This window comes from Teleopsis dalmanni, chromosome 2 (assembly GCF_002237135.1).
Source record: "Teleopsis dalmanni isolate 2A chromosome 2, ASM223713v2, whole genome shotgun sequence".
NCBI lineage: Eukaryota > Metazoa > Arthropoda > Insecta > Diptera > Diopsidae > Teleopsis > Teleopsis dalmanni.
The window spans coordinates 77,542,628-77,614,716 of NC_051847.1; the positions used below are offsets into that span (position 1 = coordinate 77,542,628).

At 27.5% G+C, this 72,089-nt stretch overlaps 3 protein-coding genes across 3 annotated transcripts in view; 2 read left to right on the top strand and 1 right to left on the bottom strand.

The window, feature by feature from the left end:
* The first annotated feature begins 2,390 nt into the window (after positions 1-2,390).
* LOC119674887 lies at positions 2,391-20,240 on the top strand. Its single transcript, XM_038086043.1, has 5 exons — positions 2,391-2,468; positions 2,532-2,684; positions 2,748-2,915; positions 2,971-3,081; positions 20,124-20,240. Exons 2-5 carry the CDS (start codon positions 2,550-2,552, stop codon positions 20,238-20,240), a joined length of 531 nt encoding a protein of 176 aa, XP_037941971.1. The 5' UTR covers positions 2,391-2,468; positions 2,532-2,549.
* Positions 20,241-28,028: 7,788 nt separating this feature from the next.
* On the bottom strand, positions 28,029-58,955 carry LOC119677379 (vigilin-like). The gene is made up of 7 exons (XM_038088702.1): positions 58,891-58,955; positions 43,936-44,017; positions 33,444-33,522; positions 33,172-33,377; positions 31,231-33,084; positions 29,826-31,166; positions 28,029-28,571 (listed from the first exon to the last, which is right to left on the bottom strand). The coding sequence occupies exons 3-7, from the start codon at positions 33,472-33,474 to the stop codon at positions 28,209-28,211; spliced, it is 3,795 nt and encodes a 1,264-aa protein (XP_037944630.1). The 5' UTR covers positions 33,475-33,522; positions 43,936-44,017; positions 58,891-58,955; the 3' UTR covers positions 28,029-28,208.
* Positions 58,956-64,119: 5,164 nt separating this feature from the next.
* LOC119674888 overlaps positions 64,120-72,089 on the top strand; it is a 19,180-nt gene continuing 11,210 nt past the window's right edge. The window contains exons 1-8 of the mRNA XM_038086044.1: positions 64,120-64,210; positions 66,539-66,810; positions 66,874-67,045; positions 68,105-68,251; positions 68,322-68,700; positions 71,055-71,220; positions 71,269-71,348; positions 71,416-71,529. Of these exons, the coding sequence (XP_037941972.1) occupies positions 64,120-64,210; positions 66,539-66,810; positions 66,874-67,045; positions 68,105-68,251; positions 68,322-68,700; positions 71,055-71,220; positions 71,269-71,348; positions 71,416-71,529 (1,421 nt within the window). The remainder of the gene's footprint in view (positions 64,211-66,538; positions 66,811-66,873; positions 67,046-68,104; positions 68,252-68,321; positions 68,701-71,054; positions 71,221-71,268; positions 71,349-71,415; positions 71,530-72,089) is intronic.

Below are 72,089 nucleotides of genomic sequence, written 5' to 3' on the forward strand. Positions count from 1 at the left end.
AGCATTACAATACTTGAGGAGGTCTTGAGAAGGTTTGGTATACTGTTCATATGATTAATGTCATATATGAAACCAAATTTTTCAAAATATCCATTAAGTGCTTTGAATCGACAGTCTGTAATTTTTTACCCCTATGGACGTGAGACCGTCGCTAATGCCTACAACATAATCGGAAAGGAAACCTTTTACAGCAGCCAATAAATGAAGAACTTACGTTTTCAGTTAATAACTCATTCCCCTGTTAAATATTCGCAACAGTTTTCTGTGAACTAGGCCATAGAAATAATCTTCATTGCATAAATAAACTTCAATTAAAATATTGGCTATATATTTTTAAAGATAGTATCAAATGACAGAACACAAAAAAACCTTTTGCGATATTTTGGTACCTATACATCTTGAATACTTCAAATAAATACAATAACACAGCAATCGTTTGAAGCATATATGTACTTTGAACAGTATCATTTCCAATTAATACTAGTGATATGTCGTTGTGATTTGATGATTACTTAATACATGTTGTGTATAATATGTTAGATATGTTTATAATAGATTTTTAACAATTATTATTTTTAACGAAATTGAACGATTTTAATTATTTTAAATAATAATAATAACTGATCAATTATTTACTCATCCAAAACATTTGACTAGTATAAATAAAATAAAGTAATACATAGATCGATTTATTCGAATTAAATCAGCTAATAAATACTAATAAAAAGTGTTGTTCGATTAAAATATTTTAATAACGAAAGTTTCCAGGCAAGTTCCTAATAACCAGGATATTAAAATAAATTATGGTAAATCAATTTTTTTTTTTTGTGAATTTAAAGTATTATTTTAAATAATTATATTATAGTGTTAATGATTCTTGTTAATTTATTTATCAATTTTGCATTTATAAACGTTATATTTCTTCTGTTTTTGTAAATTAAAATTTTTATGCACAAATAGCAGAAATCGAAAATTAATAACAACGTAAAACTCTCTGACGTACTTTGTGAAACTCTCTACACAGCATATACAAGCTCCAGACCAATAACCTTCTATAATAGTATATAGTTAAGCCAAGATCTGATCTGCGTCAAACCACATCACTATTAATCACTATTTATTCACTATTTATTCGATTAAAGTGATTAAAGTACAGTTCACACAAATAAATTAATAATAACAATACAAAAATATAGATTATAGAAAGACCACAAGTTGTCAAGCATAAAAATTTGTTATAATTAATACAAATGTCTTTTAGAATAAAAATTTTAGAAGATACTTTACAACCGCAAGCAACGAATCATTTTTATTAAAAATACGGAATACTTCAAGAAAATTTTTCATTGTGTTATAAAGCACGAACCAAGTCGGCGTCAATATTATTACAATATTGTAATAATAATATTACAATATTTTAATAATATTCAGGCTAAGCTCTGCACTAAAAAGCAGTAGACAAAAAATTCCAGTAGACAACTCAGATATATTTGAAATTTTGTAAATCAAATAGCAAATTGAAAATAAACTTAATGAACCTTTTCATAAATGGTTTAATAAATTCATTTTTAAATAAAAAATGTTACGTTCTAAAAAATTATGGAATAATTCATCCACCATACACGAATTCTTCTCATAGCAGTTTCGTCGTCATAGCAGATGTGAAATGTCAAATTGATTCGTAAAATCTGCATTAACCCATTAAGTACCAGGCAAGTTCAAACTTGAAATTTCATGCTGAAATTTCCATAGTAAATAATTAAATAACACAAGTTTAAATAAATGAGAAGAGTTTGATATTTTTATCTAACGACTACAATTTATTTTGCATTATTTTATCTTTATAGTACCATGGGATCTCCTCTTTCGTCTATCGTCTATATTGTACAATATTGTCTATATTGTGCTATATTATACAATATAGACGACAGAACAAAGAGGAGGACGTATCGTAATCCTGATGATGACTCTCAACGACAGTCGAAATATAGAGTTTAATAAACAAATAATAAACGTTTTATTATTTAACAAGAAGGGACCTACAGCCAGAATAAAATTATTCAAAAAAACTATTTTATTATCATTTCTATTAGAATAAGAATTTCTATTAGAATCTATTATTTCTGTGTTTAAAAAAGACTTATTGTTATTACAACTCCTCCCTGAGAAAAGAGTTAAATAAACGTAAAAACGTGGATAATATACATATAGATAACTATCTATATTAAATAAAATATTTTTAATATATAATTTTTATAATAATAAAAAATAAAACCCACTTTATTAGTTTTTGATTTAAAAATTTAAGCCCTTTTTAAAAACAGAAATAACACTTTTTTAAGTATAATCAATCATTTCAAAAATTGTAAATTTAGACCAAACATAATAAGTTGACTTCCTGGGACAATGGAAATAATTATATACAACTCGTTAGAGTTTTGCTGCTACTTTTTCTTTTAGCAGGAAAGGTAAGTAAGAAATATTCATAATATGTATTTATTTGTATAAATAAATATATTTATTTCTTTTAGTCATATTCTTTCTTCAGAATGTCCAAAATTGAATGCTTGAGTGTGGATAAAAATTTAAGTGAATTTGAGTATTGTCGCTTGAAACCCATAAATCGGAATGTATCAGAATTCTCTTTCAAACTAAAGCTTCATGATACCATTAATGACTTGACTGTATATTCTAAATTATAATACTTTTTTGTTTCCATAAACAGTAAAATATTTTATTTTTTTAAGGCGAATTATGAACTTTTACAAAAGTTTAATCGATATTCACCAATTGGCATAAATTATACTTTAAATATATGCAAATATTTTACCAATCGCAAAAATGAAAAGTTTGTGACTATATTTTTTGATCTAATGAACAATTATATAAACCTCAATCACTCATGTCCATTTAAGGTAATTTAAAATATGTAACTTCTTTTCTCTCCATATATAATTAAAACCTTTTTAGGATTACATTCAATTGGAAAAATTTTATGCACGACATGACAGGCTCCCACTACCGATACTCTCTGGTGAATATCTTTTTAAGACATCCTGGTTTGTAAAACAAAAATTGCGCGTTTGTGTTAATGTTTGGTTTAATTTTAAGGAATTGAGAAATTGATATTAAAAATTTCATTTTTCGTATAAATATACATTTTAATCATTTGTAAAACTAAACAAAAGTTAAAATTAACTTTGACAATGTATAAGTTTTGATGTTTGTATTATATTGGCTCTATTGATAATAAATTACCTTCTTTTTTCAACAAAGATCTTATAGGTTTTTCAATTGATAAATCTGGAATCAATTTAGATCGAATCACACTTTATCGGTTAAGTCATAAAAACAGCTTTAGCAAAAAGGGTTTAATATCTGAAAAACAGAATATACTCCTATTTTAAACTCCTATTTTTCGGAAAATAAGATACTGACATTAACCGTATATTAATGATATTAAGCACTTTTTAAGTTAAAGTTGCATTGGTGTAGACTCTTTTTTCACACTCTGTGTCTCTTTAAATTGCACCAATTGTTTTTTTGCGTTAATTTTAAACACTGGCGCTAGGTTGCACATTAGCAAACCATTATGTTTGCAAACTAAACATCTTTCGGCACCGGTTTACAATATTATGCTGGATGATAATTCACTGAACGATTTTACTATCGTAATATAGTACACCTAATAGTTTAATATGTAGTAGCAGTCATAGCGTACTCACAGAGCACCAAGGATATTGCGAATAATTTTTTTCTCAAACATTCCCAGTCCTGCTTCATCTCTCTTTGATAAGATTTATGTACCTTGAAGAAGCATAGGTTGGATAAGTAAACTATATAATATATAGTGGCCAGCAAACACCTCAACAAACTTCATATATCATTTATTTACAATGGTTTAAAGAACATAGAAATGTTTATGATTAACAAATATTTTACGAAATATATATTTGCACATACCCTAAATTATCATCTTCTCTTACACATTGTTGGTTGGTTGCAATAGCAGACCATCCGATGAATTCTATGAATCTCAATTAGCGATTTATATAATTTAAAAGAGTATAGCCTGAATCTATCTCGTCGAATTTAGATAATTTTTAGATCTTTCGTCTTTATCGATGAGCAGTCTAATAAACTGTCAAAGAATTATGTTCCTAAAAACCTATTTCTTTTGTACGCAAAAATATTTACGTGTTTGCAGTGAGGATTATGAGGAATGCGCCGTTTCTTTGCCTTGCAGTGTTCTTTTATTTCTTTTATATTTTTATTGTATAATTATTTGTTTTATTGAAGTTTAAACAGAGTTTATTTGATTTGAAAAAATTTAACAAAACATCCAATTAGGAAATAATAAAAAAATCGTTTACGAATATATATATGAAAAATATCTCAAAACATAAAAGACCTTACTTACAAGCAAAACGCAAATGGAGTAGAACTTGTATAAAGTACGTTGTAGAATTTTGGTTAATTCATGTCAAAGGATGCTTCAACATAAAATGAAGTAGAAAGAAATTAAGGGTTTAGGTTGCTCAACAAGCTCTCAACCCCATTGAAAGCCACAAACATGTACAAAATTGAACAAACTTAAATACAGAATTAAGAAAAATAATAAAGTCTAATAATATTTGCACACATCATGATTATGTTGGTTAATTTGAGTCATGTTCATGGAACTGACATTTTAATCACAATATTAACAAGGAATATACAAATACTTCAGGCAACGCCTCTGGTACGTTATAACGTTTTTAATGACTTCATGTAATTATGTTGTACACAGCGTATGAGTCATGCATGCTTGTGAAAACCTAACGCAGACGGAAAAGTCTCCCGCCATGCGTTCACGCTATTGACTTTTCTTATTGAAATTTATTTGAGAGAAGGACGAAAATGTTTATTTAAATTTTACATTAGCAATTAATCTAAGAAAAATTGAGCCGGAAATTTAAAATTTTAAATATAAATATAAAAAATTTTTTTTTTGTGTTTACAAAATATATAAACGTATACCCTTGAATGTTATGCATAATAATAAAAAATCTAATAACTCAAGGCTATTATGCTCCTTTTTAGGAAAAAATTTGATAAGTTGCTTTGACCTTCAAGTTTGTACAGCCTTCAAAAAATATATGTAATTTGGAAATAAGAAATATATTTTCTTTTAACTGAGATGCAAATTGATTTTATGTGATTGATTACCCACAAACACAAGTCTATCATGCATATTTCTTTGGAAAATTTTAACGAGAATCTTAAATCAATTTAGAAAATTAACAGCCACAAAATGAAAGTGTCTAAAAAATATATGTATTGTATATTTCATAGAGAATAATAACAAAAACAACATTACATATTACCTACTACGCATCAAGTAAAATACAATTACTCATACGTAGTGCCGGCCCTAATAAAGGGGAATGAGTTATATTTATAGCCTAAGTTATGCCCAAACAGAAGCGGTACGGTAGGGTACACTATTTACAATATACAGTACTTATTACAATTACGGTATATGGAAAAAAATAAATCAATCCGGTATAGTACCGCATTTGTTTAGGATATTAAATTGTATTCCAAAAATACTGCATTTGTAACAATTAACCGAGCGGTATAAAGGAACCAGTTTTACAAAAAGAGCTGCCAGTATAAAATTCAATAATCAACTTGAAAAAACTAATTCACATAGAAAAACTCAAGCGTAGAGAGTAAGCAATTGAAAAGGCGCAAATTATAAAGATTTAAAAAAAAATATTGAGAAGAATATTGTAGAACAGTTAGGAGAAGAAGTGAAACTTTTTAAAGTGTATAATAATTTTATATACTATATTATATACTATATAAATTGAAGCAAAAACGGCTGTCTTATATTAAATACTTTTTTATGGAACTATGTTATTATTTGAGACATAAAATATAAATATTTTCTAAATTGATTCAAGCAGTGAAATTACAAAACTCTAAGGTACCGCAGAATTTTTATTTATGTTGCCTTGCTTAGACCGTTACCGAATCTCATATAATATTGCACCTCACCGTATTGTACCACGTCAATGTCATTGTCCCTTCTATTCTCATCGCAAAATAATTACTAGTATGCATTATCGTTCTCGTTTCTTTTAGAAACAAATTAACCATCTTGCTTAAACCTCATCGAAGAAATGACATATTATAACTAATAAATGACATTATTATTTTTAACACAATGTAATTTTTAATTTTATAATTTAATATATAATAATATTTTATATATTCTGATTATTTTTATAATAAATTTTATTATTATTATTATGTTGAGGAAAGTTGAGTTAGTGCACCTGAGCACTTTTACTCTATATTAACTGCGAGGTTTCTTCAAAACCCCTCTTTGTGCCTTGACTGGATTATTATTTATCTCATCATCAGACTAAGTAATAATTGATCTCAGATCTGCATACCTCCCCGAGGAGCCTGTAACAATTCTGAGATTTGATAACGCGGTGTTAGTAAGTCTGTCAGATTTCGCAAATAATTTCAAGGCTCTATCTTTTATGTATTTTTTGATGGGATCAATCTTGAGGTCCCTAAGGATGTCATTCGTCCTAATATACCAAGGAACTTTGAAAAGTCTTCTTAGAGCCTGACGTTGTGCAATTTCTAATTGGTGAATAGTAGTGTTTGAAGCTTTGCTAAACGCTACACAACCATATAGAAGTGACGGACAAATTATTTGGTTATATATCAGTTTCCTGTTTCATTTGTTTTAAAATAATTAATTACTTATTATAAATTTTCTGTTAAAGATTTAGATTTAAGATAGATTTTCAGACCTGTCCAAATAAGGAAAAATATAGAGATAACAGCAGAGATATATTGATTCAAGTAGAGAAAAAACCAATTTTTCAACAACGATAACAGTATAGTCTTTCCGATCTGTTAAAAAAAAGACAAGTTTAAAGTTTATAGAGAAGTTAAGTTGATTCAAATAGAGAAAAAGGTTCAGTAAAAAAATAACCCGTCTTGAACATAGTTGAATTAGTTCTAGATAAGAAAATAAACAACTTTTTCTGCACCTCTAACAATGACTTTGAAAAGAGACATATAGGTATTATTATGAATTATGAGAACTTATGAGAACATTCTGTGTTCTTTGTTAGACTGCAAGTTGTATGAAAGGAATTCTTTATTTGTCATTACTCTAACAATTAATGTCACGTTATAGTAGTTCAAGTTTTTAAATAGTGTTATAGTTGGTAGGTAAAACAAGTGAAAGACTATGTAATCTGCCCCTCTTAATTATCTTGAAGGCCTTTTTCGAAAACATACAAGCTTTCCTTTGATTTGAAAATTAGAGATATCGTTAAACGAATTGAAGAGATCTGTGCTCATGTGTAACAGGTAACAACGGAAAACCTAAGTTCGAAATACTTAGAACAAAATAGAGATATATGAATATACGAAACCATTGACCAGAAATTACAGTAAAACACTCTTGCATAAAAAGATCAGACTGTCCAGAACTAAGTCACGAGTTAGTCTAACTCACATGGAAAATATATTCAAAACTAGAAATAAACAAAATATAGATATCCATTTCGATTTTTTGGAATATATCTCAAGTTCTAGATTATAAGTACGTGGACAACAGGTAAATCCGAAGCGTTGGACCTGGCTGTTGTATTTAAATTTAACTAATTCCTATTAACTAGTCGTACAAAATAATCAAAAGATGATTCCAGTATAAAAAGTTTAAAAATTATTAAAAAATTTTTTGTAAAATTTCTCCAGAAACTTTTACCTAAGTTTTATAAGTTTCATATTATTACATAAAACTTTGCGTTTTTCAGTGAGTGGAATTATCGATTAATACACAGTCTGGGTTTATGTTTTTATTACTTATTTTTATTAAATTAAATAGAGATAAGAATCACTTTACAACTGTCTTCTAAATTAATTATTCAAACGACAATGTGACCAAATTTTGGAATCATAAAGCTCGATTTATCCAAAATTAACTCATATTAGCATAAGGCATTGTATAAAAAATAAATCCAAAATAGTCATTCAACAAATAGATTATTTAGATTATAGTTGATTTAAAAAAGATGCCGGTAATATATGGTGAAAATTAAATAATATTTCTATTATTTAACTATCATATTAGGAACGTAGATAATAAATGTATTGATATCAAAACAATTTTTACTAAATATTATTATACATGAATAACATATACATGAATACATGATCAAATCATGAAATGGATAAAGAAGACATGTGATAACTTACTTTCGTGCCACAATATTGTAATATTATATTTTAAATGCTTATATTCTAAAGAAACTATCAAAACTAAACATGTTTTTAATGCCAGTAACTAATCGCGTACATAAGTAAGTATTTTTGGGTTCTAAACCCCCTTAGTATAAATTTTTACACTTAATATAAAGAATTTTCCAAATAAATTATTCTCATATGTACTTTGAAATCGTTTTTAAAAATCCACCCTTAAATGAGGCCCTGTAAGTATCCCTGCCAGTAGCCTAAATAATTTTTTTGTTATAAACTTTAAAAAGTTTTCAAAAACGCCCCTTCAAATGAGTCTCCATATACGCTCCTGTCAGTGGCCTAATATGTATATTCAACAATTACATTTATAATGAAAGTTTGACATTGGTAGAGAGTTTCACAACTATTAATTAAAGTGACTTACACTGTCATGATAACTTTTGGATGTAACATAATATGGACAATAATCAAAACTGTCTAAAATGGTTATAAAATGATGTTATATCTTTTACAATTGAAGTAAATAGCAATACAAAAGTCACGAACTTCTACATTTTCGTCTGCATACTGATTTATATGCTGCGTGCTCAAATTCTTCAGTCATTTATCAGTAGAAATCAAATCATTGAACCATATAGACTATCGTACCATAAAAGGTCAGAATGACATTAAAATCAAAATTTTCGTTTAACCATTTTGAATAAAAATTAAGGTAAATGTTCGCATGGTTGAGGCACATCTCGAAAGGATACTTATATTTGCATAGTTGCTTTTTGAATGGTTTAACTGTAACCGGAATGTTAGTTTCAGATTAGTTGTTGTTTAACGACATCGGTGAATCCAATTACCATTACCAAAGCGCACTCAAAATTGACAAGGCTGTGAATTTTCAAAAAGTTCACGCTACGCAACCGATACAATAGCAGTTATCTTTGTGAAATTGTCCTTGTGCTGCTGAAATACCGAAATGCTGAAATTCTGAAATGCTGAACCTCTTAACGCTTAACGAATACAATTTTTTTTCCTTTTGAATATCTTTGCAATTGTGTTTTTCTAGTTGCTGTTTTATTATCATATTACCAATATTGTTGGAGGTTGCGCCTGAGCAACCTGCAGAGTCATTTGTGATTTGTGTCACGTCTTTGCCATCATTGACATCACAAATGCGTGGATTTCGCAAAATAATTTGTCAGGTGAATTGGAAAACGCGTTCCGTTTTCATACATAAAATAACTGAAGCAGCAAAGAGTTTTCCACGTGTTTCACTTATTTTTAACAAAATACATTCCTTTATATGAAATATATAAACGTATGAGCTTATATAGAAGAAACACTATGTATATTTATATTAGAGTTTATTTTATTTTCACCAGATGCTTACATGTTCGACATGTTTTCTTATATATCGAAAAAAAAACACTTCTTAGTCTGTAGGTAAGAATTTGACAATTTAATGTATTAATTTATTAAAGATAAAATTTATATAATATAATTTAAATATTTAACTTAAATCTTCATTTTTTTAAAAAATTTTATAATATATATACATTATTTAATGAAGTTGCATTATATGCATTACTAGACTGTTGAATTTGTTCATGAAATGCCATCTATTTGTTAATAGCAAAACTGAAACTTCGACATAAAATGGCGTTTTTTTCTTTAGAACATAGACAAAATTTTGTCTGATTAAGCAATACAATATTTGTTTCAAAATTGACATCCTGTTGAGTTTTTTAACAATAAAATAAGTTCAACGTCGTTCAATGATTTAATTTTATGCAATAAAAACTTCAAACGTAGGCCTTTAAAATCTTGCTCTTAAGCAATACCAAGTATTGCCAGATGAATTTTGACATCTCATAATAACCTATACTAGAATTGTATATATATTATGTAATATGCTCCTGCACAATGTTTTGTAAAGTTGGCTGGTTGGTTTAAAAATGAAGCTACAAGCCCACATAACGGAAATCCTACAACCGCTTAAAAAATAGTTTTGGGAATAGATCGATTCCACGAGAGAGATTTATTAGATGCTCTAGATATTTGATGAAACGAGTGAGTGATGCTTTAAATTTTAAAACGCTGTGTATTTACACAGCTAGTTTATTCTACATGCCCTAAAATAACAATAAAAAAAATTCGAATGCGATTGTCAACATGGTTTAATAAGAATAAATAATAAATAATCTTTAATAGCAAAAGATCATGAAACATAAACCTGAATCAAACCGAGGTTAAAGAGTGGTATGAACCTGGCTTCAGTTCTTTGCAAATTTTTCTTGGTAGATTAAAACTCAGACTACTACTGCAACCGTTAAGAACAGACCAATTTCACACAAAAAAAAAATGATTTCCCATCGTAAAAATTTGTGATTTACTATATAAAGTAAAAATTGATGCAACAAACAGGACCAGATTTAACTATTTTTGTTTCTCCGCTAACTCTTCTCATTCCTCAAAGAAGTCATTCCTCAAAGAAGACTATCCATAAATTAATGAATAATTAAAATAGTAAGTTGAAGTTACTCGAGATTTCGAGTATAACTAAAATTTTACAAAAAAGTATTTTAAATAAACAAATATAATCTAATTTAATAAAATGTAAATTTTCTATATGGTTGCCTGTTCAATCAATAAATCATTGGAATCAATAAATAGGTTAAAACATGCTTTAGGACTCTACTACAAAAAGGGCCACAGGATAAGCTTGATAGGTGCTGCCATCTTCTTACCTATCTTTTAATATATTGAATAAGTCTAGGTCTTTAAAGGGAATATGATGATGTCTGTGGCTACGAACCAAATGTGCACGGGTATCACAATATTCATTCACACTTATTAGATGCAAAATAACATTCAACACCTGAGTGGTATAACCCAAAGCAATGACTTTAACTAGTAACTTCAAAATGCTTCCAATCTAACCTTCATCTCCACATTATCTTAATACAAGTATTAAGTACACAATGGTGAAACGATTTCTCTGCAGGTAATCTAAACTTCTGAAATACCGTGTAAAACATCAGCTGGTAAATCCGTAGGATGGCAAGGGGCCGCTACATGTCTTATTGACTTATTAGCCGATGCATTATATTGGCACTGCCATCAAGAATTCTTGCGCTAATTTTACTTTATCTTTACTTTGCTTATTTATGCGTTCCCTCTTCAACTTAATTAATTTGTTGAATAACCCAAGTGCCAATCAAAGGTTATAGAAACATAACTTACTATAGAGAGTTTAATTTAAGTATAATTAACTTTATTATTCTTCTGGACTTCATTTTCAGTACTTTTTATTCGCTGTCAAAATATTACACTAATTTAGCATAATAAAAAGCTTTCTTATTGGTAGTAATTTTTCCAAACAATTTCAAATTTTTATTTAAAGACTGGGATTTTACGAACTAAATCAATATCTGTCTCTATATTGAAACTTATATCTGCAATGAATATCCTCTTGTAAAAGAGTATTTATTGTAGTTATTATGCATTTATTTCTCCATACCACCTCTTTGATTCATCCGTACACTCGTGCAAATTTACTGTTATTACAATCTTGTTGTAATCTTCTTACTTCTAGGTATGTAAATACTGATTAGTGCTCTACGTTCCACTTTTATGGTTTAATAGATAAGCACTTATATAGTTTCTGCTAATATTATGAAGGATATTAGAGAAATTTCTTTTATAGAATATACCAAACTATTCAGAGAAGTCCTTAAATGCCCTTATAATTTTTACATATCAGGTATACATCGTCTACGAATATTATAGTATTTATTTGTCGTCCGGTACTAGTTTAAAGAGGATTCAGAACAAACTATTGACTTGCATTATTCCAATTAATACAAGTAAAAAGTTGGGTGTTTCAGTTCTATGTAATTTTTGTTTTTATTCGAATGCTATTGTTGTTATTCATGTCGCAGACAATATTAATTAGAATTTTATAACGTTTATCAAACGTATGTACGAGATTTATAAATTCATGTAATTAAACATATAATTGAATGCCAATAAATCAAAAATATATTAATAATAATAACACTTTGTCAATTTGTTACATAAAAATATGTTTAAACTAAAACTTTAATATTAAAAGGAACATTAACTGTCGCAAAATTAAAAAGAAATTATTTAACGTAGTCAATAGTTTTGCCATTACTCAAAAGTTACACGAAATCCAATAAATTTATGCATTCTTGTAACAAGATTCTGTCTTTGGAGTCAACAAATGTTACAAAAGCTTTGTCAAGTTTTAGCCTCTCGATATTCTTCCCTAAAAAATATTGAAATAAAAAGTTAAACTACATAAGTTCCCGAAGCCCAACAGCAGCAACAACAATACTTGTAGTTTAACAAAATATTTTAAGAAAACTCAAACTGTCGTAAAGTAAAAATAAAAATAAGGCTTCGAAATCCTTTCGCCATTTTAAGCACTTTCGGTACTTACAATCGTATAAATTTGGCGCCCAAAGTTTATTTTTCTATTTTATCAAATCGTGGATTATTTTGTACGCCTTTTTCTATGTCACTTTGGAAAGTTTCAGCGTTTGGGTTTCAAATAAGTTTACAACAGAATTTGTAAACCTTCAAATGCCTTGTTCATATAAATGCGCCATATGCGAGCCTTGTCATGTAAACCAGCTGAAAAGCTAATCCTTTTGGCAAAACGCCACGTGAATATCGTGAATATGTGGAAAAAACTGATTGATTTTTATTATTTTCGTTTTTCAGTTGTATATCAATATTTTCTTTTTTCTTCTGTTGTTATTTCTACGGTAATCCTTCAAATAACCCCAAAAAACAAGATGGCTATTTTCGTAATAAACGCAATATGGACAGTAAACTTTTCACTCAAGTAAGTTAAATGAAAAAACCAATTTATAAAAAAAGTTTTGATGTATTAAATCAATTATTTAAATAAGTTATCTAAATGTGTTATACAGTATGTATGAATCTATGGTAACTACAAATGAAGTATGGCAAAGGTATACAATACAGAAAGAGCTGACGTACTCCTAGAGTTAAGGCCAGAAGATCTAATACCTATTCAATATTACAATATTCATATTACTGGATAACTGAGTTTTAAAGTTCAATGAAATTTTTGTTATGGAACCTATGTATTTAGAAATATACAGAAAATCCAAAAAATTTGTTCAAAATAGCAAATATCTTATACATTAATATATTGCATTACGCATATTCATTCACTCATTCGAAATCCATTCATTTAGTTAATAATCACATCAATTTTACTACTGTTTGTATAATATATGAAAACATAGTAAAAGAGATGTAAACAGAGATGTAAAAGAGATGTAAAATGAATGAACTTTGAATGAGAGAGCATGAATAACTTTTTTCTACCAAAATCAAAACTAATAATCGTAGCAACAGTAATACAAGTTTTTCCTATTGTTTTCATTCAACCTATAATTCTACGCATAAGTGAATGCCTTTTAAAACATACAGATAACTGTTAATAAAATCCATGCTAACCCATGGAGTTAGCATTACTTATTACAGCTAATTTTTCAAATTGCATATGACAAATAAAAAATCAAAGACTATTAAAAAACTACTTATATACAATAAAATGTAATTTTAATTTAAACTCTTTTTTTTTTATTATTCCCTAGTTTTTTATCAATCCCTATTAGTATACATATGTAGTTTTAATTAAAATTTTTTTTTTAGTTTTTCATTTATCCCTTATCAGTATAGAAATTTACTATGAATAAATTAAAATTTTACAAAAAAAGAATTATTTTTTTATTAATAAATATTAATATTTTTTAGATGTATTTGATAATAGCAAAGAAAATTATTTTGTTATTAATTAATATCAATATATCTTAGATTCATTTTAAAATTTCATTTCATTTTGTTATTAATTAATATTAATTAATTAATTTGGGTCTTAAATAATTTTTTTTTTTAATTCATAATTAATGTTAACAATAAATAATCATATATATAGGTTAATATTTCTGAATTTATATATAAAAATAATATTTTATAATTCTTAATTATTTTATAATTTAGTGTTTTAATGCCATTTTTTATTTTCTTTATAAAAAAAATTATAATGATATGAATTTTTTTAAATATATGTTAAATTTGCTTGAAGCTAAATATCGACTTAACTCCATATGTAATAAATAAAAAAACAATTTTAATAAAACTTACCGGATTTTGTATTTTTGTTGCAGATAGTAATTTTTTTATTAAATTATTTTGATTATTTTGTGCAATTTCAAATCTTCTTAATTTATTTTTAAAACATTATAAACTTTAAAACTTATTCATTAAATTTTTTATAATATACGTAAAACACAAGTAAAAATATTTATATAATTATTAAAAAATATTATTTATAATATTCTTTCAAATAAAACTCTAAAAATTTTAATCACTTATATTTTTCACACGCGACTGTCATAAAAATATCAACTTTTCACTGGCTTTTTTTTTCAATGTGTTTTTCTTATGGTAATAGCAATTTTAACGAAAAGATGTGTACTTTAACACTTCCAAAAACAACAAAAAATATGGCAACATTATTTCATAAGTGTCTTTTAATCTTAAAAAAAGCAAGCACAAAACACAATTTGATTTTTTTTTTATTTCACGCTCCTTAATGATTTTTACTGCGTCTTTACTTCTATGGCTCTGTACGTCTTTACATTTTTTATTATCAATGTAGGAAAATATAACAAAAAATAAAGCAAAGAATAACTGTAACTATAAAAACAACGTTTTTGCGAAGCATGTGTGAGCATGTTTTTTCAATTTAATAATCATAATAAAAATAGATTTAAAACTTTTATGTATTAAACAATAAATTTAATTTAGTTAATCATTTTTACGTAGGATTCCATTTTGTTATTTGTGTTAATACATAGATTCACATATACACATGTATGTGTTAATGCAAGCCATTGTTCCGTAAGCCTCCAGCCAAAATATGCAATTTTAACAATAAATATTAATACACTTTTTTCTTGAAAAATTATTAATTTCGTTAAATTATTTAACAATATTTCTCAAGTATTTCTATAGAGATATATGTAGTTAACTTTATTGCAATAAAAAATATGCAAAAAACCGAAATTACGTAACACAACTGACGAAATGGCGCTGATCGTCACGGCTACCGTTCACAACTGATTTAAAGCGAATATTTACACTAACGTCAAATGAAAGCAAAGAAATCTGTTCTCACTTGTTAAGCTGTATTATTATTACAGCTTAGAGGATATTATTATGTTATTTAACATTAATTACCAATAATAAGTGATCTCAAGATGCTTGTTACTCTATGATTAGTTTAAATACTAACTAGTATTCTGTTATAAACTCTATGATTACTTTAAATACTAATTAGCTATGAAGCGTGAATGCTTGAAATATTAGTGTAATAAAGAAAAATCTCATCTAAAATGAAAAAGAAAATTTAACTTATATTTTTTAGATGTGTAATATATTTCAATATGTTCTCTTATATAAAAATTTTAATAAAATGATCTTGAATTAAAGTAAGTACAATTTACATGACAAACAAAAGATAGAAGAAGAAAATATATGCTGCTTTAAGATAAGAAAAATTAACACATTTAAATTAAATCCAAAATTTCTTTTAAATAAATTTAAAAACAAAATAAAATTAAATTTATCTTTATTGAATCATTCACACCCTTCATGCAAGTAGACAAAAATTCCATCTTGAAGATTTTTCTTGCATAAGGATTACTATAATTAAAAATTTATTTAGAAAATAAGTTTTCTGAAATTGCTTTATAACAAAAAATCCTGAATTAATCGAAGAGACTCAAAGCAGAGCAACCTTTTAAGTCAAATAACAGTCAAGCGCGAAAAACTTCAGCCCCAGGATCCCATCCATCCCAACGTAAGTGACATTTTCATTTTTAATATTTTTAGTTTTGTGCTTACTTTATATTTTTTATTGTTTAAGTTAAATTAAAATTTTGTAAACTTTTTTAAAAAAAGAATAAAAATGTCGTATTTGCAAATTTTTACAGAAAACTTTTTTATAAAAATTGTGAATATTTACAATTAAATAATAAACATATATATGTAATATATTTTGTATAATAAAATATAATATTTTCGTATATTATATTAAAATCGAAGTAATATGTATTCGATAAAAATTTTATTTATAGATATAAAGATGTATAAGGACATTTTATGAATATACTAACATTGTCGTTATGAAAATAACATTGTAAATTCAAAACTTTAACGTAACGTTAACAGAACAGCTTATATATAATAACAGTTGTAATATAACATTTACCTAACATATAAAATATAACAGAAAAACACTCTACACTTGTTACGTTGGATAGTATACCAGTTTCAACTATTCTGTTATAAATTATTGCAATTATTAAAATAATATATTTAATTACTAATTTTCTATAATAATAAGTAATAAACATCAATTATAACGGAAGTGACTATCTTATTTAATAGAAAAAAATTCCAAAATAAAGTATGGCTTTGGGTCAGTTGGTAAACTCTGATCAGGGCTTCAAATTTGGCATGGTACTAGTTCAACCCTTGATAGTTCCAGAGTCAAAAATTTATTCAAGATTAATTAAATATACGAAATTAATCCAAGACCACTGATAATGGGAATTTGGCAATACTCGAAACAGCTGTATGGTCAGCCAAAAATTCCATTAATTAACATAATATAAAAAGAACTTTTGTTGTTGCAGTTCACTAATTTTCGAGACCACTCTACCAAGTAACAAATATTAAATTTTATAATTATTCAAAAATTACAATAACTATTAAATTTTAAAATATGCAGTTTTTCTTAAATCCTTTTAATTATTCAGCTTAACTAAAAACTTTCTGATTTTAGTTTTATTTCTATTTATTGCCAAGAATAATATTTTCATACCAAAAATTTGCTTTGTTAAATAATTTCACTTAAATTGAAATAATTTTATGATTGAAGTCTTGCCAGTTACAATAGCAAAGCGTGAATTTAATTTAGTAGAATTTATAATGGAAATAAAAAAAATAGTTGTTTTTACAAAAGCTCAAGAAACTCTTTAAAGTGAAAGGAAAAGTTGAGGAAAGAAAAACTCATTTAATTAAACAACTGTAAAATGTAGGAAAACAGTTCAGTGTGTTTAAAAAGCAAATATTATTACAATTAAAATGGTAAAAGGAACAGAAAGTCAAAGACTGAACACCTAATACACAAAAAAAAAACGGGAAAAAAATTCGTGAAACAAAAGCGAAATTTCAAAGTAATTTGCCCTTTGCTCGCTCCATTCTGTGCATTCACATTGGCGCCATTTTAAAATTATTTTATATTCATAAACTTGTATGTACTTAGACGAGCATTGTTCTCATGTACTAACCACTCATCATATGATTATTATTATGCCGTTTTATTCGTTTGTTACCGTAGTTTCTCACGCATTGTTCATGTCCTCGTTATTGTTTTAAATGCTTATAAGAGTTCCTTTTTATGTACTTCAGCTTATTCTTGTGCATTAGTTTTTGTTTCTGCAAAAGGTGACAGGCCGGAAATGCTGAAGTGAACAATAAAAACATCAACGGCAGCCATTTTGAGAAAAGCAGTTTACTTCGTTTAATCTTGAAAATTAATTTTATGTTAGAATTGAAGAAATTTTCTTTTATTACAATCTTTTACAAATGGATAGGAAATAATTAATTATTGTTTTCTAAAATAAAATTCCAAAAAATGTATTTAAAGCTACAAATGAATAGGAAATAACTAAGTATTATGTCTTAATATTATATTCAAGAAAATGTAATCAGAGTTAAATAAACATTAAAAAATGTATGACATGTTTATAATTCCTGAGGTATTTTTTAATAAATCGCGTGCGAATCAATTTCTTGTTATAAACTATACAAGAAATCTGTAAAATGGGAACTCAACTAGTTTGCAATATATATATTGCACGTATGATGAGGCGTGAAAGTAGTTAAAATGTTCCCAAGATAAGATATATCTGTCGGAAAAGACAACTTAAGTCCAGTAGAGACCTCATATACCTCATACATATATATAATATATATAGACCTCATACATATATAAATATATATATATACCTATAATTTTAAGAAATATAATTGGTCATCATTTCATGTATTATATATATTAGATATATTTTTGATTAGATATAGGAGTCGCAGTCAAATTGACTATGTGCACAGAATATTTCACAATGTCGTCAAAAGATGACTTGAAAAGGCCACATGAAAAACCGTATTTGTAATAGAACTTACAAACTCGTACAATCAGAAAAGAATAATGCAACATAACGATCTTATATGTTCTATACAATCACTGCACTGGCTGGATACTTTGTTATAAGCGAATATGTCGACTAATTAGTAGTTTTCTCCACGAGTACTGTCGTATCTGTACGTCAGAGGAAAAAAAAAAATTTCGCTTATCTACTTTATTGCCAATCACTTATCAGTAAACTTCTTTCCTTAAATGTTACAATATCGCCATTGCCATTGCCTCACCAAATAACTATTATCCTATCTATTATTTAGAGAATGAAAAGATAGAATCTTCTTTCTTCATATATCACAATAAAAAAAAATTAAGGATCTAAAAATCCTGTCCTAACCGTCTGATTAGGAGCCCTTTCAAAACTACTGGCTTGTCTATCGTTTGAATTATAAAAAAGAAAATGTTACTTATCTACATTGTTACTGCCAAATATTTACAAGTTATCATTTATCCTCTTTAATGTCTTTCTTCCTGAAACGTTACTGTATCAGAAATAATAAAAAGATTTTGCGTGTAGATGTTTTAGATCGTTGACCGGGATGTCATTAATGATGCCGATACTAAGTTTTCCGATATACCATAAAGTTCTTCACTGTCATCGGTAAAAGTAGTTTCACAGTTTGTTTTGAACTTACAATCCCATATAATTAGTGGTCCTATTACAAATCACGATATTTCAATAATCTTACTCGTATATAATTCCAAACGCTCCTTAGATTAATAAAAAAAACTTGAAAACTGAAAAGAACACAGAAGGTTTGTGCATACATTTTTTAAAGTTAGTAAATTTTGTGAATAAATTTTATGCATTCACTAAAAAGATGGAAAATGTCACATAAAAGGACATTTACTTCCGTGTTTCTTATGGGAATCATAAATATAAAAAAAAATAAATATTAAAACATATTTTATAGAGACGCAAAGTCATAACTTGAGCTGAATAATATGCTGAATAGAGAATATATAACTAAAAACTTATATGATCCCAGTTTGAGACTACTTGAATACAAAAATATGAAACAATATTTCAACAAACGCATGGAAGACTCAACCAAACATTACAACTTCATGTCGTTGGCATCATTTAAAGCAAATATGTTTATTCCTTAAGGAGCTCAAAAGCACTAAACAGGGAGCAAATTATTTGAACTACTAACGTCATATGTCACATAAAAGTGATGCACTTTATACCCTTCCACCGAGTTCAACGGACTCCCACAAAGGCGTTGTGTCGACAAGAGTTTGTCAAGAGTGCCAGAACCATACTCTATAAGAATCTAGTAAAATAAAATAAATATAAGTTTTAAATAAATATATATAAGCTAACTAATAAATTTAATTACCACTAGTAGCAATAATTCTAAGTAATATTATTTTTAATAAAATTTTCTCTTTCGATTCCGAAAGTCGAACTCATAAATTTCAATCCTTTACACTGTGTCCTCGTTCTGTGCTCCAAAATTATGCCGTGTGCTTCATTGCATTCATTTAATGAATTGACAATATAATTTTTCAACATCAGGTACAGACAGAGGAGGTACAGGCAGAGCTAAAGGATGCTGGGGCAGAGCATTGCCGAACATTACAAAAGGTAGAAGTACCAACCGTGCGTGACAATTTTATGCAAAGAAAAAGATAAAAAAATAAATTTGATGCCAATGATTAACTGAATAAATTCAGAGCAAAGCAAGTGAAGGCTATGAATTTATATTTTTTTTTGGTACTCGTATGTCAACTCAGGATGAAACGATGAAAATTCTCAAATATTTTTACAAAAATATCCTCGAGAGCAGTTTTCGAATAACCAACTTCAGAATGAATGAAGGCAAATATCTGAAGAGCTTGTCGTTCAAACTAACAAGCAAAAGGAGCGTAATTAAAAGAATCACTGATGCTCATGGAGAAGAACATATGGATATGTGGTTTTATAAAAAATATAGAAAGCAACTTGGAATGCAATATAAACATAGCAACAGGAATTGAAATTTTGGTCTTAATTGAAAATATTCTCTATTTAAAACCAAATTCTATATTATTAATTAAAGATTTGTCTGTATTGCATAAGTATGTTGAAATCTGCAGGATTAAACAAAAATAATTAACTGAAAGGAATAAGGGATAATACACTGCGACCTAAAAGATCTATTATGCCCCTTAGTCGGATTGGAGTATTTCTCCATAGAGAAATAGAGCTTATCATTCCTAGTCTTAGATCCTTATGATCCATGAAATACCCTCCTAGCGCATGGTATGCAGTATCTGCAGTTGAGTTTGATTGGATTCCTAACTTTGTTAGTTGATTTTTCAATCTACGGTGATCGGTTAATAACCTCGTAATAATTCTTAGGTTATTCTTTGTTTGTTCTATGCAATCCTTGAATTTATTTAATTTCGTAGATTCTAAAAATAATTTGTAAAAAAAGTGTTCTATATTAAATAGTATCAGAAGTATTATTTTCTTTGTTGTGTTTAAGTACATTCAAAAAAAAAACTACTGAAAAAAACTACTACATAGGTTTCCGACGATTGGGCTATTTAGTTAAGTTTGATGTACAATTTTTTGCTCTTAGAATTAGTGTAGTACATAAATTTTTGTTCATCACTAATAACGCGATATAAAAACGATTTTATCTTAAACGTTTCAACAATATTCTAGACATGCCAAATTGGATGTCTGGAACATGCCAATTTCGGATGAATACCAATTGTTTTCAGTACTGGCAGTTTTTTTTGTTTGGGTTATTGATACTGCATTTTAGGAGAAATGTTAAGAATATTGCAGAAGATCTTTGATGACCAAGTTAGGTCACAAAAAACTCAAAGAAGAAAGAGAAAACGTTAATGACGAACCAATACGTCAATAAGCAACAATAAGCTTAAGTAACAATAAGTAACAATAAACAAGTTTTTTGATATTATTATGTTGTTGTTTGTTGTAGTCCATTGGGATCTCCTTGTAAAATCCCTTTAGTCATCGAGATTAACGAGTGGCTCCAGTACGTTGACCAGGACGTTCTTGAAATTGTTAATATTGTTATCATTTTATTTGAATCAATCTTAACCATTTTGGTCGATATTTTAAGTCTGAATATGTTGAAATCCTGTTTAATGGCAAAAACATACAATTTTTAGAAAAACATTTGGAAAAATAGCACCGCGTTGCTTTGCTTTTTAACTAACAGGATAGATTGAAATGTAACTTGAGATTATAAAATATGGAACCAATCCACTAATCAAGCGAATACCGTGAAAAAGGTGTACCACAACTATAAAGATCGCTCTAAAGCCCATTAAAAATCAAAGTCAATTAACAGTTTTCTTTGATTATCGTGATGTGATATATTATGAGTTCAGTCTATCGAGTTAATGGAATATATTTTAAGTGATATACAATATTCACAGAAAACTTTTCACAAAAAACCCAGATTTATGAGCTGGCCCCTTTTTGAACCACAGTAATGCACCTACTCATACTGTATAAATTCTTCGAGACCTTTTCGGTAGAAATTCAACGTATATCGTTTCACAACTATTCACACTGTGTAAATGGTTTTTTAGCAGCGTATGAGCTCTGGTTATTTCCTAAATTCAAATGACCATTCCAGGGACTCCGTTTCAATACAATCCAGGAGATAAAAACCGGATAGCTATATGCTTTGATTATTTTTAGGATTGACAGAAAAGTTTACATAAATCCATTGTATCTGGAGGAAAATATTTCGAAGATGATAAAATAGATTTAGAAATGAAAGAAAAAATTGTTTAATCCCAATAAGTTGCAATAAAGCTGATGTTACTTTTAAGAGCAAAGTAATGTATGTCAAACATAAGGTGGTCCGGAATTAAATAACTTCCATAATGAATATATAAAAATATCAAGCCTACCAGCTGCAGAAAATTAAAGTACAAATCGATAGTGCTTATTCCATTTTAAGTATTCATTAGTATTCGACCAATATTTTATATAGAAGGAAATTTATAAAAGATTTATATTAAAATATGTCTGCTCTCCTGATATTATGATTGGAGTTTTAAAACATAGGATTAAGCAAAATTAAAAAAAAAACCGTTACTTTAAAAAGTACTAGAACACTTTTGTTTCTTGTATGTAAATCAACTGTGCCTTACCGAATATAAGTCAATTATTTAGTGTTGTCACAAAGTATCCATATCCAAACAAAAAGCATATAAATATTTATTTTTCCCATCAATCTCATTTTGGTTTACTTTTGCAATTTCTGGCTTAACCTCAGTACAAATGCTTACGAAACTTTGAAGAATGAAAGGAAAATGCGGTTTTAAATGTGCTGTGAACAGAAGCGTCAAAGCGTTTTCCAACACTTAAACGATTCCTGTGGGTGTAATAATGAGAAAAATAAGTGGCAAAACAATTTCAATTTGAGTTTATATATTTTTGGTTCCCAAATGTCTATTTTTATATTAAACACAAATTGGAATTCATACCTTCCACCTTCCACGGCAACAAATGCCCTTCATTCACTAAAATAAATATAAATAAGACGAATAAAATGCCATACACCTACAATACTTCGATTAGCCAATATCTCATGGACGTGGTTTTTGAAAATTATTAAAAAAGGTTACATTTCCTCCCCGCTAAACTAAACCGAACTGATTGTTCTTCTGTGTCCAAACGTGTTCGGCATCTTTAATGCTTATTTAAGCAGTTCGATTGCTCATTGAATTGCGGTCCTTGGTTGAGTTTGTGTAATTTATGTGATTTCAATATTGAAATTGACTTCCAAAGTGAAATGTGTTTGTTTCGCTGGAATGCACATCACCAGACTTCAAACAACAGAATTTCAATTATAAATAAGCAACGAAACTTGCTGATAACCAAAATAAGGAAAGCATTTAGATATGCGAAAAATTTGTGGAATGTACAATACAAAGTTACTCATTAAGTCTTCATATCTAATATAATTGAAATGCTTGGAAAATTACATTGGCTAACGTTCAATAGTATTAGTTTAAATATAATATGTTTTCGAAAATGAACTTTTGCTCTTAAGGATATGGAGTTGGATGTAACTACATTTTGCTCTATGCATTGCAACACCAATCGATTATCAAATAGTATCTGCAGAATCCAATTGAGAGGTCATTAGAATGAAACTTAATAATTTGAATAATAATAAAATTTTTGAATCATTTTCAAAACCCTACTTTGAAAATGGTTCAGAAAATCATCAACATTGTATATTCGTAATTCCAATTCAAGCAAGTACATTATACGTTTATATATATATATATCAAAGCTTTAAAACAAATAATTTACATTAGTCTTTTAGATGACAGTCGCTTATCTTCATTTTTGCTCTTCTCATAAAGTCATAACTCAATTTCAATTATCCTCTTTCATGTATTGCTTAGACGCCCAATCTTCTACTGCTTTGGAGTTTATAATCAAACATTTTATTATTAATATCTTCTGCTGATCAACACATAATGTCACCAAATCACACTCCATGAATCAGTACCTCTTCAGTAATGAATGTTTGCCTGATACTGAACCAAAGTTAGATGATACAAGGCTAAAATTCTAAAAGTCCTGAGATTAGTCAAAGTGGACAATACGGGATCATAAACAAAATTGCCAAATTATCAAAGCATTATTTACGTTTTATTATCTTGTTATATTATCTAATTATTATCTGTATTACTAACTTGATATTCAAAAACAGAGAAAACAGAGAATATATGTATCTCTATTCAAATATTCAACCTTCAATTAATAAAGTGAAAAGGTGTTGATCTTTTGTGCAACAGATTTCCATCCCAACGGAAGGATCGACAGACACTAAAAGATACTAAATAGCTTTGTATGTATAAAATTTCATTTGAAAACTATTAGTGAAAATGAATAATATTTGTCTATTCAGATGAAATATTTTAAAGACATAAAAGAAAATATACTGAAGTAAAATAAAATGAACTACAATATATACAAAACAAACCAAATTATTTCTTTTTCATTTTTGAACTGTGATGAATATCCTTTATCCAGAATCCAGAGACTAACATTGAGAATCCCGAAAACCTCATAATTATTAAAAGTTTCGAAAATAAATACATCTATTCGCCACACAGCGTTAACAGATGGCAAAGAGTTGTCAACAAAGATAATAGTGTTGATAGGGGATTTATTTCCGGAAAATGTTTTATTACAAACAACAAGGTGTATTTGGTGTACCTACTTCCACATCCCTAACATGCTCCCGTGCCAAAAGCAGATATCAAACATATCGAACAGAGAATAGCTGCAATAAAATATCCCAAATTAGTATATACGACCCGAATTAGTATATAAGTTGGGGCGTATAAACAGATAAGCACTTAATAAAGTGTAAGAGCAAGTAAATGTTTGGTACATGTGTCTTTTCTGACTTCAACTAAACACTGACAATTACGTTGCACGAGGTATGCATCCTGCATCCATAAAGATTTCGTATTGGAGACCTATTGAAAACTTTAAATCGACAAACAAAAGTTAAACCGAACAAGACACTGCTATGGTATATTGTACGGTTACACCTCGTCGATATTCGTCCTTAATATCTGCCGCAGTAAAGATCGACGTATTCATGATATGAAGATAGGAATAGACTTATGTAGTATTAATCCTGATGTCATTAAAATGCCCATCTAATGCCCAGCAATAGAAAGCTTTGAACTCATTATGAAAATGGTTAGCATGTGAAATGCAATGGCAGCCAGTTAAAACATACTAAGCATACTAAGCTTAATTTTGACATAATGTAATGATATGGGATCCATGCAATATAGACCGTAATAGTATATTGTATATTGTCCAGTATGTGTCCAGTAAAGTATTTGCATCCCTTTCCCAAGGACAAACTGCGACAACATTCTACATATTTTTACGATAGTTCAACCGACTGTAAAGAACGACACCTAGAATTATAGTTTCATATATTATGAGCTTTTTGAATAAAAAGCTGAAAATGGACACTGTCATCCCGAGCATAGTTTTTGTTGTTATTATGTGCCTTTAAGTTTAACTCCTATGGTCTTAAAATCATAAGAATTGAATTTAAAACGGAAATTGTGATCACCACTTTATCATCGATAACGACTTTTAAGCTCATATTTTTTAGCTTTTTATTTGTTTACAAAATGTTGTTCTACATTTTTATTCATTATTACTTATTTTTAATTGTTACTTGTTTCTTACAGATAGGAAACCATGGTTGAAGATTGCAACTCCCTTTCAATCATGCTTATCGCAGCTGTGGAGAGGACGATGAAAACGATCAAATCTACTTTGCTACAACCCAGCACATACACGGGGCCGCTTTACCATTTTACATGCCTCATTTTTTGAGGATCTTGACCAACTTTAAGATCTCCCATTAACTAGCATTTTAAGGTTTGACATAGGTTCAATGTGGTTTTTAAACCTCTGAGTTTTCCCTTATATACTTAATACAAGTCCAATGGGCATAAGAGGATGTTGTTGTTGTAGCCCGCTAGGACCTGTAAGCAAATAATATGAAAGGATTTAGAAGACGATTGCATGGGTAGGGATGTAGATGGATAGTGGTTGAAATTGGGGGAGCGAGAATAGGGAGAAGGGGTAGATTTGAGTGGGTGGTATTTAAATTGTAAATTTGAGAAACCTGGCCATTTTAATGGTGTGGGTCTAAAGCCTAAGTGGTATAACCTAACCTATTCTAATCATATAAAAAGTTTAATATTTTCCCTCTTTTGTTAATAACATATGTATATTAAATTAGAATGTGACCCGATTCTATATCTCTTTCATCTCATTGTTATTGTTTCATGTGTTTATTGTTCTGATATATTGTTTGCTGAAATGTGGCATTATTTTTATTGCATCATATATTGGAATTAAACAAAATATACTTATTTTTATAGTTTCACTCATTTTATTATATAAAATTTATCTGAATTTAAAATTCCTCGATAAATGTAAAATTAAAAAACAATAAATATGTTAAAAAATTGTGTTTTGTTTTTGCATCAAATACACAAAGAATCTTTTTGCGATTTTTTGTCTTTTTTTTCTACTGCAGTCAGTTTCATTATTATTATTAATATTTTTTTGCTTTTGTTTTTATTTTTGTTTACTTTTTATAAAAATAAGAAAGAAATTTTAAAATTGTAAATAAAACGTTTTAAGTCTAAAATTATTTCGCTGTTCATCTACAGTTACTTTCGTTTTATATAATTTCAAGTCAGTTTTTTTTAATTTGAATATAGGAAAATATATATACTTTCTATTTATACAAAATCTAACGTATTTATATTGTTTTTTATTTGCATTTTTGTTTATATATATTTATACATATATATATATATATATAGATCTATATATATATATATATATATGAATATATATAAATATTTACGTGTTTAAAAATATACAACAGGTTTTCTTATACCATTGGTGTTTTTAAGTATTTAAAAAAAAATGAATTAAAAAAATTCCAACAAAAAAGGATGCAGAAAATATATATATATATAAAGTACTAACAGAAAAAAAAACACAAAAAATAACAACTAAAAATTTTTTAATTTTTATAATTTTTTTATATTTTTATTTAATTTTAAAATCGTATAAATTTTATTTGCCTTAGTTGGGATTAAACTCGTATTAAATGAAATTAAATTGTTTATAAAATTTTTGTATAATTAATTCAATTACATATAAATTTTTATAAGTGTAAACAATTGAATAAATTATTAAAAAAAATATTTAATGAAAAATTGCACAATAACTAAAAGAATTCAAAACAGGAGTACAATGAATTTTTACATTATTAGTTATTTTAAATAAATATTGCGAACGTATTATAAACATATACCATCATATTATATATCAAAATAAGATGCTCATGTTTATATACATACTTGCATACACACATTCTTATATGTAATTTTGAAATAACGTCAAAAATTTATTCTCCTTTTATTTCTCAAATAAAACATGCAACATAAATTAATTTTTTCAGGAATTTTTAACAGAATTACAACGACTTTTTTAAAGGCGATTTCGTTTAGAATATATATTGTATATAACTTTGTAAATATTTATAAAAAAAAAATCATTTACCTTTAAAGCCACAAACATTAAAGATGTAAACAGTTTTGTCTTTTTCAGTTAAAGTAAAAGAACATAATTATTACTTTAACTATTTAAAGAGTTTATATAAAAGAAATTAAATATTAAAAAATGAAAAAAAAACTAATTAAATTAAATATTAAGTTGGCATTTTGTGGTAATATTTTTAACTAAAGGAGCAGGATAGAAACGCACAAAACAAGTGTCAAAATAATGTTTAAAAAAATAATTGTTTTTGTTTTAATTTAAATGCGTTCAGATATATGAGTTCACACTGTGAACTGTTTATATGTCTTGAATTTTTATTTAATTTTTTTTTTATTGTTAATTTTGCTTCTATAAAGCAATAATAAACTATATAGACAACCTTCAGTTTGACACCAGCATCGACGTTTTTAGCCTGCTTTTTATATTCTATTTATTTAGTTATTTTCATAACATTAGTTTTTCGTTTTTTTTTTGTTTTGTTTATTTTGTTTTTTAGTTTTTAGGTCCCCAAGCTGATGTTATTGGAGTAGCAACTGGAGCACCGCCAACTGCAAAGTCTGGGAAATCTTCTTGTGACTGAGTATTAGGTGCATTTTTAGATTTTTCGTTTGCCTTTTCCCATGGAGCATCCTTTATGATAAAACCATTTTCAGTTCCACCTGCACCAGGCAAGAATGCGGCAACTGTTTGTAGTTGCGGTGATGGCGGAGCATTCTCCAAATAGTCACGTATATAATCCTCGGCCATATTAAGTATAACATCCTTTGCATTTTCGACATCTTCTTCCTTGCCAATAATTGTAACAGCATCAGGATTATTTTGAGCATCATCGGCAGAAGGAAATTTAATATCGACCTATAAACAAATTCAAAAAATTTAATATAAATTTATTGTATTTTATGCTATTGTATTTTCTTTTAATTATTGTATATTGTTTAATTTCGTTATTGATTATTATATGCAAATTATATACGGACAATTAAATCAAGCAGAATTTAACCCTTGCACTTGCACGTTCAAAGAATTATTTACAAATTTGTAGTCTCAAAAACTTATTTGGAAGTTTGCAATCCCCCAATTTCACAATTAATTGAAATTAATAAAAATTATGTTATTGTAATTTACTACTGTTCAAAAGCCTCCATAACAGATGTTTCTAAAAAGCACTCATGATAAATATAAAGCGGCTATAAGAAACTATAATCACTTTCTCTATTCAAAAAAAGATGTCTGATGGAGCATAACATTCCGAAATTAAATTGTTTAATATAATTTCATTTTATGTAAACCAGCTTGTTGATAATCACAATATTGGTATTGTTGACAACTTCATATATCTAAATCTATCTTTTGTGTCGGCAGGGGAGGACATTTTGAACTGGAGTGCCTCTTAAAGTCTATAAAACAGTGCGAAAAGTGAATACTTTTGTGACTTTTCTGCTCCGAAAAACTACTTACGCTAACATAAGCTATTAAAAAATTAGATTAGCAAACCATCTAAACGTTTACTTAACAAATCGAGACAGATCGTCTACAGATGAGTGAATCAATTGCAATATTTTTTTGAAAAAACTATAAGCAAAGTACAAACATTATGAGCAAAGGTAATCGCAACAAATAATGGGCACTCTACCAACAAGTGACTGAAAGAAGGGGACTGTTTCAGCAATTACACTACATTGCTCCTAAGTGGAGTTCACGTCGTGTTTAACATTAATTATTTACTTTTTCTTAAAACCTATTTATATATTTGATCTTCTATCCAGTATAACTATAGAATATGCGATTCAAAACGTATTAATTACCTATTTTATGCAAAAGTTTAAAAAACACTGGTACTCGTTTCAATTGTTATCCCTGTATCTTCAATTAAAATACTAATAACTTAATTCTGATTTTCATGCTATTTACAATCCAATTATCCAAGTATTCTAATGAGAACTTTATATTTAAAAATGACCAAGCTAATAAAAATTTCATTACTGTCTGACATATTTCAATTACATATACCTGTCTTAGCTTAAACCTATATTCATAGTCCTTATATCATTTCTTTATATTGTGTATATATTCTTTCTTTATATTGTTGCATAAATCCAATCAGCTCACCTTATAATCCTCTATAATTTTGCGAATAGTACGTCCGCGATGCCCAATAATATGTGAGTGTATGCGAGAATCAACTTCAATAACTTCACGATATAAATCTTGCAAATCTCCAACAATTTCCATAATGGCATCCCTCGCAGCCTCTGCATTAGCTTGATAGCCAGTAATAGTTATAATACGTTGATTTTCATCATCACGTTTTGGCAGCGAGATGTTAACATCATGATCAGCACGTAATTTATTAATTGTGGCACCACGACGACCAATTAGTTTTGAATGATACATCTGATCTACATCGATTTCAAGCACAAACGAACGAAGTTCACGATCGGCACGATCAGCTTCATATTCTTCAATCATTTGTTGTAAGGCGTCCTTAGCATCGGCAACATGTGCCGGTGTACCAGTTACCTTAATAACATCTGATTTTGTTTCGCTAGGTGGCAATTCAATATGTACATCATGTTTTGACATAAATTGACGAACATTTACACCTTTCGGTCCTATAATAGTACGATGTAAATCATATGGAACACTTATCTCTTCAGTGATAGGTACAAGATTTATAAGTGCTTGCTTAGCACGTTCACATTTTTCTAAACGTCCCGTTATACGAATAATATCGCATAGCCGTATAGGTTCATCATTATTATCAATGCCATTGGTACCATTTACAATACCTTCAGCGGGTTCCGTTGCATCACGATCAGGGAATTTGATTTGTACATCATATTCGGAAGTTACTTGTTGTACATTTAAGCCACGTGCACCCATTATAGTACGATGTAGTCGTTGTGGAATGACAACTTCAATAGTTACTTGAGCTTCAAGGTCACCAACGATTTCAGCAATACGTTGCTTTGCTGCCTCGATACAGTCCTTGGGACCTTTAAGTGTTACTTTATCGGAATCAACACCTGGACGTGGAAAAGAAATCATCACACCACCATTTTCCTCTGAAATGCGATGTAAGATTTCGCCACGTTTTGCCACAAAATGTTTATGATGTTTAGGATCCACAGCAATTTCACCTTCAGTTACTTGATCTATATCTTTAATAATAGCTTCAAGTTGTTCTTTTGCTGCTTTAACATTATCCTCCTTGCCAATTATTGTTATAACTTCTTTATCCTCGTCTTCGTTTGTAGGGAATATTATACGTGCACCTGTTGCGTCACGTATCTTACGAATGGAAGCACCGTTTTTACCAATAAGAAACTTATGGTGCTGCTGCTTAGCACGTACTTCAGCAGAAAATGAAGCAAGTTGACGCTCATTAGCAAGCTCCAGTAATTGTGCTTTAGCTTTTTCAACATCATCTTTTGGACCACGAATCGTTACCTATTAAATAATTATGCTTGCATCAAACTAAATTACATAAATTTTAATAAAAAATACTTGTTACCTTATCACTCTTCGATTCGCTAGTGGGAAATTTAATTGATACTCCGCCACATTCTTCCATAATAGCTGATATTAATTTACCTCCTGTACCAATTATCGAATTGTAATATTTTGGCGGAATTTGAACCTCTTCGGTTACAATATCAGATAATTCATTTTGAATCTTTTGAATACGTTCTTTTGCTTCTAAAACATTTTCTTTTTTGCCAGTTATAACGATCACCTCATTTTTATCACCTTCCGCAGGCAAGTCAATTTTCGTTTGAGTTTCATCGCGAATTTTTTTAATATTAGCTCCACCCTTACCAATGACGAACTTGTGGAATTGTTTGAAAATTGGTACCTCAATTATGTGCGATGAATCTTGAATTTCTTTTACGAGTTTCAACAAATCCTTGTGACACTTATCAACGTCTTCTTTAGGTCCACGTAATTTAACTATATCAGTATTTTCTTGTGGCGTTGGAATAGTTATGGTAACCTGACGATAACGATCTTTAATTTCGCGAATTCTTTCACCTTTAGCCCCAATAATTGAACGGTGTAAACGACGATCGATAATAACATCTTTTGATTTTTCGTTTTCCAGTTTGTCGATTTTTTCTTGTAATTCAAGCTGAGCCTGTTTCACGCCCTCTTTAGGTCCTTCGATGCGTATATTGTTTTGACCATCTCTTTCCTCAATATTAATATTCACTTTAAGTTCATCTTTAAGACGGTTAACATTAGCACCGGCTTTACCAATGATGTGCTTATAATACGAAGGATTAACGGTCATAACGAAAAATGTATAGTTGTCCAAATAGTTTTGTACAATACTATTCACATAGGCAGTTGCTTTATCTACATTTTCTGGATCACCCTCTAGTTTGATTTTGTCGTCTATACAATACACATTAACATTAGGACAATCTTCTTCTAATTGCTTTATATTGGCGCCTTTGCGACCAATCACATATTTATGTATCCAGTGTGGTGCATCAATTTCAATAGATTTAACAGAGTTGGCTTTCTCATAAACGGCAGTAAGAGCAGGACCCAGTGCGCCCGGAAGACCGCGTAAAGTAATTGTCTCTAGTGGTGAGTCAAGTGGTGGCATCTCAACAGAGACTCCAGTGAGTTGAAGAATTTCAGCAATAGTTGAACCCTTTGGACCAATAACGTAACGATGTTGAGACTTCGCAACTTCAACGCTAACAGTGCTACATTTATTTTTCATTTCTTTATAGATATTTTCAACCTTCAGCTTTGCAGCAGCTACAGCATCTTTTTCACCAGAAATAACTATTTCTTCTTTTTGTACGGATTGTGGTGGTACATTAACTTTAGCGCCAGTTTCCTCCATAATTTTATTAACATTTTCATTGTTTGGACCCAAAATAAATGGATGATAAATTTTAGGTACAGAAGTACGATCCGATGACTTCTTATATTGTTCAGCAGATAAGTTCCGTAATTCCTGTTCGGCCTTTTCAATACCTTCTTTAGTACCAGAAATAGTTATAACATCGCTCTCATCGATTTGATGAGGCATATTAATGCGTGTGGCTGTAATACGTTCCAATTCACGCAAACGTTCACCACGTTTTCCCAAAATAACGCGATGATGTTCTTTGGGTATAACAACCTGCGTATTTGCTTGAGTTGAAAAATACATCAGAATTTTTCTACGTGCATCCAACAACTCGCTTTGCTTGCCCTTAATCAAAAAAGTAAGCGATTGGTTTTTGTCACTGGCAATTTCAATTTGAGCGCCAGTTTCCTTAGTAATTTGCTGACATATACGCTTCGATTCGCCCTCACCAAATTTTTCAGAATCGGTTGATTTACGTTCCTTCCCAGGTACGTGCAATACCTATTAATAATTATATTTATAGTTAGAAATATGTGTTCTTTTTAAATTTTGATATATTTTAAGATGACATGTTTATGTAGAACTAACCTGAGTTTTTTGAGAGCTAGTAACGCGTACACAAGCTGGAGCAACATTACTATTTAATGGTGCATTGTTAGCTGGCAAAGCCGGGAATAGGTCATCATAGCTATTGGTGCTTGTTGGGGTTGCTATTGGTGTTGGTGAAGATGGTTGGTCAACATGAACTTGATCTTCATTAAGAACATTAGTTGGTTGTTGGTTGTCAATATTAGCTAAAAATGAAGATCATACATTAGAGTTGTTAAAAGTGAAAACTTATAATATAAGAGTGCAAATACCGTTTGATTCTTCCATCATTGCTGCTTGCATTACTTAAAAAAAGAGGAGTCCTTTTTCGTTCCAAGTCGTTACAGTACACTGCAAAAAAATATGTTAAAAAAATTAATAAGCAATCATTTCTATTGTACTAAGTATTATTTTTACAAAGCATACGAAAATATTTATAAATGCAAAGAAAATAAAATATTTTCATTTTTACTAAAAACTATTATCTTCAAAATGTTTATTGATAAGGAAATTCTTCATATCTTCATTTATAAATTTTCTTTCTTCACGCGTTTTTTTCTTTCCAGTCATTATCGTTATGACACCGATAAGAGGGGGGTCTCGACATCTAACCAACAGCTAGTGATAAAATAACTTAGGCAATTGTGGTGTATATGTACAGAAAAATTCATTTTCAATTTTAAATGTAGACTTTGAAGCTTTAGAGAGATAACGCTCAAAATGAATTGATTTCTTAAAGATGTGGGTACAGTATATTAAACGTAATTTATATACAGTTTTTTGATAGTACTGTAGGACTTGATATGAAATTACGTGAATATATATTTGAAAATTAAAGAACTAAAATTGTGATAAGGTGTTTGCAATTTGATTTATTTCTTTAATTACTTAATTTTTAAAATGCTATTGAATTATCTTGTTGTGCATATACTCGTATATACATACGAAAAAATTTATGGACGTCATTGCAGAAAGTCTGCATTTTTTTGGAAATAATTTTAAAAATTATTTGGTTGGCATTATTTATTAAAACTCAACATTTCAAAATTCCATAAACATTTATTCTTGGAAACAATTAATAACTTTTCTATTATTATCTTTGTTAAAGACCATAAGTAAAGGTCTTCAAATTAAGTGCAAAAAATATTATCACTGGTCTCACTGGCTGATTCTCTCCAGACAAATCTTTACAAGCATAGGTTCAAAGGGATTAATATAAAAAAAAATCTATGAAGAATTTACAATAGCAGAACTGGTGAAACAAACTCAAAAATATTGCTCAGAATATATTGAAGCTTCAAAAATATATAATATCTCGTATTAAAAGGTATAAGATTAAAAGTTAGGCTATTTAATCCATTGTTGCAACATGAAATATTATAGATTTTCCTTTTAAAAATACTCCCATTAAAAAAATTAATATTAATGTTTCTTTAATTTGTTTATGAGTGATTTTGATCATTTTAATAAAAAAGAACGGTGGCGCAACAAAAATCGGGTTCAGCTGTATAATTTGTTGTTGTTCAGAGATCTTTCTTTTTAAAATAGACTATATAAGGAGAATGGCAAATCGAAACATAATACATACACAAGGCCAATGATAACAGGTATAAACACTGGATTATCTTACTCTTCAACACACCTCAAAAATGAGTGCTGTATCGAAGAAAGACTACCATAGAAACTGTGATGAAAATGAAGAAGAAGAAATCACAAGACTAAGGACTATATTAAAGAAAGTGCTGGAATAATATATTTCAGCCGATGATAAACTAAAGCTCCGAAAAATATTACAAGTACTTCTAGCTAATAAATAAATAGAACTAACAGAATCATACGAATATCATGAAGATCTTAAGGTACTTTATCTTCCTAAATAATAATAATATTAGGGTACTATCAACTGTTATATAACAACATCATGTTATTGTTGTTACTACAACTTGTGATATTAACAAAATAGTTCAACGAAAATTAATCATTTTTTTAGGTGTCCTAATAGTATTTAGTAGTACTACAATGAATAATTTAGTCTAACTGTAATGCTTTCCCAATAAAGATATCCGATGCTCTCATAAATATCTACTTTTCTAACAGCAGATCTAATCTATCCAGTGTTTAAATTAATCGATATTTCAGCGAAAATATCTCCAAAATTAATACAATGTTGCTCAAAAGATTTATGTATTATATAGGTATCAACAACCCTTTGAAAGCAGGGTATGTGTATATAAGAACTACTGGATTGGAATTAAATTCCACCAAAGTCTGGTTTCCAAAAAACTTCGCGTAGAAGTATTTTAAGTGTTGTCTAACTCTGTCTTAGAAATAAAATTTCAAGCCCTTATCCAATTCACAAAAAATTCGATTAGAAAATCTTTATAGAGGATTAACTTTATACGGTATCAGCACGGATCAACAGGTCTCTACGTGACTGGCGAGCACCCAGATTAAGCTAAACCAACTTATTATAAGTAAATGATAAATAAATATCTTAAATAAGTATAATCTGGACTTTGTCCAATGCGAAGCTTCGATAAATTTCTAAAAATATAACAACAATTACTTAAAGCATTAAACATCACTATAACTACAATTTTTCTTGCAACTAAAACATTATCCCCGTTCTGTTCCTATGAACGCCGTAATCAATTAGTAGTTTAAATCACATTATAAAAAATTTACCACATATCAATGTTAATTTTAATATGTTAGCAATGATAATAATTAATGTAATAATTCGATTGCACATGTTTTTAGTGAGCTCACAATACACTCCATTTTATTTATTATTTTTTCAGAAACCGCGTTCATGCTATGTCCACATTGATAAAAATTGCTGCGTTCAGAGATAAGTCGGAAGTGATAAGACTATGTCAGTGAAGGCAATAGAACTTAATAAAAAAAAAATTAACATTTTAAAAATAATAGAGATGAAAAAACAAAACTGAAACAACTTTGTTTATAACACGATTCGTTGGTGTCATTTATTATCATTCATAAAATGGTACAAATGAAGTTTTTAATTTGAACATACAACTATATTTTGTGAAGTGTACCATTATAAATAAGTTCGTAACTAATTATATGTGTAATAAGCGTGATAGAACAATTTAAAAAAAAACTTATTTGCTAACATCAATCATTTATTTGAATACAATTTTTAAACACATACTTTTTCCTAATAAATAGTATAAATTATTATAATACAAATAGTAGTAATAGTTCAAAATTAAAAATGTGGTATGATTTATAAAAAGATTTATAAATATTCAAAATATTTTGACTATGCATACATATTCAAAAGTAACCCAATAAGAAAAATATGTATTATTGTTTAACAGCAAATCTACCAGACATAAAGAAAAAGAAGCACAATAAACCGGTAATGCAACCAGTTCATTCATAAGAGGATCTATCCAACCACTTCAGAGATATATCAAAATGTATATTGTAGAATCTATGCAAACGAAATTACTTTATACTTCTAAGTTCCGAATTTCTAATGTTTTTTGAGCAGAAATTCATTCTCTTCTGTAAGCAGTCGAATCACGACACAACAATGACATCTAGACAGCTATTAAAGCGTTAAATCCAATAGCTTTAAATCGAAAATCAGTCCTCTATTGGTACAAATCTCTAAAGCTAATTGTGTTATTTACCTGTTAGTGCATAGTAAAGAAACTATATCGCAAGCTACTAAAAATATAACCGAACCACTTTTTACAGGTAAAACAATAGATTAATACTTTTAGAACGAGTAGATAGCTTACAGTCAAAAATGTGTTTCTTAGGGATATAGACAATCGATATAACGATTGTCTGCGAAACGGCATACTGAAGAAACTATATCGCCGGGTATCAAAAAAAAATCTAATCACTTTTTACAGGAAAAACAACAGATTGATACTTTTGTAGTGGATACATACACTTAACAAATTAGAACATATGAATAGTTGAAACATGAACATGATATATATATATATATACATATATATATGAAACATGATATATAAATAGTTTAGTTAGTTTAGAACATATAAACAGTGAAAACAGTAATCAATGTTAAGAAAAGAGAAGCAAATAAAAAAATAAAGTCTTTCTTTTGATTCTGTTGGAATCGTTTCTCGTTTTATTTGCAAACTTTTAAAACGACTAGAAAACTTAATAGTCAAAAATGTGTTTCTTAAGAATATAGACAATCGATGTAATCGCAGAACGGCATACTGAACAAACTATATCACGGTCTACTAAAAAGATAACCAAACCACTTCTTACAGAAAAATTAACAGATCTATACTTTTAGAACGAATAGAAAGCTTATAGTCAAAAATGTATTTCTGAAAAATACAGACAATCAATATAGACAATTTACTACGTGACATAAAAATTCACTTGCCCCTGCCTTACACATCGACATTTCTTAAGAAGAATAGTTATTTGAAATCAAAAAATTATATTTAGGTCCATTTTTTGTGTTCCTCCATTCATTTTGCAAGAAAAAATACATAAAACTACTTATAAAAAAAATTACGATATTCTTACGATATTTTTAAACAAAGAAAATGACTACTGATAGCAGCAGGTTTTTTATCATACTTCCAGAATTTATTATCATATTGGCCCCTGTTATCATAAATCCCAAGATAACTGAATTTATTGTCATTAAATTTTAATGAAAATAAAAGGGCAATTTTAAATTTCCTTGAATATACAAATAAATCTACACCTGTAGAGAGTACGTCTAAGGTTAATAGTCAAAATGCGTTTAATAGATTCATTGTATCTCGGTTCTCTCTTGACAGATTGCAAATAACTTAAAATAGACTTTATTTACTATAGTTTAGAGACTATATTATTACCAATTTAATTCAGTTTATTTCTTAATAAAGCTAAAAACAAAGTAAACTAAAACAGATTTTCTTCAATAATTTGAATACCATATTACTGAAATGAATATAAGTCAATAGAAATTGCATATTTATAGATTAATCTAATACCTCTACTTCTAGTTTCTTTAGTGTGTTCTTCATTTTAAATTTAAACTTAATTTATAGATTTAATATATAAAATAAATTAATCAGCATATATTGAGTTTGGCGCGACACACTCGAACATGTCATATTTCAATCTTATCTATATATAAGCAAAGATGCCGGCTTAGGTCTCATATAAAAATTATCTATATAAATTTATTATATATTTTATTATTTATGGTAATTTCAAGCCTCATGCTTATTATGAAATAATATATTTAAAACACGTGGTTAGAAGATTTTTAAATCGAAAAAAGATTTTTCATTTATATTTTTATGCAATATATTAATTTATGAGTATATATAAATTAAAAGATAATTAAATTTAAAATAAATTTAAACAATTTTATTACAAAATAAATTGGTGAACCTAAATTAATCACATACCTATTCATTTTTACAGGAAATTGATATCAAAAACTTGCAGATATTTTTGTTATCAGTTGCTTTGATTAGCACAGAAACAATACAGAATAACGTGGAAACCACATTTATTTTTAGGGCATTTTACTATATATTATAGTTTTAATAATCTATACAGTAGTAGTATAAATTACGACTATTAGACAAAATATTGCAAGTAACAAAATTATCTAAAAATTCTTAAATAAAAAAAAAATATAAAGACACACAAACCTATTTTGAGATAGAATGGAAATAAAGAAACAAGAAAAAAAGATATATAGATAGAAAGAAGAATAAGACATTTATTTTTAGGGCATTTTACTATATATTATAGTTTTAATAATCTATACAGTAGTAGTATAAATTACGACTATTAGACAAAATATTGCAAGTAATAAAATTATCTAAAAATTCTTAAATAACAAAAAAAAATATAAAGAGGCACATAACTATTTTGAGATAGATTGGAAATAAAGAAACGAGAAAAAAAGATAAATAGATAGAAACAAGAATAAGATTAATAGAAAGTGATATAATTAGAAATTTTATATAGATCTTAATGCAAATGAAACTTCGAATTTTCCAGTCAAATAAGTTGATGTCCCATTTGGTAGCAATCAGGCGATCGAATAATATCGCAAGGACCGAATTTGAGAGGACGCGGGTGTTAACTTATAGTTTAAATAAGCGGAATTATTTCGAGTACATGCTGGATAACGACTCAATACCGCTTAAATGGCAAGTAAGAACCGAAGTACTGACATTGAACTACAATACATTACAAACAACAACAGTGACTGCGCCCTGTAAAATATGAGAAAAAAATAGGATACCATCCACTTTCTGACCAATGCTGTCTAATATTGCAAGGATAAAATAAGGTACGTTCTAAATAACATACTTTATATGAAAAATGAAAAATGTAGACTTTTAAAGTTGCATGGTTAAACGAGATATACTTTTACAAAAGCAGTATTTTCACAGAGCTTTTCCTATATATAGATTTCTAGAATTCTTAACCTTCTTTTAAACATTTAAAAAGAGTTTTCTTCACTACAAAAACAATTTATATATAATAATAAATGACCACTTGAGATAATAATATACTTTGTGTGAAAATTAGGGAGTTTTAAAATTGCACAGTTAAAACAGATGTCCTTTTAGCAGTGCTTACACTGTATAAATATTTTTTAAATTCTTAACTTAATTTTAAAGATTTAAAAAGAGCTTCCTGCACTATAAATACAATATATATATTCAATAACTATTAGAAATACAGAAAAGCTTTGTATGAGTGAATTTTTTTATTTTTAATAGATCTATAACTTTTAGGAAGACAGTTTTTATGTAAAATTAAATAGGTCGGAGATATAAGCAATCAAAGATGAATTTTATGGAAAAAATCGTTATTTTCCAATCTTTGAGGCTCTTGGTGCAACATTTCCACTTATCCAATTGAACTAAAATTTCACACAGATTATTTTTTTAGTAAAATGAACCGATCTAGGGGTGCCACGGGCAATTTTCCGACTTTCGAAAATTAAAGGCACCCTAATATATACATAGCATAGTATAAAGGAACTTAGTTTGTATAAAAACTGAAAACTGGGAACTTTTAAATTTGCATGGTTAGACGAGATAGCCTTTTCTGAAAACGTCTTTTAATAGATGTTTTCTTGTAACAAAACTTATAGAATTCTGAACTCATTTTAAAACAATTTTCAATATTTAAATTGGTTTTTTTTTTATATAATAATTTTCCGTTTAAAACAATATACTTTGTAAAAATTAAAACTGGAAACTTTTAAAATAACATGAATAAAACAGAAACCCTTTTTTTTGAGAATGTTCCTTCAATAAAACTCATACTCTATAAAGATTTTTCGGATTCTTAACTTATTTTAAAAATATTTTAAAAGAGCTCACTACACTGCAAATACAATATAGAAAATCAAGTTTCAGTCAGCATGCTTTCACTACCAAAATAATATTTTTTTATTATACTTTTGGTTTTTTTCTTATAACCTGAATATTTATCTATTTTTACGAATTTATTTATTATATTTCGCTTTAGAGGTAAGTTAAATAAAAAAAAAAGCGATATAAAGATAAAATTAAGAAAATGTTTATAAATTTGTTGCAAGATCACTCAAATTTTATACCACTTCTATACTGCGCTCCTCTAACTCTCTAACGCTTTTGTTCAACAAATCATTCCATGACAAACACAAAGTTTCTTCTATTGAAGTTTTACAAGTATGCGAACATGTTACCTAGCCCACATTTCTGCAATATAAAGATACAGATACAATTGAGCACACACATTACACATTGCATGAACGAAGTATCGCTAGTATCGCTAGTAGCAGATAAAGTAGCAGATACGAACTTGACATTATATCAGCACTATGGGAACTGATATCCGTAATAATGGTTCGCTCGCTATTTGCAAGAAAATTTCAAAATATGTAAATTATTAATTTTAATTGCAATTTATTCTCGAATAATTAAATCAAAATTCTCCAACTAGGGAAATGTATTATATATATAATGTAATATTTTATTAATGTAGACGAGAAACCAAACCGACCGATTGTAATGGCAAACGCTTTCTTTTTATATCTTAGCATTATTTAGTTTTTTTGTTTTTTTGTTTTTTTTTTCTGTAAAGTAGCACGAAAATGTGTCAAAAGAATGTTAAAATATAAAGTATCTAAAACCGGATAGGAGCCGGTACAATGGACAAGTGTGGTACGTTTTCGTTTGCGTTTATTGAATCCAAATAGTTTCGTAGCTTATTGAACTCTTTTTTTCGTTAACCATATTTTCTTTGGCATGACGCAAACAAAAAAATATACATACATATAAGTCTATATATAAAAAAAAAATGTTATAAAAAAAATAAGTAAAGTATATAACATAAAACGCAGTTATAAAAATGTAAATCAAGAATTAAAAACCTTTAATAAAAAAACACACACACACACACTGTGAAACAGTCTTGACTTATTTAAATAAAACGTTTCTGTTTTTCAGGTTGAATTAAGAAATAAAACAACAAATAAAACAACAAATAAACACAATTCGTAGACGTGTCACAAAAATTAAATATTTTTTGTTAATTTTTTAAATTTTTTTTTCCTATACCATTTCTTGTTATTATAAAGAAATGTTTTCACAATGAAAACTGCAGATAAAATTCAACCTGTTGACGTCGCATAATTTTGCAAATATTGATAAACGAATCAGTAAAATGCCAAGAAAATATAAAACGAGAAATTTATTAACAATATGCAAAATTATAAGCCATAATCAGCGTTTTGGTACAAAAAAAAAGTAGGATTTTATTATGATAATAAATTTATAATATATAAAATTAATTAAAAAACTAAAGCACAATTCAAAAATTCCAAAAAACAAGTTTTTGGCACAAAAAAAGGAAAAAACAATCAAATCTATATAGAAATTATTGAACTTTTTGCTTACCTAAGGCTAAAAGCACTACTAGTTTTATAGAGAGTTCATAATATTTCATACTAATCGAAATAATAACCAAACTTGTTGAACACAATAAGAAATGCACTTGATATCTGAACCACATGCTTTCTTCAAAACAAACTTCATATGTACATTGAGAGAATAACGTATAACTAATAAAGAAACAAGTAAAAAGTAACATTTCTTAGACTTTAACGACACTACTGTACCCTACACACATTTCTAGCTTTGGACAGTAACGCTAAAGCAGCAACAATTGCTATGCAGAATGAACTGCATAGGAAAATGGAAACCATACTAAGGACAATCTACCATTCACAGCGCAATTCTGGCAACGATCTTTCAGCGATCTTAGTTACATTACTAATCCAATTAATAAAAGAGCTTTCGACAATAAAGCTAAAGCAGCAGCAAGCAGAAAGAACTGCATAGAAAACTAGAAACCATACTAAGGACAATCTACCATTCATAGCGAAATTCTGACAACGATCTTTCAGCGATCTTAGTTACATTTCTAATCCAATTAATAAAAGAACTTTCGACTGTAAAGCTAAAGCAGCAGCAATCAGAATGAACTGCATAGGAAAATGGAAACCATACTAAGGACAATCTACCATTCACAGCGCAATTCTGACAACGATCTTTCAGCGATCTTAGTTGCATTACTAATCCAGTTAATAAAAGAGCTTTCGACAATGCACTACATAGAAAACTAGAAACCATACTAAGGACAATCTATCATTCACAGCGCAATTCTCGCAACGATCTCTCGGCTTACCACACTCAAAAATCTTACAAAAGATCATTCGAAATATCTTTCTATTTTCTGACAGCGGTCGTTTGCAAGACTGAAAGTTGTTTTCGGAGATCTGCTATTGATCAGACTTTTCAAATTTCAAAAATTTTTGTAATTTGAATCAATAAATTAAAATTATAATAATAATTTCACACAAAAAAGATATGGTCGCTTGTATAGGTAACACTTTAATTGCCTAATCCTGTATATCTGCTAAGCTACATTATAAAGACAATTTTTCTTTCTACCTTGGAGGATATGCATATAATACATACATATATACAGCAAGTAATAATTATGGAACCTTTTTGAAATCTAATTGAATACTTTTTTTTTCTTTACTTGGAACTTACTTTCACCAACACCTTACCTTATAAATTACTATATAATATTATTATTATATAAACAAAAACAACCTATTATTCTATTATAGAATTCAAATAGTAACTCTATTCTTATTGTTGTTGTAATATATGTAAAAAATCTGCCACAATCTTATATAAACATAAATAACTTATTATTCTATTATAGAATTCAAATAGTGGCTTGTGATATATGTAAAAATGTGTTTCATAGTATTTATTTATTTACTGAAGAATATAAATAACATCAACGAATCTCAATTAAATTCTAGATTTATATAATTTTTATTTCGTTAGGGTGAAAACTAGGTCAAACTCTTTTCTTTTTTCTTCTAAGTTAACAACTATATCATAATAAATTGCTTTATAAAAAATATATATACATATCCAAGTATTGCAGTTATGTCCTAAATACTAATGGAGGTGGAGGAAAAATGTTAACGTTATTAACTAAACCCTGAAAAAATTTAATAAAGCTACTTGTATATCATTTCAACAATAAAATATTTTTAAAATTCTAATTTAATTTAATTATTAATGTTTTAAAAATAAAAATAAAAATGAAGTTCTAAAATTAAAACCTGATTTTATATGCAATAAAAAATTAATAAAAAGTACAATAAATGTTTATAAAAAATTTTAAATTTTAAAGCAACTTCAAACTTACTGTACTGTAAAATCCAAAAAAGTCCGGCCTATTTAGTTTTTACTGTGATAAAATCCAGTTTGATAACTTGGCGTGTCTGTTTCTGAAAAAAAAAAACGAGACGGAAAAAAAGAAATTAATTTTTTTATTAAACACACATTACTTTTTTTTAATACTAACATATTTACATTGTAATGATTATTAATTAATATTAAATCACATTTAATTTATATGCATATATAAATGTGTATATAAAACTATTCTTCTATATAATAAAATAAATAAAAAGAATTTTAATAAAAAAAAAATAATAAAAAAAATTTTAAAAATTTATAAAAAATTATCATTTTTGTGAATTATATATAATAAAAATAAAAAAAATCGTATTAAAAAAAGAAATAGTACTTAAAATAAAAAAAATAATATAAAACATAAAAAGAATACTTTAAATAATAAAAAGAATAAAAAAATAAAAAACTAAAAAATAAAATAAAAAAAAATATAAAAAAAACAATTATGAAATAAAAAATAAAAATAATAAAATAAAAAATGAAAATAATAAAATAAAAAATAAAAATAATGAAATAAAAAATAAACATAATAAAATAAAAAATAAAAATATATAGATAAAATAACAAAATAAAACTTAATAAAAATATAAAAAAATAAATTAAAAAAATAAATTTAAAAAATAAATAAAAAAAACAAAATGAAACAGATAATAATAACCATAATATACCAAATATATTAAATAAAATTTTAGTTTTACAAAAAAAACTACTAAGATTATAAGTTGAATTCCTTGAATTCTATATTGGACCGATTTACGTTACTAATAAATCATTGGTCGATATCACAAACTGGGTAGAAGGAAATTATAATATTATTAATATATATATGACATATCTGTATATATTTTTATGTTATTGATTTGTTTTTTATATTCTTATAATATAATTTAAATTAAAATAAATTTTAACATTTTTTTTTTAATATTGTGCATAAATTTACAATTATTAATTTTTCATCATAAGAGCTCAAAATAATTTTTAAATATAATTTTTAATTATCTGAAACCAATATTACAGTTTAACTTTCATTATATCATAATAGAATAACGTTTGAATAAACCTTAGTATCATTGATAGTAAGACTTCTCATTTATATTTAAAAAAATTCTATATCAAATCGTGACAATGTAACTGTAAAATATTGTATTTTATATTTTAAAAATTATATCAAAAGATATACTGATAAAAAAGGAACCGAATTTTCAAAATAGAAATCACTGTCGAGACGTTAAATTATTATTAAAAGAAGCACACTAAAATGAAAACATAATACATAAATATATATACGAATATTTTCTAGAAATGACCATTTAGTCTTAACCATAAGTCTTAATGCAATTAGCTATGGTATTTTGAAAAAATTTTTTCACTAAGCGGTGTATGAATATAGCTTAGTTATAAAATAACGGATTGTAATGTTGGAAAATTACCGACTAGAACAAACTATCTTCAATCAATGTAAAATGTTAAAAACTTTAAACCTCGATATCTCAAGAAGTAAGCTAAATCGGCATAAAGTACAGTGGAAAAAATTGTTTAATGTTGTTAGTTTCATTTTTATACTAAACAATATTAATTAAATGATTTTATATTGAAACGAAAAATTGTTTTTGTTGGCATTTCTGTTAATTAATAGCGCCATCTGACATTCAGTTTATTTACATCTATACTGCTTCAGTAGTGGTGAAGTAATCCTGGTTACAAATTTATTCTAAGTTATTCCACTTATAATTTTTGAATCTTCAATCGACAAAGCATTTATGCACCATAACATTTTGGTAAGATATACGTCTATAAATATAATACCAAAACAAGTTAACAATGTTCTTGAGTTTGACAGCACTATAACGGTTTCTAGAGTAACGCGATTTTTTGACGACTTTAAGTAAAAACGACTCTTCTGAGTATATAACATACTTTGCTAACATAACATAGCATAATTCTGAAGATATCGAATTTGAGAGGTGCAAATTTTAATATAAATAGCACAAATCGTCATTTGTCGCTTGTTTTTGTAAATAATTTAAAAGTTTACTGCGGTCTAAAGTCTTTCAAAATATTTAAAAGCTTTTTTTCTCTATGTAATTGTTTTTTTTTTCAGTTAATACGCTTCAAAAGATATTCCAAAAAAAACACTTTGTCTCTGTACTTGCTAAACTAAATAGAACACACTTAAAAAAATTGGTTCTTGATTTTTAAAAAGACTTTATTATACTTAACTCGAATATATAAAATCAAGGTCATAATACACTTTGACCTAATAATTTAATAGTTTTTGAATATGTTCAATTAAATTGTCGATCACAATTTTAATTTATAATTCTTATCAGCCATACTCATATTATATTAACATTTTAAAAATTTAAATGCAAAAAACCTTATCACTCTATCTTATCTTTCAATTTATTGTAATCATCATTCTACTGGTACGATATAATTTATATATTATAAACCTCAAATCGTCAACCGAACATTGAGAATATTATAATTCTAAGTAGAAAAGCAATTTCAAAAAAATTGACGAATCTCTTTCAAAGAGAATAATTGTCTAAATCAGTTATTATATTTAAGATTGTATTGTGTTAAGCAAACAATATTAAAAGTTAAGTAAAAATATTAGAGTTTAAAGGGACGATACTTATTCAAAGATATGGTTCGTTTACTTTCATTATGAAAATTTGGATGGGAAGACACGCTCCTTTTCAGTTCACTGAATCACCGAAAAAGTGCATTAAATTATGGACAATTCAGGCGTAGTGCTCCGCTCTGTTGGGAGCTGGTATCCTGTTTATTACTTTGGACAAAATCACAATAATCTCAACATCACTAAGTCCCTAAAGAATTTATGCAATACTGTTTTAAATCATTTGATGAAAATGGATTTAAAAAAAATTAATTCCTTTTTTAAACATCTCTAGTCTAGAGAATAAAAAATATAAAACATTTCCATATAGGAATTGCTTTGGAAATGAAATAAATTCAATGAAAACTATGAAAAGTGAGTCAAGTTCATACTATTTTTTTTAAAAACACTATAGATCTTACAAAAATCAGAAGAAACGATGATAAAGTCAATACTAATAACAAGAATACTGAGGGTTTTCATTTGATTTCTATTTTCAACACTTTGTGCAGTACAGCAAGCAATTAAATAAAAAGACTGTAAGGTTTAAAAATCTTAATATATACTTGAATAAATATTAAGATTTAATATATATTCTAATATACATTATCAGAGGTCTGTACAAATGAATTATTTTACATTGTTTTTATAAGAAATCATTTTGCATAAATACTATGAAAGTATAATCACTGATGTAATAAAAATTAAATTATTATACTTCCAACAGAAATAGACACAAAATCAACTAAAAAATTAACTTATAGATATTGAATCTATCTATTGCTTTAATAACTTTTTGATTTTAATATATAACTAGAATTTAAAAAATGTAATATAGTTATTTACTACAGTTTAATACTACAATCAAATCCGAAAGACAAATAAACTTTATGAAGAAATAAATTTAATTAAAATCTTTCGTAGCTGTTCACACCGCTCTAAATGAAGTAAATCCCTTTGTTTGCTTAGATTTGGAAAAAATTGATTTAATGTTTGGAATATTTTAATAAAAAAAATGATGTTTTATTTTTAAAAGAATTGACGTTTAGAGTTCAGAGACACTAAACATTTATAAATATTGAAGAAAAGCAATCATAAATTATATTAACATCAGATAAACAATGATTATGTGTATATTATTATAATAACATGAAAGTGGGAACGTTTCTATAGTGGAAAAAGACAGTGGTTTATAATTGTTGAAACTATCAATTCCCGAATGTATATGTTTTAAAAAATAAATGTCACATTTTCTTTATCTTACAACAATTCTAATCAGAAATTTACTTTTTACAGAGTTAACTTCATTTACAATATATGAAGCAAGTGATAAATGCAATTCTCATTTTTTTTTGACACTTCAAATTTACTTACGTGCAGTAATGACAATGAACTTCTGTCTGAACATGCTATTAGTTTTTAATTTGATTTTTAAAATTATCAATCATTCTAATAGAGACATTTTTTCCAATTTCAATTCTTCGAAGTCTTTTAGAATTTAATTAAATATTCTAAGAATTTATCGAATACTACAATATTTTCGTATCACTATTGAAATAAAAACAAAATTCAGTTAAGACATTTAATTTAAAAGAAAAAAATTTGTTCTGGAGATATTTAAAATAGGTAAAAATAAATGAAGTGTAAACAAAACTAGAAATTTGTGTACAACTAACTTTGAATATCTTTCTGCTTCATTAACACTCCCTTACTCAATTGACATAATTTTTTATGTATCAATTTATAAAATGTGTTTAAGCACGCTACACTGAAGAGCAGACTCTGTTTGAAGAACTCGAAATATTTACAAACAAATACATGAATAAATATTAATTTCCATTAAATATTTAAAAGTAAAATCATGAGGAAATATTATCCAAAGATATTTTAGTTTTAGTTTTTTAAAATTATTCAACTTGAAACTAAATTTTTCTTTTCATAACAAATTGATAGAAATAATACTTAAATAGAAAAAAGAATAGAAAAAAATAAATAGAAAAAAATTAATAGAAAAAAATAAATAGAAAAAAATAAATAGAAAAAAAATGGATAAAATTAAATACAAAAATAGAAAAATAGAAAATATAAAAAAAAAGGACAAAATACATAAATTATAGAAAAAAATAAATAAAACCTAAAATAGAAAAATATTGAAAAAAAAGGAAAAAAAAATTAATAGAAGAAATAAAAAAAATTATTAGAAGAAATAAAAAAAATTAATAGAAAAAATTAAAAAAAATTTAATAGAAAAAATAAAAACAAATTAATAGAAAAAATAAACAAAAATTAATAGAAAAAATAAAAAAAAATTAATAGAAAAATTAAAAAAAAATTAATAGAAGAAACAAAAAAAAATTAATAGAAAAAATAAAAAAAATTAATAGAAAAAATAAAATAAATTAATAGAAAAAATAAAAAAAAATTAATAGAAAAAATAAAAACAATTAAAAATCCTTTATTGCTGTTTCATTAAAAAATTCTATATTTCGACTATAATGAGTTTCTTTTCTATATGATGAGTCATCATCAGGAGTATGGTCTAATAAAAAATAATAAAAATTATTAACATCTATTATAGTTGTTCAGTTGTCTATTGTCCATATTGCACTGTGTAATACTCCAGATGCTGAATCTCAAAGAGAGTTGAAATATAGAATTTTTTAATTGATATTGATATTCAGATGTCTGAGTTGGTGAATCAGCACCTTTACTCTATTTTATCTGTGGACAGTTTTAAGTCACACTAAGAATAATTGAATACGGGGCTTTATAATATGATGGATCTGATGTCTTTGTATCTGCCTGTGTTTATCAAATTTCGCTGTATTTTTAGGATGCTGAGAGTTGGATTAATGTGACTGTCAATTATATTGAACAGTTTCAGAGCACGATCTTTAATGTATTTTCCGACTGAATCGACTCTCAGATCTCTGTGGATATCCGCTCCTCTTACGTACCATGTGGCGTTAACCAGTTTTCTTAAGGCAATATTTTGCCGTCTTTGAAGAATTTTTAAAGAATTTTTTTATAAAACAATAATAAAGGATTTTTAATTTTATTCAAATAGAAGCGACCTTTAGCCAGCTAATAAATAAACAATAAAATCATTATAGAATTCAGGCCGATAAACAAATTTAAAGTTAAATAGAAAAAAATAAAATAAAATTGATAAAAAAAATTAAATTGATAGAAAAAAAATAATAAAATTGATAGAAAAAAAATAATACAATTGATAGAAAAAAATAATAAAATTAATATAATTAACAAATATTACAATTATGAAAAAAAAAAACCGGTGACTTCTTGGTAACAGTTTGTTTTTTTGTTATTACTTTCAACTGGACTAGTTATACATATCATATAAAAAGTTAAAATATTCGGAAATGTATCTAAATGAATATTGACACACAAACACACATAAAGCGACACATAGATACTGAGGCATGTTACCTGAACAAACAACTAAAATAAACTACATAAAATATGTAAAAACAAAAAAATCAAGAAATTCGTCGTATGGGCGCAGACAGACAGTGAAAGAAGTAGAGAATTTTACTTTGGTCTTTATGTGGCCGTCCATTGTTTTTGTTTGTTTTCTAAGAAATATAAAGTTATACATATATTTATATATATGTATCAGGTGAAAGGTTTAAATAGAAAAATTTATTTATCTATAGTTATGTACATTTGTTTTACATTAAATAAACACGAATTTTGTGTTGTGCATTTGCGGTTCGGCACAAGTGAAAATCAATTCAAATTTTGAATAATCGCATTCGTACTTCAAAAATGAGTTAACTGTTTCAAATCGATAAGTGGAGTATTTCAAGGTTTTATGGAATAAGTACTTGTTTTTGCATATATACAATACTTATTTATATAAATATATTTGACATGACATTAAGATCACAATGGATTATTTATAAAAACAAGTAAGTAAGATAGTTTCAACAGCACGTAGTTTGAAGATGTTTATTGATCTATTTAAGAAGTGAATATTTCGGAAATTTAAACAAACGGTTGTTCACAGATACTTTTCACAATAGGAAAATTCAAAATTTGTTAAATATTCCTCTCTGAACAAAAGAAAACTCTAAATGTTATGAAATGTTGCCATAAATGTTTTATATATAATATTAAAATTGTAATTCTGATTGGACACTGATTGGATCGCAAAATTCACTAATTATATCCACAATATCAGGTAACAAGCTGAATAACCAAGCTAGTAATAGTGCAACATATCACTAGTAACATAACATAACATATCACTAGTAATAGTGATATTCTATAGATTTGAACATGCGAATATAACATATCGCAATAAGTGTTATGAAACATCTGATCACCAACTGTGATGCACTAGGTCACAGAACACACAATATTTTAAGTGCATACCAACTAGACCTTCAAAAACTCCCTTCGTATATGCTGGTTCGATTCCTCAAGATACCTCGTACTTAATGTTTAAATACAAAGCGGTGCACAATAGATCAAGCTGGTTCCAGTCCATAAAGACCTTAGTCTAAACCATTACCATTACCAACATATCGCAGCTGTGTTCTGCTTGGGGAATAAATAAATTTTAGCACTTGCTTCTCTAACTATGTTACCAAGTTAGTTACTCGTGATCTTGTAGAACACAATTATGATATAAGTTATATCCAAACTCTTAGATTGTAGTAATAAATACGTCTTTGAAAAATTTTTTAAATTGTCGTTGTAGCTCATGTACTTCTCCAGGTTTTGGCATAAACTGCTTTCAATTCACGTTTCTTACAAACGAAGAAATAATGAACGGCGCTTGATTAACGATGCCGATCATATTATAATGTTTAAACAACAATATTATATATATCAAACACATAACACTTGTAGACTTGGTTCTATCACTACGAAATCAAATTTTTTCTTTTTTAATTGAAAAGTTATGGGACTGTTATAAGCACTACAAACTCTGGCATCTAACTTACTAGAAATAAATTTTTATAGCCATGAATCAATATTGAAAAGCTAACATCATATATAGCGATTAATATCAGCCTAACCATCGTTTAAAAAAATATATATCATGCAAAAACCACACATGAAAACGCAAGACATACTGTGTAATAAATCAAATCCTAAACGTTTGTAATATAAACTCAACGTTCAAATACTAGTGTATTATTCAAATTGCAGTTCCGACATGAATAATTACTTTTATATAGACAATAAAAGTACAAGTAAATAAGAATTATAATAAATATTATACCCATTGCAAATACTTGTCTACTTTATAATTCTCATTTACTTTATTTATTTGTATACATAAATTTTTAAAGTTTGTTAAATGCTCGGTTATATCATGATAGGAAAAAACATTAAAGCGACAGTTTAGTATAATAAACATAAATTATTTTATTTTAAATTTAAAGAAACAATTAGTTTGAACTGTGCTATAACGATTTGAGCTGATGCTTAGGATGCCTTTTGAGTTAATACTTTGCAGTAATTCCAACAGGCACTTCTTCGTCCGTAGATAAGGACATGTTTTAGCGGGTTAAAGTCCCGCAGTGACTTAACCTTTTTATGCTTTGGAGTCCTTGAAAAACAAAACCTAAACTAAATAACTTATTAACAGCTACATACCAAAGTTAACAGAATAAATGTCTATTGACACTATCCTAAACATCTTTTGACACAAAAATATATGTAACAGATTTCCATGAAAATACACACCACTACGAAACGTTTCGAGTAATACAAATATCGTATTGGTACCCAGGGTATATTTCATATTAAATTTTGTACTTCTCACAATTAGATTACCATATAAATTTTACGTTTAACAAGAATAATATTAAATGTTGTGGTAATTAGTTGTGTTAATGGTTTGTAGAATTCAGAACATTGGCAGAAACATAACATATCTTTCTGTACTATTGGTACTCTGAAGCAATCAATTCAAACCATGTTTTAGACATCAAAAATGTAACTGAGATTACATTTACTTAAAAACATGGAATTGTTATTGGAAAATAAGACTGGAGACATAGGTTAAGTATATTTTGTTACCCTAGGGAAAAATTCTTTCCATTTTTATTAGAAAAAATTGGTAGTATGCAGTGCAACTGGTTTCTAGAACACATTAATGTAATATAGTTATTATAAAAACAGAATTTAATTCTAAACAAATTAATTCCTATTTCAAGAAATCGGTTTGAAATTTTGCGTTTTCAATGAAAAGTTAAATTTTACATAAATTATTAAAAGTAAAATAAGGCGCTCTAAAGTTCACTATAGCACTGTGTGCTATATTTTTAGGTTATTTACCTATAAATAGAATTGAATCACAAACAAAGCTAAAAGGACTAATAGCTAGTACTAAAAATTATTTTATAAGTAACTATTATAAATAAATAGATAACAAATCTATTTGACATGTACGCATATAGAATATCTGTACTCGTATTTATATAATATATTACAACAGGGCTGTCCAAAGCGCGGCCCGCGGCATGACTCAAACTTTCTTTTGGTGACTGGTAAAACTACATTGTTTTATTTTTATGATATACCAAACAAAAGAAGTTCAATTAATAAATTAATTAAACCAAATTTAACATTATAACCGATTTTTATTTTTGTCGAGAACAACTATGAACGTATGTATCTGTTTCTGCGGCCCTCCAATCTGTACAATGATTTGCATTGACCCGTGATCGCATCTGGTCTGGACAGCCCTGTATTACAACATCATCTGATTCCAGGAACTCTGTGTACTCACATACACGTACCATTACACTACAATGTCAAGAGGAGCTTATACAGTGGACAATACAAAGGGTAAATAATATGAAATAAAACTGCATTAGAAGTAGTAATTGTATAAAACTTTATAAAGTCAAAATTTGTATTATTTGAGAATTACAACCCTCAACACGTAAACAAAACAATTTTCTAACTTATATAGAATAATTTATTTTTGTTTCCAGAAAAACGTGTTACACAGTGATTGGAATAGAATTAACTGCGATCGTGATCTTCAATATTTATCATAAAACACAACAAATACCATGATAAGCTTAATCTACTGTTTTATAATACATAGACTGAAGACTGTTAAATATGTATTTTTAAAATAAATAATTTATTGTAATTAAAAGCAAAACTACTAAATGTTTAAAAAAAATTTAATTATTTAATACTGAGTAAATAATTTTATCGTCAATATATGTATATTCTGTAGCTATGAATTAAGTACAAAAGCTGGGTATACATCTGGATACATTTATCATAAAACAAAAGGAATGAGATAAATAAAATAAAAATGTCAATAATTCTGATGACTTGTTTTATTTATTAATAATTGTTACTCTATTTTCATGACATTTAATGCTTTAGAAGCACACTATCCCACATTACTTGCAGTTGACACTGGACTGAAATCGATTCAAAAATTGCTTCTCTCAACATTTGTTTTTTTTTTTTTTTTTGAAGTAAAGTCAGTAGGCCTTGGATGATATGTGTGTTACGAGTATTCCCCACATTTTTTATGTATTGACACCGAAGTCAAAAATGGGCTTATATTAAATTAAGTGCGTTGAAAGTTTTTTATTAATTGTGTATTAATTTATATAATACGAAGATTATGACAAACAAATAATATATAATAAAACACTTATTACAAAATTATAAATATAAAAAACTGATATTAGTTTTTAAGCGATCTGATTGTCTTCTATATCGTAGTATTAAAAATTAGGCCCAAATAATTGAAGTTTAAAACACTAGTTTTAATTAATTTAATAACATATTACAAGAATTACAAAAGACTTACGAAGAACAAAACATATAGATGAAACAATAGTGTTATAAATTATCCTCGTATGGTATACATTTTTTCCCAGATTTACCAATCTAAGATTAAAATTGCACTAAAAATGAATCTGGAATGTAAAAATTATTCCAGACTTTATTATTCCAATCGAAAACGCCATTAGTATTCTTAATATGACCGTCCATCACAAAGAAATCTTGAGACTGGCTTAGATCCCAGACCTGTTCTATTGTTATAAAATATTAACTTCTAATACTTCTATATACTTCTAAGTGTACATTACACGAAACAGTTTGACATAATAAACCTGCATCGAATTCTTTATTTTTATTAAGAATCTCTAAGATAAGAGCTTAATTTTCTTCGGAATATTTATAGAACAAAAAATTATTAATATCATTAATATCATATCATTGAAATTCAATGGAATATTTATAGAACAAGATAGACACAACAATAGGTAACTTCATTCCAAAGTCACTGATATCACTTATTTGTAGATATTTTAATCAAATACATACAATTTAAGATGAATAAAAAATAATACAAATTTCAAATCTGTAGTAAAAGAAATTAGAAAAAAGTGCTAGCTAACTGCACTATATTAAAAAGCAACATATTTTAAACATATTCACACTTTATGCTAATAATCAGTACATCTTTAATAAATACGCAAATTTACTGATAATGAGCGTTTCAAGAATTTCTAACACAAACTCTAGACCTAATACGGCCACAAACAAAGTAGGCAGCTAGATAGTAATTCAAATGAAACCCCCTAACATCATACACTTAAGTACTTACATTGCACATTGACTGTACTCATTTTAAAGGATGCTAACTAGTAGATATTTTTATGTTTCAATGAAATATAATGAAAACTAAAAGTGTCATCTAAATGTGCACTAAAAATACGGGATAATGAAAATTAAAAGAAAGTGCTAGCTAACTGCATTAAAAACAAAAATTATTGTTTAAAAATTCTGAAGATGTTTAATGTTAGGAAAAACATACAAATCTTTTATATAATCAGACACACCTTAATTTCGCAAAAATCTTAATTTCAACTTCGTTTCAGTGAAATTAAGTTTTAAGGTTAGAACGAAATTAAGGAAAATTGCTTTAATTTCGTTGAAACGAGGGTGAAATTAAGGGACATTTCAAATACAACTATGCGTAAAATAAATTTTCAGCAAAAGATAAGTTGAGATAACGAAAAAGTGACATTTTTTTTAATAAATGTCAGTGACAGTTGACTTTAATAAAACCGGGAGATTTTTAAATTTGAACATAGAGAAAAAACTGTAACTGTTATTAATTTAAAATAGAGTAAAAAATAATAATTCACGTACATGAATTCCATTAAAGCTAATAAAACTACTATATGCCATCCTTTATGGTAATAATAATCAATATTAAAAATTTCCCAGATAAAAATGGTGTTTATAGAATGTAATTTTTAACCTTCGATTTGTAAACAAAAAACATATGATTTCCTTAATTTGTGACAGTATGAACACTTTCGAAATTAACTTAATTTCATTTTTAAGAAATTAAGGAAATTTGGCTGTCTGAACATAGCATTAGTAGAGTCAAGGAGAAAATAAATTAACAAATGACATACTCACAAATAATTTTATATTTCATGCTATCCAACAACGAACATTTTTTGTATAGTGAATATATTTCAGCGATATTTTAACTAAACAATTAAAATAACATTCGCTCAATCTACTACCATAAGACTAACAAAATAATAATAAAAATAAATACGTATAAGAACTCAAGTTGGCTTATGCATTAGAATATGAGATGAGATGGGCGACATCATGGGTGATAAGGCTGTATTTAGGGTACACGTTGAAAATTGATGCATTTATGCGTGACAAGTAATTGTTAAGCATATGGGTATATCCTGAGCTCAATTGAGCATACAGAGTACTTGCTGCACGCGGATGTCGTTGTTTTCTCCGGGAGGCATTAGGCAGAGGTCTGTTGAGAACTATATTGTTATGTTGTTATGCAATCGTGAACTCAAAGAGGATATTGCATATGTGTTGAAGACTGTTAATTCACGTTTGCATTCGACGTCACCTAAAGCAGCAGATTTGGATGAAGAGACTCTGAGCCCGCTGCGTTGAGGGCTGTTAATTTACGTTTGCATTTGATGTCGCCTATAGCAACAGGTTTGGATGAAGAGACTAAAGTGATTCACATGACAACTGATATGAATTCCATGAATAGGGCAATAATTCAAACACAGTATGACGTTTTCAATTAACGACATAATTACTTTAGTAAATTAGCCAAGTTAAGCACTGACTGTATGCATAAATAGTTAAAGAAGTTTACATCACAATTGAAAGGGGAATCAATTTAATAGAGGAATTCGTATATTGTGTAATATTTTCAATTCAAGATGTAATTACTTTAGTTAGTTAGATTCAGCTATTGCTCAATTAGCTGAATCTACTCTAGTCACTTGTCTAGACCAAGGCAATTTACTTTACAGTTGATATGAATTTTATTTAGTATGACAATTCATATGTAGTACGATATTTTCAATTAAGTAAGCTTTAGTAAATAGGTTAAGTTGAGCACTAACTATTTGCATGACTAGACCAAAGGAATTTGCTTTACAATTGATATGATTTCTATACAGTTTTAGCTAAGCTGAACACTGACTGTTTGCATAACTAAACCATAGAAATTTATGATATATTTATAAATATTTAGTTTTAAACATAAATACATTATTATTTAATGTTTTTAAAATGTTTTAAAGAAATGCGATTAAGCAGCAAATTGTTTAAATTATGTCATTAATATTTTAAGTAAATACATATATTTTAAATTTTAAATAGGAAACAATTAATAAACACTAGTTGGCTTGCAGACCTGATAACAGAATTGAGAGCAGAAATCCTAATGGCACTAAGCTTTTTAAGACGATTAGGAGCGAGCACTTCACCTTTGGAAATAGAAGATTTACCAAAGCAAAATGCAGGGCGAATAACTGCACTAACGTGACTTCGACATGCATAACAAACCTCTTGAATGGTTTTATGTAGGATTTTTTTACGTTTGATTGGTCCACTTTAAAATAGATTCGTAAGAGCTGATGTACTAATTTCACTGTGATAATAAAATTTAAATTTAAACGTTAATTTGTTGTTGGTTGCCAGTTTTATGCATATTAAGGCAGCACGTTTGGAATATTTAATTAATTATTATATATTGCTGAGCCAACTAATAATGTAAATTTTTATGTTATCCAGAAAAACCCGAGTTCAAACACCTTTTTTTTAGTTAATAAAATTTTAAATTTTTTATTTTTGTGTTATTTTTTATCTTCTTGGCATATTTGAAAGTGGAATTTTTTATTTTTAATGAAATAGTTTGAGACTAAAAGTCTTCTTTTTTTTGGAGTTCATGGCATGTGAAATAAATTTAAGCAGTTGCGTTTTTAAACTTACAAGCATGGATGAATGCATAAATTATTTGTCTAGAAATAATTTATTAAGATATACATAAACATATATATTATTACTATATAAATATAGTTATATGTACATATGGTTATTAAATTTTATACATTTTAATAAAAAGAATTGAATTGAATGGAATAAGAAACCATTTTGGTTTATTCAGGAACACTTGAACACATACGTTCGAGTGCTCAGTTCATCCCACATGCAACAACAACAATGTGGGAAGGGAAATGTCAACGTCCAATTCACGAATATTAAATGAACTAAAAAAAATCTTCATTCAGCCTCTGAACAATTAATGAAAATAGTACAAATTTTATTTAAAAATTTTAAAAATTCAATTAATGCATTTTAACTTATATATCGTATATATATATATATATATATATGTTAAAAATATTTGTCAAAATATGAAACATATTGCTGCTAAAAACCGGGTATAAAATAATAGCATCGACTTCGCACCACCCGCAGCATCATCCTTTCACTCTCTTCCTGTTATCAAAAATATGCATACATGTATGTATGTACATATGTGGAGTTGCAGGAAAGAAAATTACTAATATATGCAATTGACTTCCATATAACATTTAAAATTCGTTCGCACTTTATTTGAATGGTACACTTAATTTATAAAGAAATTATTAATAAAATTCAGAATTGTTAATTAGATTTAGTTAAAAACTTGTTCATAAAAGAAAAACGTGTTTTCTAGCACCACCACGTCCACCGCATTTGTAGTCGTAGCTTTTTTTATAATTCTTTTCTACTTTGCACAATGCGGCGGCCTCATTTCTCTTCGTTCATACATTAAATTGTAAATTTATGCACTTTTTTATATATGAATACAGTTTATACATATTTGTTTAAAAACTATTATTTATTTAAAAACTAATTTTAAAACAATTTTAAATACTTTTAAATTTAATATATTTTAAATATATAAATTCACACGGATATGCGACTAACCCGACTTCCAAGTGTTAAATGATAAATACTCTCTTCTCTTAAGCGATTCATAGCCAACGTAAGCATATTAAGTTAGTTGCGTTTGCATAAATTTCGAAAAAGCGCCATCTAACAACAAAAATTTAATTTGCAGAAAATATTTGTCTAGAGTATAGTCACCTTGTTTAATCACAATAATTTTTTTTTAAATTTTGCATTTAAAAAAATAAATATTACAAATTGTCATATAATAAAAGTATTAAATTATGGCATTAATTAATTAAATCACAATAATTTTTTTATTTTGCATTTAAATAATTAATTATTTAAATATTAAATATTAAATATTGTTATTAAATCAATATATTAAATTATAGCATTAATTAATTAAATTAATTGTTATTACGACAAATTTACAATAAATTATTTTATTATTACCGTGCTTAGATCTTTTATTTAACACATAAAATTAAAACAAATAATTAATAAACATTACAATTATTTGCGTTAAATTTTTAATTTTATTTTAATTTTTATACAAAATATTCAAATTACAGATAATTGGTAAAATAAACTAAAATATTTAACACGAATTAACAAGAGTAAGTTTTTATAAAAATTAAATAAACAAAATAATCAAAAACTTATTGCAAATTGATCGTAATAACAATTAATTAATGTTATAATTTGAAATTTTAATTTTATAAGCTCGGTTATTATCAAAACACCTATTAATTAATTAAAACTTAATAAATATATACAAGAAGAAGTGTGGTTTTTGCACAATTAATAATTACTTTTTTATTACTTAATTACTTATATTGTGAAGTACAAATAAATTTATTAACAAATATAAATAAAGTATAATAGTTACATAGCACTCATCTTCTATCTCTTCCTAATGAAATCAATAACTATGTGGTTACATATGTCTATTTATTCTTAATCTATTATGTATTGTAAACGCACTAACAAAGGTAATACGGACATCGTCATGGATAGGTAACATTTCGCAAACGATTGGATTGAAAGGTTAGGCCTGGAATCTACCAATTTTGGCTACCTATTGCATATGGTTCAAAAAGTGCTTTGAAGTTAGGGCAATTATTTACTCATGCGATTTCAGCATATCAAAACTACTTATGGTCACTGATCAAGTAAAACTATTATATATCAAAGAAACTTCAAATATTAGGAAAGGTAACCCTACATTTAATATAAATGTATTCATATTTTCAATCAAACAGCTATGAATACTTTATCTTTTATTATACAAGTGATTAACCTTAAAGTTAGCTCCTCAGTGCAGAGCAAACTCTGGGTAACTTACTAATATATAAGGGTTTCCAAATAAACTGACAGATGAGTTAAGTAGAAAAAACGTTAATCTGGAACTGGACCTTACAATTCTGATTACTAATTAAATCAAATGAGATATATTATATTTCTTAAAAAGTTATTTACTAAATGCAGGAACACCATAGACTATACGTAAAATCCTTAGTCTTAAGTTCACGCAAGATCCAGTATTACCATCAATATAAGACATTGTAAAGTTTATTGGGTATCATATATTACCTCTAATATTGTATATATAGTTCAACTCTGTGAAAATAGATATTAGTTAAATAATAGATTTGCGTAACAGCATATAATAATTTTAACGGCGTCTTTTTTAGTGTTTCGTCACGTAAGCCTTCAATCAACTACTATATAAGCACATTTCTTATTAATATCTTTACACATCGTTTAAACTATTAACGAACGTTTAAACTATTCATTAAGATTATGAGAAGCAGCTATTAATTGAATTATTACAATAATATAGCTTATAGTTTGTTACCTACTATTAATAGTAGCTTATTAGTAGTTATTTTCTTAGAGGTCTACTATATAATTAATATACGAAACATGTCATTACAAACTATCTTAAAGATATAATTTGTGCTTCATTATAATTAGCTTTATTGTTGTGATATACTATATGTGTTCTGGTATTAGTTTCAATGTAGTTTAAGAATGTAGATTAACCATACTAAGACCTTACTTAAGCATACTAAGTGACGTAGTCAGTTACATGACATTCTCCTCAAAAGTTCTGGGCTTTATAAAATCATAAACGAACTCTCAAATCATAAATTTAAACTCTCTAGTTTTGAGCGGTTCCGTTGAAGCGCGTAATACCTAAGCATTATTTTACCATTTTACCATTTTGTATTTAGTTTAAGCTTTGTCTTTGTATAATTTGAATCGTTTAGCTACCACTGAAAACTTACTACAGAAATAAAGATCCTCTAATAGGTACACTTCGAATTGAATTTTTCTCAGTCTTGAGACTCATTTTTCGCTTGGAATATATGTCGACAAAAAAAATAAAATATAGAATATAGTATATTTCCAACGGCGACTTACGTAAAGATTCAACAATGGACGAAATTAGGGAAGAAGTATTAAGTAAATACAGTGCAAAACATACTATGGGAACATGTTCGCATACAAATAATGAAGTAGACCAACTACTTCTATACACTTCCTTTACTCAAAGAAACAACATTCTAAAAGGAATTAAAACGTCCAATGCCTTCCGAGTTAATAAATTATTCTATAAACCCATTAAAACGGTGAGATTTTTTTAACTTGACACGTGTTAGCTTCAATTAAAATCCTTTACATTTATAATCCAATATGATTTCCAAACCTCATCCTCATGCTTCATACTCCCTTTACCAAAACCATCCGAATTTATGTGTTCATGATTAGAATTTCTTTCTTTTGCCATATAAATCACTACGGGCTACTACTGCGATAACATGTCCTATAAATGTGTTTATGTTCAGAACACCACTATATTATCTTGACTAAATTTCTAATATTATTATAACTATTATACGATGTCAATATGTATGATTGTTGTTTTAATAATTAGTTTTCCTTGTAAGTTAAATGAGTTACCAGGAATGATGGGAACGCATTAAGAGCATTCAAGAGAAAAATTCTTTAGAAGGTATATGGTCCCTTATGCTTTAGCGAATACTATTGATTTGGAGAGGACGATGAGCTATATGACCTATACCGAGACATTGATATAGTTTAGCTTTAAAAATTTAACATCTCCGCTGGCTAGTTCATGTCGTGCGAATGGAAGAAAAATGATCCAACTAGAAAGGTGTTTGATTCAGTACTTGCACGTAGAAAGCGCGGTAGAAGATGTCCGTATCTTTGAGTGGAAGGACCTGGTGATCAACGATATGTTGGCGCTCACTATTACCTATTAGCGTCAGCAAACCACTGAACTAGCTGGCTGGAGAGAGCTACTGGATGCGTACAAGTAAGTAAAAATTAAGTAAACAGGTTGACAACATTTTTTTACTGGCTGAAAATGTCATACCTTGGAATGTTACCAAAAATTTTTTTTTTAATTCAAAAAAAAAAAAAAAGTAGACGTGAAAATTGTCCAACAGCCGGTACTGCGACCAAAAGAGTCCTATTGTACCAGTTTCACTATTGATTAAACAAAGACCCTTAAAGCTTTTTGAATAAAGTCTAGAACTAAATCTAGAGAAGAGTTCTTAATCTGCTCTGGTGACAGAAATTCTTTATGAAACAGGTTTCTTCTGTACGTTATTAAAGCTGGACAGTCCCAAAGAATATGCATGGTCGTTTCCTCATCTTCGAGGCATAATCTGCATTCAGAGTTAGCAGATAATTGTAGTTTATGAAGGTGATATTTCAGACCATAATGACCTGTAATGAAACCCGTTATCATCCTTAAATTACATTTTGAGAATTTAAGAATGTTTTTGTAGGAGTAAGGTGTTATCAGTGCTTTGCTTTGTCTGAGTCCTGGAAAGTTTACCCAGTACTCTAGCCGCATATGATTTTCCATTTCCTTGATAATCTGTTTTGTACTAGCCCAGTTTATTCCACAAAAGGGTTGAGGGCCTATAAAAGCAGTTTTTGATGCAGTTCTGGCAAGCTCATCAGCTTTTTCATTTCCCAAAACTCCTCTGTGGCCCGGAACCCAGTAAAGGTTTATCTTATTCCGAGCTGCAAGTGATTGCAGAAGATCGTAACACTCAAGGACCTGTTTTGATTTGAAAGTCCAAGAAGAAAGAGCTTTAGGAGCAGCCTGGCTGTCAGAGTAAATAACAATTTTCGAGCCAGAAGGTTTTTTGATTAAATTGGATCTTACGCATAAGTTGATTGCGTGGATTTCAGCTTGGAAGACACTCGGCCATGTGCCCGTTGCTTCCGAAATGCTGGTGTTGGGTCCAAATACACCAGCGCCAGTGCCTTCATCCATCTTTGATTCTGAAACAAAACATGGTGACATTTTACAATTTTTTAATAAACACTATTTAAGTCATGATAACTTACAATTAAGGTAGTTTTCCCTGTGGAGAACTACTCTTTTCTTTTTAAATTAAGATTTTTATTATAATATCTATCTGAAGCGGCGTTTTCCTTTTCAGTCTCGTAAAAATTTTTTTTTGAGAGGGACATTAAATTCGAAGCAAGGATGTTGAGATGAATTTGTATTCGTTCATGGTATTTTCTATTCTAGGTATTTCTACCAAAATTGACTTATTTTCCATTACTATACATATCACTTATAGTTCATTTGGAATATCTGTCGAAGCAACTGGTGGTAAATCATAAGAAGCTATAGTTACTGTTTACCTCTGCTAAGGAAGGAAAAAACAAAAGTGAGAATATGATGTAGATGATATATATACATATATAATAATATGATATGATATGATATAATCTTATATTACTGTCATTTAATATAAATTAAATATATAACATTTATTGATTTAATTATAACTAATTAAAAAAAAATAAAATAAATTCACAGCTCTATCCTTTCCATTGACATTTCCTCTTTTTGTAAAAGGTATCACGCCTTGAGCTTGAAGTCAAAAGAGTGTGAGCAACTAAACGAAGAGACGAATATGATTTGCAACATTTTACTATATTACAAGTAAACGTAACATTTTACTATATTACAAGTAAACTTATAGTATCACTTCCAATAATGAATAAAAAAATTAAATATATGTTAATGGTGACAAATTATAAAGCACATTTTATTAATTGGTTATTAATTAATGCATTGATTATTAACTGTTAATTACTCAACCGATTAATTTTCGCATGCAAAGTTAAACACTTAACAGCTTAGAACTATTTTAAGTTTAGCATTCTAATATTTAAGAAATCATTCTTAGAAGTTGTTCGGAACCTATAATGTTCAGTCGTAAAATAAATGTACGGAAAATATTTTTTTTTCAATTTTTTTTGTTATATGCATTACGGAATGTTGTTGCTGAATCAATAAGTGCGTTATTTATTTTATTAAATAGTTTTAAAGTGAACTTTAAAATTGTTTTTTATTATTAATTTATTAATATATATATACCTATATATATTTTAGAACAAGATATGTATTAAAACTTTTATGAACGGTGTAGTGAAAAGTAATACTTAAAAAAATATTATTAAATGTTGTGCAGTTTAGTGATTTATAAAAGTCCTAAGTTAAGGATATTGTCTTTATTCAAGCAGATGAAGTGAAAACTTTAAGAATCCGTATCACTATCATCCGTGACTATACAGTCCATGTAGGACTGTATGTTTAACAACATCCTTCGATTCCTCTCTATTTTTTGCGTTTGTTTTCCAATTTTTTATGTTCATGACTTCAACTAATGTATTTTAACTTATATATCGTATATATATATATATATATATATCTTAAAAATATCACTATCATCCGTGACTATACCGTCCATGTAGGACTGTATGTTTAACAACATCCTTCAATTCCTCTCTATTTTTTGCGTTTGTTTTCCAATTTCTTATGTTCATGACTTCTAAATCCTGCTGCACACTGTCTCTCCATCGTTTTCTTGATCGCCTTCCTCTTCTGCTGGTTCCTACTTCGTTCTCATAAATCTTAAGCGATAATATCATATTCGGCATTACTTTAAAAATCGTATTCCAAAATAAACAGCCCTTGTTTAATCCTATTTATCTGACATTTTAACTCATAACAATCTCACTATTTTCAATAGTCTAATCTTCTCTCTCTTCCACTCCCACTTCCCTATTAAACTTATAGAAACTTTTTTTCTAAGTATGAAACATTTTAAAATCCTGAAATATTCATAAATCGTTTTAAAGCCTTGGTTTTAATGGATCAAGGTGTCACACGAAGGCTTCTGATAATGATTCTATTCCCACTAATATGTACGTATGTGTTCTTACAAAATGAAACCAGTTTTTAACTTTAACTTATAAAAATGACCAGTTCATGCTTCAAGTTTTTCTTACTTTGTATTTATATATTTTAGATAGCAATTATCAATTACTATCTAATCAATTACTCAATACTTGTTATAATGATTTAAATAATATTAAATTACACCATCTTAATCTATATGATACAGTATTACATTAACATCAGTTAAATATATATATGCATTATATTTATATACAAATTAAATTTAATTAATTTGCTAACCTTAGTTGTGTTTTACAGGTTTTAAAGTATAAATATGATGTAAAAAACCATACTGATGCTATCTCAGTATGGTAAGTTAACTTCTATGTTAACTTACAAATTTAATGTTAACTTTTCTGTTAACTCATAAGCTTAACATTGTCTCTTATGTTAACAGTTCGCGTTTTAGAATCGGTTGTCTTTTAAGGAATAATACATATATAAAACAATTCGTTGGAGCAAAAATAATAAATGCTAAATATATATAATAAATAAATAATAATTAAGCATTTATTATTTTTAGTTGGAGTTACGGCTTTATATTAAAAAATATATAATATACAAAATTTTACATTATTTTTACTTCTTATCATTTCTCTTGGTATTCTGAACATTATAAAGGAAGTATATTTATTTATATATATGTTTTGTTTCTATATTTGTAAATAATAAATATTATAAAGTAATCTTTTATTGATTAGGATTTAAAAGGAGTATTTGGCACCATTCATAGTTCTTACTGTAGAATGGTTAGTTTCTATATTTGAGCCGACTCTTTAAACTATACCACAGTCACCTTAAAAACTTGTTCAATACATTATCTATGTACTTTAAACATATCATAATTTCGGATAAAGTTAAGTGGAATAGTTCAAGTTGGTACTTTTCTTTGGTTGTCTAAGATAGAGAGCGAAAAACTTTAATGTAGAACTAACTTTCAAATATCATTATTATAGATGATAAGCTAAAGATTTTTTTTCGTTATTAATTATAGCATTTATGGAAAAATTAGTATGAAATATTAGTATGAAATATATTAGTATAAAGTCCTTATAAAACTTTTCAGTTCATCTGAAAGGTTTTTTTAGTAAAGATTTTTATGAAAAACTGTCCCTTTAATATCCTATATATTAGAACATTTCGAAAACAATATATGCTAATTTCGTGCTTTGAATAAAAAACAGTATTATCATTATATTCTATAGTATATTAATATTATATTTTTTATTACTTATTTATATATAGTTATTATTTATAATTTATTATTTATATTATAAATAAATAATAATTTAGTTATATACCATTATCACTATTTATAATATAATTCTCTTTAATAACCAAAACACATTAATTTAAATATTTATATATATTATCATCTTCAAGCAATACCACCTCTCCATTCATTTGAAGACTACGATAGCTGTTTAGCTCTTCCATCCCCAAACAATACATACTGTGTTGTTTTTGCAGAAATAATACCAAATGCAACATCCACATTATGGAAAAATATTACACAGCTATCATCTGATTTTAGATATAATTACAGACATGATCATTTATTTTTTGGAGTTTGTTTAAATACTTGCATAAACATTGTGAAATCCTTAAACACTGACATTGAAAAATATATTACTGGTGAAATTAAAGATAATGAGGTGAGTTTACTCGTTTCTAAACAAAATAAATTGGTGAAAATAATAACGAATTTTATAATTAAGCTTGCGTCATATTATGATACTGTACATAAAAATAATGCTGAATTAAAGGCAAACTACAAGAATGTGACAAATATTTGCCTTAATTATAAATTTATGGAAAAATATAACCTAAAACTTCGCACCTATATTGAATATTGTCAGAGTGGAAACTCAACTCCATTTAGTGATAATGGTAAGTTTTGAAAATGTTGAATATATAATAATACATGTAATAATAATATTATACATATATATAACATTATTAATATTATAATTATTATAGTATTATAATAATAATTTATTATATATATATATATATATATTATAATTTATTAAATCACAACAACAAGATTATATTATTTTTAATTAATTGAATTTTTGCTCTGCCATAATTGAAGCTCAGAGTCAGCCTTTATTAGTCGACTGACCCAAAGCCGTACTTGACTTGTATGTTCAAACTTGGAGTTTTATTAATTTACTGTGAAAGTTCTCATTAACAACCTTACTTGCTGTGGTTTATTAGAACAAAATCATAAACCAACTATGGATTAATTAAATATAGTTATTTTTAATTGTAAATTTAGAGGCATTCAATATATGTAATTTTAATATAAAGGCATATTTAAAGCAATGAAAAAATTTTGAATTCTATTTATAAATTCATTTTATTACTTATATAAATATATATATATTATTTACTAAGATCCATAAAATATTTTACTTGAACTAGAATACTTAATTTTTCGCTTATAATAAAATAACTCATACATATATTTGGTGATATAAAAAGTATCAGTCATTTTTTGTCACATAAAAAGTCTATGAAATTTTGCAACTGATAGAACAAGACCAATACGTAAGCTAACAAAAGATACCCGAGGCACTAAACATCTACCACTTAACAGTTTATATTTGGTTAGGTTGGAGTTTCGGACTTATATACCAAGAAAGTCCATTTGAGCACAAATAATGTCCCGTTGTAATACCACAAAAATAGCGTTGGTTTGTACATAGACTAGAAGGCCAGTACCAACCTGACAATTCTATGCATCTAGCTAAGTCCCCAATATTTTAGGATGACAGCTCAGGCAAATCTGTAAGAAATCGATAAATATTTGTTGCAAAATGAATCCGAAAACTGTGGATAGCTTTTATATCACCCACTATATCTCTCTCATACCGTTCACAACCTGTACAAATACTTAAATACTTAATGATATTAATGCAATTTATAAAAAAATTTTTTATATAGATACATTGGATATAATAGCTTATTACATTTTTGGTGTTATTTTGGTTCTTAATATTGCATCAAGTATATATGATTATGCTCTCAAAAAAAAGAAATCTCAAACTGCTTGCACTAAAAATTTCTATAAAGAAGATTTAAATACAAATGGTAATAATAGCATTAACATATATATTTTAATCTTGATATATTTTACTAATAGATCAATCCTATTTTTTAGTTGAAAAGATTTTGACGTCTTTTTCGTTTTTACGTAACTACCATCGTTTGACGAGGCGCCCCAATCCAAATGATTTAATTAAAAACTTAGAAGGCTTTAATGTAATTCGAATTATTGGAGTGTATTTAGTGATATCTGCTCATGTTTACTTACTTGTACTGACATCCCACATGCAAAATTCGGAATTTATTGAGACAATGTTAAAACATGCCGAAGCAATAATCATACAAAATGGAACTGCTTTCATACAAATATTCTTCATAATCAGCGGATTTTTGTTGAATTTCACTTTTAACCAAAAGCAAATGGTAACCCCGTCTACCGATATTAAGCAAGGAATTGTGATTTATTTTAAGATATTCATACTCCGCTATATAAGGTGAGTTTCTCAATAGATATTAACAATCTTATATAAATTCTTTTGCATTTGTTTTTAAAAATAACAGCCAAAGTATATAAAGTATATAGATACTGACGCAGATAATGTCTTCAAGGTGTTGACTATTGCTTTATTCATTTGCGGATGATGTGGGAATTGCTAATTTAACCATACAAATAACAAATAGGTGTTGTACTCTTTTATTTAATAAACAATCAAACACACTTGTTACTCCTTTGTAGACTAAAAGCTCTTCTCTAAATTTAGTTCTGGACTTTGTTAACAAAGCTTTAAGGGACTTTGGGTAGGCTTTGTATAGTTAATAATAAATAATAATACTCCTGTGGATACATAATCCTCTTTAACAATTCGTAACGATCATCATGTTTTGTTTCTTGTAAAACAAATAAGAACCTAAAACTTTGATCCACCATGCTGTATTAGAATCTGTACAGTATTATCAAAAATATAATTATTGAATGCCATGATTTTGTAATCTAAACGGATTAGTTAGATAGAAAATGAAGTCTAATTAACATCCTTATTAATCCTAAAGTTACAATCCACCAAGCTGTATTAGAACCTTTGCAGTATTATCAAAAATATAATTATTGAATGCCACGATTTTGTTATCTAAATGGATTAGTAAGATAGAAAATTAAGTCTAATTAACATAACTTGTTTTTTAAATGCCAGTTCTAATATATAAACACTCCAGATTTCTGTCTAAGAAGTCCCATAGACTGAATTTCATTCATTTATCTCATAAACTTACCTAAATTTTAGAACTAATGAGTAAGGTGAACATCCTAAACATAGATCTTCTAAAAATAGACTTCTCTATCAAGATCGCAAGCTGGTTTTACAACTTTAAATTTTATGACCGTATGTGTGAAAGTCTAGTGAACATCTCAAACATTGATCTTCCGAAAATAATTTATCTTATCAACCACACAAGTTTATTTTAATTTTAGATTTTCATAACTGCTACTGCATAAGCACTACTAGGACAGAAAAAAATGCTCTGACGCCACTAAAATTACCGAAAACCAAATGTCTCAACCCTAAGAGCCTAGTTTGTCTTGAGTGAGACAGACATACGTTATATCCCTGGATCAGTGTATCTCACATTGTTGAGTAAGAATATCTGTGTCTTGAACACTGAGAGCCTAGTTTGTCTTGAGTGAGACAGACATACGTTATATGCCTAGATCAGTGTATCTCACATTGTTGAGTAAAAATATCTGTGTCTCAAATACTATGAGCCTAGTTTGTCTTAAAAAAGACAGACATACGTTATATCACTGGAGAAGAAGTAAGAATATATATACTTTCCAGGGTTTTCAAAATTTAATATATTCATTCTACTTAACGTATTTTCGTATTTATGCAATAGATTCATTCTATTCGTTTTTATTCTGATTGTAAAGTATAACTATTTTAGTTTAAACGGCAAGACCATCTTAAAATCTATAGTGTTTTCTTCATGGTCTTAGAATTTATTGTTCCGCCCTACTTCAGTAATGGTTAAAACAAGCTTATATTAGAAATCTATATCTCTAACATTTCTTAAGATGTTGATATCAGGTAATGTTGTGTTATATTGAGGATTTTTAAAGCGTAAGATTTACTGGGATTAATGATTCAAATTTTTCTATTATTGTTATATTTAGATATAGCATATTCGAGTATACATACAAGAATTTCTAGAGCTAGTTTTCAAAAGTTATTTTGTCTGGTTAAAACTTACACATATATATGTATAGTTCATTTTACTAAGTATGCATATGAGAAATTAAAAAAGACGGCTGCTTTTGGTAATACAAACAGTGTACAAAGTATTCGGAATTTTAAAAAGGCATATAAAAAATACTGCGTTGTTTTTAAGTTCTTCACAAAAAAACTCAAGAAATGTGATGGACCAAGCACCGTACTCAACTGATTTGGCTTCCTATATATGGCTTTGAAAAAGTCGTCTAAAGTTGATTGTGGGCAAACAAAAATTAAAAAGTATTTGATACCATATCTTAATCAATCTTCGAAAAATATGTCAAAAATTGGATCAAACGCTGACATAATTGTTTTGCAGCCGATGGAGCTTACTAAGAAAGGAAAAAAATCTATTTTGACTGAAAATTTTGAATTTCTGAAACTTTGTACTCTGAATATTTATCTATTTATAGATCAAATTTAATGAAGTCCACAGGCTTCATATATTTTATAAAGTGGATAACAGATCTTCATTTATATTAAAATTTATTGAGACTGTTCAAAATAAATTATTTATTAAAATGTGTAGTTTATACAATTTCTAATCTCTTACACTTTATTATTAACTCTTTCTCAAATTGCAGATTTCTCCCATCTCTGCTTTTATATATACTTTTCACTGGTACAATACTAAATAAATTACAAGATGGACCTCTTTGGTTGCATATAGCACAGCCAGACCGTACCTTTTGTCGAGAGTATTGGTGGAAGAACATACTTTTTATTAATAATTTCTTTATGAAATATAGTGTAAGATAAATTTATTATTTGAAATTATTTCTAAATTTTTGTTTTTAGTGTTCACATCAGACTTGGTATCTTGCAGCCGATATGCAACTGTTTGAATTATTTCTAATAATCACAATAATTACAGCAAAGTAAGTTCAAAGAAAATAACCTACAATTTCTTAAACTACAGTATTCCTCTTTTAACTTTATCTCTAGATATCCAAATTTGAAGAAGTACATATACTTTGTGTTAATTCTATGTGCTTTTTTGATACCAAGTTTATTAACATACTACTTAAACCTTGAACCAATTTATCACATGTATCCAGAGTAAGTATATAATATATAAACCCTTGATGTATTATTAGGAATAGATTTATAACTGCCTAGTAATGTTACTCGTCATATTAGATGTGATAATTGTATGAGAAGTTAATATAAAAACTGATCAAATTTAATAGAAAAAAGTGAGTTTTTATATAAACGGTGACCTATTTTTAGTTAAGTGTAAATTTTTATATCTTTATATCTTTTTTGCTGGGATTTAAAATAGATTCCAAATCAATGTGTTTAGAGTTGACAACCCTGTTTCCTTATCGTGCGCCTTTATGAATAGTCATGAGACTTTTCTTCTATTTTTCACATATCGTGCTATTACTGATAGTATTGTTAACTCCGTAGAATAGTTTTTGACCTATGCAGAGACTACTTACACCTCATTTGTCTACCCTTTCATTACTTTCATATCTTCATATCAGTGACGACGCGTGCCCTATCTGGAAGGGTGTGCGGCTCTTCTTTAATGTTTTTTTTACATGTACCACTTAAATTAAAATATATGAGATGTTTTATTAATAATAACTATATTATATAAGGCAACAATATATTCG

What these genes read in the sequence shown, in the direction of transcription:
- LOC119674887 (XM_038086043.1), top strand. Translation starts at nt 2,550, where the DNA reads ATGTCCAAAATTGAATGCTTGAGTGTGGATAAAAATTTAAGTGAATTT. An exon ending in ATACCATTAATGACTTGACT is followed by an intron (nt 2,685 to 2,747) that starts GTATATTCTAAA and finishes TATTTTTTTAAG; the next exon opens with GCGAATTATGAACTTTTACA. An exon ending in TTGTAAAACAAAAATTGCGC is followed by an intron (nt 3,082 to 20,123) that starts GTTTGTGTTAAT and finishes TTTCAACATCAG; the next exon opens with GTACAGACAGAGGAGGTACA.
- LOC119677379 (XM_038088702.1), bottom strand. Translation starts at nt 33,474, where the DNA reads ATGCAAGCAGCAATGATGGAAGAATCAAACG. An exon ending in CTAGCTCTCAAAAAACTCAG is followed by an intron (nt 33,085 to 33,171) that starts GTTAGTTCTACA and finishes AATTATTAATAG; the next exon opens with GTATTGCACGTACCTGGGAA. An exon ending in AAATTATAGAGGATTATAAG is followed by an intron (nt 28,572 to 29,825) that starts GTGAGCTGATTG and finishes ATTTGTTTATAG; the next exon opens with GTCGATATTAAATTTCCTTC.